At 37.0% G+C, this 72,089-nt stretch overlaps 2 protein-coding genes, 1 long non-coding RNA gene and 1 other non-coding gene across 4 annotated transcripts; 1 reads left to right on the top strand and 3 right to left on the bottom strand.

Annotated features, from left to right (window-relative positions):
- Nucleotides 1-19,459: 19,459 nt before the first annotated feature.
- LOC122281680 (O-fucosyltransferase 29-like) lies at nucleotides 19,460-34,928 on the bottom strand. Its single transcript, XM_043093413.1, has 9 exons — nucleotides 34,327-34,928; nucleotides 34,080-34,170; nucleotides 30,424-30,500; nucleotides 30,142-30,230; nucleotides 29,831-30,020; nucleotides 29,355-29,536; nucleotides 27,815-27,917; nucleotides 24,765-25,093; nucleotides 19,460-20,252 (listed from the first exon to the last, which is right to left on the bottom strand). The coding sequence occupies exons 1-9, from the start codon at nucleotides 34,633-34,635 to the stop codon at nucleotides 19,880-19,882; spliced, it is 1,743 nt and encodes a 580-aa protein (XP_042949347.1). The 5' UTR covers nucleotides 34,636-34,928; the 3' UTR covers nucleotides 19,460-19,879.
- Nucleotides 34,929-51,511: 16,583 nt separating this feature from the next.
- TRNAY-GUA lies at nucleotides 51,512-51,604 on the bottom strand. Its single transcript has 2 exons — nucleotides 51,568-51,604; nucleotides 51,512-51,547 (listed from the first exon to the last, which is right to left on the bottom strand). It is a non-coding gene; the product is annotated as a tRNA-Tyr (tRNA).
- A 1,520-nt stretch (nucleotides 51,605-53,124) lies between these two features.
- On the top strand, nucleotides 53,125-54,069 carry LOC122282009. Its single transcript, XR_006230363.1, has 2 exons — nucleotides 53,125-53,700; nucleotides 53,837-54,069. It is a non-coding gene; the product is annotated as an uncharacterized LOC122282009 (long non-coding RNA).
- A 4,362-nt stretch (nucleotides 54,070-58,431) lies between these two features.
- Nucleotides 58,432-64,299, bottom strand: LOC122280998. Its single transcript, XM_043092183.1, has 9 exons — nucleotides 64,033-64,299; nucleotides 62,082-62,292; nucleotides 61,685-61,923; nucleotides 61,355-61,564; nucleotides 61,071-61,163; nucleotides 60,891-60,986; nucleotides 60,138-60,797; nucleotides 59,901-60,036; nucleotides 58,432-58,801 (listed from the first exon to the last, which is right to left on the bottom strand). Exons 2-7 carry the CDS (start codon nucleotides 62,287-62,289, stop codon nucleotides 60,435-60,437), a joined length of 1,209 nt encoding a protein of 402 aa, XP_042948117.1. The 5' UTR covers nucleotides 62,290-62,292; nucleotides 64,033-64,299; the 3' UTR covers nucleotides 58,432-58,801; nucleotides 59,901-60,036; nucleotides 60,138-60,434.
- Between the last annotated feature and the right edge of the window lie 7,790 nt (nucleotides 64,300-72,089).

Below are 72,089 nucleotides of genomic sequence, written 5' to 3'. Positions count from 1 at the left end.
GTATTGTTTCCCTTTCAACTGTTCTGCTTCCATTTTTTATGGTCATTGGAATCTGTGTGTGGGGATGACGAATGCATGTTTCTTCCGCTGACTTGCCGTCCTTCTTCACCGCTACCTTCGCCGCCTTCCGTCTCAGCCTGACCACTATCTCCCCTTGTAAGATGCCCCTCCCTTCCTCTGTCAAGTCTGTAAGAACTTGAGTTGCGCCTTGAAAAGCTCTCCACCCTGAGCCAGGACCCAAATTGAGGCTCTATTTCTCCCTCAACTTCTAGGCCATCGGGCTTAGCCAGACAACCCATCTCCCCATGAAGAATCCACCCGCATTTGAGACAGATTTTGGGTAGTTTTTCATAACGGAAATGAACCCAGTGTTTTGATTGCTCTACATTGATGAAACGACCCCTCGGTATAGCCTTTTTCAAAGCTAACTCTAGTTTCACCCTTAGGCATTTTCCCCACCCAATGCCATCTTCTTCTACGTCTACCTCCATGACCCTGCCCACTGATTTTCCTATTTGTTTTCCCCATTCATTGACATGCATCCCAATGGTAGATTATGGATTTGCAACCAGAAGGTTTCCCTGTCGAAAGCTATATTCCCTGGGCATATCTTTCCATCGTAAGGAACCAATAAGAACAGAGAGGAGTCAAAAGACCACGGCTTCCCTTCAAGGATTCTGTACATGCTGCATGAGTCTCAAAAGTGATTACGAACATATTCTTCTCCACTTCTTGAAAGATTGCCCTTTTGCTTATTCTCCATATTTTTGCCATGTGTTACTAATCAAGGTCTTGCTCACTGTACGATCAGAACAAAATTTTCCTATCAAACTTTTTTCACCCTTACGTTCAATCTTATCCTTTCCATTTGGCACCACCTCCACTACCTCTTCTTCCTCCTCTATCAGTTTGAACTTTCTCCATTGTTCCTCTAACCCTTCCGTCCTGCTTCGTTCACCTCTCGACATGGTTTATCCAAGGCTTGGAAAACCAACGGGATTGTAGCTCACCACCTCGAGAGTTTGTCGAAACTCGCTCTAGAGAGAAGACTAGATTCTCTCTCTTAGGTTTATGAGCAATGTGTACCTACAAATGAAAAATACCAACTGACAATACCTTGACTTCACCTTTTCAAATTACTTTTTATTATGTTTTTAAGTATTGATATTTTCAAGACTTTGAATATAGTTTTTGTATGTAATTATATATATAATTTGTTGATATAGCGACTATCTCGAAACGGTATACTGAAATATACCAGTACCAAACTATTTCATTCTAGTACTTCAACTGGAACGGCCACCAGAACGGAATTCAAAACTTTAATTAGGTAACCCCTCTATGAAGTTCATTGTGATATGAGTCCATAGCTGAGATGGAATTTGGAGGGGCTGTAGAAGTCCCTTTGGGAAGGACTTTTTTTTTGTATTTGAAAAACTTCACACTTTTTGATAAGGGTCTTCACATATGTTTTCAACTCAGGCTAATAGAACTCTTTTCTCACCCTATGGATAGTTTTATCAAACCCTTAGTGACCCCCCATGTGCTGCCATGTAGGAAGTGCAACATTTTAGTTTTGGACACAGGACAGTAGGCTATGTAAAGCCTAACTTTGTAGAATAGAAACCCTTCCCTTACAGTAGCCCTTGAGCACATTTTGCCTTTAGTTTTTCTAAGCTTAGGTCCAAAGAATACGCTTGCTTGATTTCTTCTACCCATTCCAAAGATGGTATAGAAATTAGAGCCAAAGTCACATCATCTTCTTCCCTTTGAGACAAGGCATATGCTGCCTTGGGGTCCCAATTTTCTGGTCAAGTAGGTACTTGAGACTATTGTGGTTAGTTCTGACCACAAAAGACCTACCCAATAGATAGGGCCTCCACTTATGAATTGTTGCCATCAGGACGTACAACTCATTTTCATAAGTTGATAATAGGAGAGCCCTACCCTTCAATACTTGACTAACAAAATAAATGGGTCTTTCCTACTGCATCATGATAGCCCTTACCCCCTTCCCCAAGGTAGCACACTCAATCACAAAGGATTGAGAAAAAGTTAGGCAGTGCTAACACTAGGGACTGGCTCATGGCCTCCTTCAATTTTACAAAGTCTTTTTCTACCTCATCATTCTAGTGAAAGTTGTTTTTCTTAACAATGTAGTAAGTGTAGTTGTTGTAACCCCATAATCCTTGATAAATCTCCTATAATATCCGGTCAATCCTAGGAATCCCCTTTGGGCCTTTATGCTCCTTGGTTGTGGTATTCCACCATTGCTTTCAACTTTTCAGGATCAACTCTCACCCCCTGATTAGAAATTAAATGGTCTAGGTACCCAATTTCTTGACACCCAAACATGTACTTAGACAATTTAGCAAACAACTGATGCTTCTCCCGCATGCTTAGGGTTAACCTCAGGTGCTCTAGATGCTCTTCCTCAATTCATCCAAAAATTTCTCTATTACTAGAATGGAAAACTTATCCTTCACAATGACCTACTTGGTTAAGGGTCTTGTAGTCCACACATCCTCCAAATTCCTTTTTTTTCCTAACCAGCAGCAGCAAGGAGGAATAGGGGCATTGACTAGGCTAAATCACCCCAGAATTTTAAAGTTCTAGGACAATCCTCTCAATTTCATTATTTTGGAAAGAATGATACCTATAGGACCTCAGAGAAATTGGCTACCCCTAGCAGAAAGTGGATAGAGTGATCATGTGTTCTAAAAGGTGGTAGACCTTGTGATTCCTTGAATACCTCAGCATACTGTTGTAATATCTTCTTCATTAACTCGAACTAATTCTGTTCTCTAGTGAGTTCTTCCTCCTCTATTAACTATATTATGACTTCATTCCTTTCTAATATGTTACACTTGTTGCAGGGAACTTCTTCTAGTAGCTAAGAAGATGCCATTCCTTGCAAGGTAACAAACTAATTCTCAACAAAAAATTGCATAGTACGTTGTCTAAAATTCCATGTGAACGTGCCCAACATTTGCAGCCACTGTATTCCCAAAACCATATCACACCTAGCCAACTCTAACACAAATAGGTCCACATTTCCCTTCACTAACCAATTGGTCTCCATTACCTACCCTTACCTTCACACTTTCTTCCAAATAAATTGAAAACTTAGCCTCTTGGCCACACTTCGGTCTATGAAGTTGTGGGTGCTACCTGAATCTATCATTAACACCACCCGTTGCCTTGCCACTTTACCCTTAACACTCATACTCTGAGGGTTTGATGACTCACTAAGGCATGAAGGGAAATCTCTGGTTTGTTGGTCACCTCAAGTAATTCCACCATTTCTTTGCCTACTTCAGCTTGAGAAAACTGAGTAGGCACTTCTCATTCTTCATCCCCTTTGTCTTCCACTTCAATCAAAAACAACTTAGAAGTCTTCCTTTTATGGTCTAGATTCCACTTGGAATCACAGTAATAACACATGTTCTTCTTGGATTTTAACCAAACTAAAGGTTGTTAAAAGATCATATCAAGAGGGTTAAACATGACGGGCCCCAAGGGGGACCAAATCTTAAGGATCAATTACAAGATAAAGAGCCACAAAGATCAAAGAAGCAATGCAAGGATTGGTGCAATCCAATTGGGATAAAGCTACTAAGAGCTAGAACCAGTTTTGATCCACTTAATCCAAGCTATGAAAGACACGACTTGGGCCTACTGTTAATGAAGGCCATAGACTTATTATTTTATTAAAAGGGTTTATTTTATTAGTCATAGAAATTAATCTAGAATAATTGGGCTTAGGGGAAATCCAGCCCACACGTCTTATTTCTAATGAACCAGGATTTTTTGGAAGGCCTTATATTTTGGCCAATGGCTTATTTGGAAAGTTATTATTTTATTTGAACTAGGGTTTTAGAAGTTACTGGAGAGCGGCACTGTTCACGCTACAATACCACGACACTATTCCTTTAGGGTTTTGGAGATTGTTTATTTAAAGCACTTGTAACTTCATTTGAGGAGGCAAGACATTATTGAAATTGATGAATTTTATTCATTATGAGTTGAGTTTATCTCCTCTTGTTCTTGATTGAACGTTTGAACTTATCAAAGGTAAATCACAACCTTTGTGGCATTCCTCCTTTGTAATCTGGGTTCTTGAGACGGGTTCTTCAACGGGTCTAGATTTTCATATAATCTAGATTCTTGAAACGATTTCTCATTGGATCTAGATTCTCCATCCATTGACTTAAGTTTGGCTTTCTTGGGTTTCTTTTTCTAATATTGTTGTTGGATCTCAAAGTGAGTCGATTGGGGTTCACATCATTTGGTATCAGAGCCAGATTTTCAATCAGATCTGATTCTATTTTTTATTTATTGTATCGTTAATTCTAGAGCTTCATTGTTCTAGGGTTGCAAAAAAATAAAAATAAAAATAAAGTACAGAAATTCATTTTTCCCTAGGGCTGCCAAATTACTCTATCATTTTGGTTTCATGTTCATCATCATAGGGCGGCTAAATTCTTTGTTTGAGGGCTGGCAAAATTTGCACCATCTAGGATTTAAAATTTCTAGGGTTTCATTGATTATTTCCTTGTCATTTTTTATGTGATTGAATTCAATTGTTTAATTGTCACAACTGAATATTATTGTTTGTAATTGAATTGGTAAGAAAAGAAAAGAAAAGAAAAGAAAAGAAAGGAAAGGAAAAGAAAAAAAATCAAAAAAAAATCAAAGAGAGAGAGAGAGAGAGAGAGAGAGAGAGAGAGAGAGAGAGAGAGAGAGAGAGAGAGAGAAGGGAAGTAAAGGTAGCATATTCAATGGTTGCTACATAGTTACAATAAAAGAGAAAGAAAGAAATTTGTTGATTGGGTCTTGTCCTTAAAGGAGCTGAATTACCTCCTGTTAACTCATTCTAGTTGTTATCTTATTTTGTAATTACTCTTTCCCTCTTATAAATACCTTGAGTCTCGTGTCATTTTGTTCTTTTCGTATTTCTCTTGTTCTTGTTTTCTTGGACCTAATTACTAGTTGGAATAAAACAAGGTTGTATCGTATTGATTTAGTTCAATAAGTTCTTAAAGAACTTGAGTGGGAAAACTCTTGAGGTAAGAGGCAAGAGAGTGTGAAATCATTTTCGGAAAAAAACCAATTAAGAGTGATACACGAGTGGATTGCCATTATTCGAGTGTAAACACGTAAGGGAGCATGTGAGGTCTTTTTTCACTAACATTCTTTCTTGTGCAGCATGTACTATGTCTCATAATAGCGACTCAACACCGAAGGGGGTGGTAGACAATTCATTCTTTGTGTTGCAGTCCATGCAATAAAAGTTTGAAAGGTTAAATTTGAAGTTAGGGGAAGTGAGAGATAAGATGGAATAACGAGGTGCATTGATTAGAAATTTACAAAGTGGGAGAGATAGGAGGAGACGTAAGCCTAGAGATAGGAGGAGACGTAAGCCTAGTATTGAGAATAAGTACAATAAGAATGAAGAGTATAACGAATCTCTTGTTGTTAGGTGTGGTCCCAATACAGAATTTAAGATAGATGATATAGAGCAGCAAAGAGAGTACATTTTTCATACTAGATGTCACATCAACAACAAGGTATGTAGTATGATCATTGATGGGAGAAGTTGTACTGATGTTGCTAGCACTAATTTTGTTGAGAAATTGAATTTACCTGCCTTGAAACACCCTAGACCATACAAGTTGAAGTGGTTGAATGATTGTGGGGAGGTTAGGGTAAATAAGCAAGTGTTAATATCTTTTTCAATTAGGAACTACAAGGATGAGGTGCTTTGTGATGTAGTGACTATACATGCTGGCCATATTTTGTTGGCGAGGCCATGACAGTATGATAGAAGGGTGATCCATGATGGGGTCAAGAATATGTACAGTTTTGAAAAGAATGGAAAAACAATCAAACTTGCTCCTTTAACCTACCACAGGACCATGGGGACTAACTGAAGTTGAAAAGTGAGATTGATCAAAAAAGAAAGAGTGAAACTGAGGTTGATCAACAAAGAAAGAGAGAAACTGAGATTGATAAAAAAAAAAAAAAAAAAAAAAAAAAAAAAAAAAAAAAAAAAGAAAGAAAAAGAAAAGAGTAAAAGTGAGGTTGAGGAAGAAATAAATAGTGAAACCTCAAGAAAAAAAAGAGAATGAGTTGAAAAACAATTGTGAGGCCGAGAGTTCAAAAAAATATGTTGAAAAAGGGATTGAAAAAAAAGAGAGTGTAAAGGAAAAAGAGAGTGAAAGAAATAAGGGTGAGGTTAAAACCACAAGAAAAAAAGAGAGTGAAAAGAAAAATGAGAGTGAAGAAAGTGAGAGAAAAACAAAGAGAGAAGTGAGTTATTATGCTAAGGCAAATTTTAATACTAACGGACTTAACAAATCTTCACCTAGTGTTGTTATCTCTTTGTTGCAGGGATATGAGGTCATGATTCCTAGCGATATGTTTAGTGGATTGCCACCTATTAAAGAGATAGAGCAATACATTGATCATGTGCTAGGTGCGACAATCTCTAGCCGACCTTTATTTAAAGAGCATAAGTCCTTGATGCACTTGAAGGGACAAGTTAAGTTGGATAGAATACATGCCAAGTGGGTTCAATTCATTGAGACATATCCTCATGTAATTCAGTACACACATGGTAAGAAAAATTTTGTATTTGATGTTTTAGCAATAAGGTATGTCCTTGTCATCATTTTAGATACAAAATTATTGAGACTTGAATATGATAAGAAATTGTATGTTAAAGATGATGGCTTGGCTAGTGTGTATAGAGTATGTGAGAAAATATCGTTTGGTAAGTTCTATAGATTAGATTGGTACTTGTTTAGAGATAATAGACTTTTTGTGCCTAATAGTTCTATGTGTGAGTTGCTTGTTGTGACGCCCCCAAATCCCCACGCACAGACACAGGAAAATCGAGACGTCCGGATGATGACATCACGGGTCACCACCCTATCGACGTGCCAAGTGTGTGTAAAATCGACGAATGTGCACGAGAAATACGCAGCGAAAAGCAAAGTCAATAACTAAGTACTAGAATTTTTCTTAATTCAATACAAAGTTGTTCAAAACATACATAATAAAATATTATAAAACACAAATATAGTTTTAAACCAAATAACAAAACTTTAACTTTAACTTCAGCACCCTGGCGGAGCCGCATCCTCAGGCTCAGCCTCCTCTTCCTCATCCTCGATCTCTGCACCAAAATCTACGGTACCAAAAATGGTGCCGCAGGTAAGTAAAATCCAAACATCACCAGATAAAAACATATAAAACTCAAACAATATGCTTGAAAGGATGCCAATGCACAAAACCCATAAAATCATATTTTTTCCATGTATGCCAAAAATCCCATTTGGCCCAAAAACATAACCTTTCCAAATATCACGCCAAAAGTCACATTTGGCCCATATCCAACTCAAACCGTTAACCAATTAATCCGTATGCACCATGACCTCCCCTAGGGGTCATCCGCACACCCTGGCTCCAGTGCTACACTGTAGGTAACGACCACATATGTGACACCTAAACGAGCGATGCCCAGTTCTGCACCCCGCGCGTTCGTAGCCAAGCATCCTCTAGCCCTCGCCAGCGAAGGGCCACGAAGTCAGTGCGTAGAGCGATGCCCGGTTCCGCGCCCGGCGAGTTCGTAGCCAAGCATCCCCTAGCCCCCGCTCCCGTCGTCCCCCAGCGACAACTCAAGGGACGTCACTCAGTTTATTACGCTCCCGAGTGACCAGAGGAGCTCCACCGGGATAATACTCCATTCCGGGTTGGGGTCGTGATACACACACACCCGAAAATCCACTTACGCCAATAAAACAGGATTTTCTCAAATTAAATAAAACGAACGTGCATGCACCATGTAAATGCGATTTCAATGCACAAAACGATCAACCAACCATAAATCAATAAATCAAGCAACTCCGTCTTTCATCCATCCGACCCCCGAACTCCTCGGACTCAGTCCGGAATCAACCAACCAACAACAAATAATTATTGAATGAGCAAAATATATTTAAATCTAAAAGTAGGGTTTGAAAAATACTTACCGCGCTATATGGTATTTTTAGAAAGCTCGCGGCGTTGCAAACGGCGGAAGAAAAGTAACATAACAGTGAAATTTCACTGTGGCCGTGGGTTGTAAAATACCCACTTTTGAACGGGGACAAACCAAAGCTCGAGATTGATAGGGAATGGTCTAAGGATGTTTATAAAGTTAAGGGAAACGAGTTTTGGCCGTGGGTGGTGGTGGAAATGGCGGTCCAAGGCCAAAAAGGGGTTGAAGGGAGTTGAGCTAGTGGGAGCTGCTCCTGCAACGGATCGAGGTCTGAAATGGGTGGTTTAGGTCGGCAAGAGGTAGGGGAAGAAGCTGTGAAGAGATGGTGGCCGGAGGTGGTGCGACGGCGCCAGAATTGGTGAAAAACCGTATGGTTTGGAGGAGCTCGTGGTGGCTAACGGTGGCTCGGATGGAGGTGAAACTTGGTGGGGATGTTCACCGGTGAGAGGGGAAGAAAACTGGGTGGGTGGTGTAGGCCACGCCGCCGGCGAGCGGTGGTTCTGGGCTGCGAAAGCAACCGGCAACAAGGGAGAAAAACAGGCAGGTGCCGTGACTTCCAGGGGCTCGTGGCGGCTAACGGCTGGTCTGATGGCTCTGAAAATTGGTGGGGATGATCTCTGGTGGGAGGGGAAGAGAATGGTGGGGGTGGTGTACAACACAGCCGCTGGACAGCGGCGCACCGGGCGGTCAAAGGGGCGGCGATGAAAGGGAAAGGAGAGCTGTTGCTGCGCACGGGGAGAGGGAAAACGGGAAGAAAAAGAAGAAGAAAAAGAAAGAAAAGAAAGAAAAGAAGAAAAATAAAAGGAAAAAGGGAAAAAGAAAAAGAAAAGAAAAGAAATGAGGTCCAATCCTCACCTTTAGAGTCCAACAACTGATCCAACGAAAATAAGTTTAAAAGCAATAAAACTAAGAAAATATTTTAAACACAACGTAAAGCTAAAATATAATAAATAACTAGTAAAAAAAACTATTTAATTTTAAATCCAAAGACAAGCTAAAATAAATTAAACAGCAATTTAAATTCAACAGCAATTAAAATCCAATTAAAATCTTATAATTTAAAATAAAGGAACTATTATATTAATTAAATTAAAATATTCTTTCAGTGAAAATACACGTAAAAACGAGGTGTCACATCTTCCTCCCCTTAAAATAAATTTTGTCATCGAAATTTGTGAGATCAATATCAGCGCCAAGCAGGATACAATACGCAACTCAGAGTATACTTGAGAAAATCATACCATCAGCCATTTCCACACAAGTATGATTAAAGCTCTCTCCAATTATACTCCTAAAGCAATTCCATCATATTCGTACTAGTCTCCCAGGGACGCATCACGTCTAGAACTCCTAAAGCAGCCACGTAAACCGGAATCACCATATCGTCAAGAACTTCAAAACCACACCCAAGAAAATTCTAAAAATTATTACTTCTTAGAATGAATTGTATTAACCTCAATCAACCTTCATGCTATATCATCGAAACTTTCATTGTATACTATATCTTGGTAACCTAATAGTCACTTCCAAAATAAACCATCAATAAACATAATTTGCCCAAACAAAATATTACTCTCCAATTACAAGCACCTTCTCGAAATTTTAAGTCATCACTAATTACTCAAAATCAGCACACCTAATTATCTCCAAAATATCATGCTTCCATGCGCACTCTGATAACTCGCCAAAAAGCAAAAAGACTATATCCTCATAAATTAACTCCCTTAAGTACAAGCTAACTCTAACACCTGGAAGCAAGAAAATCCTTTGCCACATTTTGATAGAAAATAAAGTCTCCCAAAATCATGAACTATCACTCCTATTCCTCAATTATCTCTAGCTACCTTAATTAAATCAAAATTCCGCAACGACACCCATGATCGTCAACAAAGAAGATGATATCAATCAATTGCAACCTTCCAAATTAAAAACAAGTATCATTATCTCAAAATACGCCAATCTCATCTAAGATAAAGAACATAAGGCTCGAATCCGTCCCGACCAACTGATAAAGCACCTATAACTCCTACCTAACAACTTACACTTTCAAGATCATCACCTAAATTCTGAATGTCGTCTAATTTAGAGATAACTAAATTCACTACGAACCACGATTAAATTCACCATAACCTTAATGAACCCTTCTTGTAAACTCACTTACCTACTTCTATTCTCATAACCCTCATATTAGCACGACTATTTCCTTCAATTGCATACAAAAATAAATCTCAAGATAGGCCATACTATTCAAACCTCCAATCCATCAAAACTATGGCACTACCCTCCTGACTCCTACTGCTTATTACCTTACGTACCTATTTAGGCTAATCACCGTTGATTCCCAAACTTCCACTTTCAAGATTTTATTATCCATTACACATGGCGACCCAACAACCTCTCTTCAAGTTAAATAAAATGTCTATAATTCTCCTAACTGGACACTCAAACTCCAAAGGAAAGTATAGCCTCAAAATTTAAATTCCTATGTGACCTCAAGTCACAATTAATTCTTGAAGATAGTTTCAACAATAAATGCCAACCATCACTCCAATTGGTAACCCACTTCAACTGTACACTCCGATCAACTCACTAAGAACTCGAAGTTAAAATCTATTGAATTTAATACTATCACATCTAATCCACTTCAGTACTCACCAAAGCCACTTCTCTCAAGCCAAAAAGAGACTAGGATTTGTACTCTCCGAAATCCATACATCCTCACCACCACTATAAATGGATCTCATGTACCCTTAGCTAAGATCAATAATCATTCTAATGTATAAGTGATCCATCACTTCCATTTCCAACATCTGTACCTTATCCTCAAAATAAACAAAATTTCATTTCCCAAAACCTGCATCATCTATTATCCTCAACTCGGTATGAATCAATCCTAAAACTTGTCACTATAACCTCGAGCTATAACAATTATTGCCAACCAACATTCCATTGAGTAACACGTTTCGACTAAACGCTCCAATCGATTCACCACTATCACGTGTCAATCTCATACGTCCTTAGCCGAAACCAATAGTCATTCCAACGTACAAGTAATCCATTACTACTATTTCCATCATCTGGACTTATATCCGCAAATCAACATGAATCATTCCTATATCTGCTTAACTTATACCCTTAACATCAGCAAATAGTTATCGCTTAAAGCTTTGTACTGAAAATTACCTTAAACCTGCTAATAATCCGTTCCCAAAAGTCTCTGGAACATAAGGTCTCAACTTCAATCGAATTCAATACCAACAATTAAACTATTGCTTCCAAAACCTCAATGGATCTATTTCTTCTGAACCGATAAAAATCATTTCCTAAAACTCGATTACTACAACCTCGAGTTAACAATAGTCATTTTCTGAACTAAGTCAATATCTACAGTCCTCAAAGAAGTATATGAGCTAAATCATTACCTTCCATTCTCAAAGAAATGTACCCCAGAAAAATTTCATATTATTAACTAAACTCTAATCAACCCCATTTTAATGGTTGCAAACTAATCACTCTCCAGAGTGGATCAAGCTAGCACACCAAGTTTGTAAAACTAAGAACTCAACTCTTATTATAAATTGGTCCTTCAACTCTGCAATTCTAAAACCTTAAATCAAATAAGAATAATTTCTAGAATTTCTAAGATCAATTAGCTTACACCCCATAATAGAACAATCGGTTCCCAAAGCTTTTAAAATCTAATACATTAACGGATAATAAATCATTTTCTGAAATTCTCGAGATTGATGGCTTTAATTGAAAACATTCACCTTAAAACTTGTAAATTTTAAAACCCCAATTGCCACCAAATTGTTCATCCGAATCAGCGAAATTTAAAACTTGAAATTTAATTATTTCCCCCAAAGCATGTCGAACCTAACACCTTAATTACCAAAATCTTATTTCCTAAAATCTATAAGGCCTCAAACCTTAGATAAAATTATCTTAAACCAATCCTTAAAGTTCGTTGAACCTACACTCTCCTATTCTATAGCCTCATTACATAAATTCTACAAAACCTAAGATCTCAACCATCTTAAGTGACTTAAAGCTAACTCCCCTCCTTAGTTGCAACTTACATTCCTACTCCCAAGAGATTGCCTAATCCATGTCGTTCCCTTCTAGCCACAATATTATAAAAGTAACCCACCTCTATAAAATTCAACCCTACTACACTAAGTATTTATTCCTATCAATGACATTCTCAATAGTACCGTCCTCCTGCCATAGCACAATCCTCAACCCCACTTTTTTAACTCCGGAAAAAACAAAACAAAGCAACTTAAAATAAAACAAATAAAACAACATACTTGCAATTCAAATAAAATCAAATCAAACCAAACCAAATCAAATGGAATAAAATAAAATAAATTCAAATCAAATAAAATCGAATCAAGTTAAAGAAAAACAATTCAACTTAAATAAATTAAAATAATTTTAACACAAGCTTTTAAAACTTTCTGGTACTCCACCTATGGGACATATGGTTTTACCCAGAGCCGAACCGCTCTGATACCACCTGTAACTCCCCCAAATCCCCACGCACAGACACGGGAAAATCGAGACGTCCGGATGATGACATCACAGGTCACCACCCTATCGACGTGCCAAGTGTGTGTAAAATCGACGAATGTGCACGAGAAATACACAGCGAAAAGCAAAGTCAATAACTAAGTACCAGAATTTTTCTTAATTCAATACAAAACTGTTCAAAACATACATAATAAAATATTATAAAACACAAATATAGTTTTAAACCAAATAACAAAACTTTAACTTTAACTTCAACACCCTGGCGGAGCCGCATCCTCGGGCTCAGCCTCCTCCTCCTAATGCTCGATCTCTGCACCAAAATCTACGGTACCAAAAATGGTGCCGCAGGTAAGTAAAATCCAAACATCACCAAATAAAAACAAATAAAACTCAAACAATATGCATGAAAGGATGCCAATGCACAAAACCCATAAAATCATATTTTTTCCACGCACGCCAAAAATCCCATTTGGCCCAAAAACATAACCTTTCCAAATATCACGCCAAAAGTCACATTTGTCCCATATCCAACTCAAACCGTTAACCAATTAATCCGTATGCACCATGACCTCCCCTAGGGGTCATCTGCACACCCTGGCTCTAGTGCTACACCGCAGGTAATGACTACGCATGTAACACCTAAATGAGCGATGTCCAGTTTCGCACCCCGCACGTTCATAGCCAAGCATCCTCTAGCCCTCGCCAGTGAAGGGCCACGGAGTCGGTGCGTAGAGCGATGCCCGGTTTCGCACCCGGCACGTTCGTAGCCAAGCATCCCCTAACCCCCGCTCCCGTCGTCGCCTAGCGACAACTCAGGGGACGTCACTTAGTTTATTACGCTCTCGAGTGACCAGAGGAGCTCCATCGGGATAATACCCCATCCTGGCTTGGGGTCGTGATACACACACACCCGAAAATCCACTTACGCAATAAAACAGGATTTTCTCAAATTAAATAAAACGCACGTGCATGCACCATGTAAATGCGATTTCAATGCACAAAATGATCAACCAACTATAAATCAATAAATCAAGCAACTCCGTCCTCCATCCATCCGACCCCCGAACTCCTCGGACTCAGTCCGGAATCAGCCAACCAATAGCAAATAATTATTGAATGAGCAAAATATATTTAAATCTAAAATTAGGGTTTGGAAAATACTTACAGCGCTATATGGTATTTTTAGAAAGCTCGCAGCATTGCAAACGGCGGAAGAAAAGCAACGTAACAGTGAAATTTCACTGTGACCGTGGGTTGTAAAATACCCACTTTTGAACGGGGATAAGCCAAAGCTCGGGATTGATAGGGAATAGTCTAAGGATGTTTATGAAGCTAAGGGAAACGAGTTTTGACCGTGGGTCGTGGTGGAAATGGCGGTCGAAGGCCAAAAAGGGGCTAAACAGAGTTGAGCTCGTGGGAGCTGCTCCGGCAACGGATCGAGGCCAGAAATGGGTGGTTTAGGTCGGCAAGAGGTAGGGGAAGAAGCTGTGAAGAGATGGTGGCCGGAGGTGGTGCGATGGTGCCAGAATCAGTGAAAAACTGTATGGCTTGGAGGAGCTCGTGGTGGCTAACGGTGGCTCGGATTGAGGTGAAACTTGGTGGGGATGTTCACCGGTGAGAGGGGAAGAAAACTGGGGGGGTGGTGTAGGCCACACCGCCGGCAAGCGGCGGTTCTGGGCTGCGAAAGCAACCGGCGACAAGGGAGAAAAACAGGCAGGTGCCGTGACTTCCAGGCGCTCGTGGCGGCTAACGGCTGGTCCGATGGCTCTGAAAATTGGTGGGGATGATCTCTGGTGGGAGGGGAAGAGAATGGTGGGGGTGGTGTACAACACAGCCGCCGGACGGCGCTGCACCAGGCGATCAAAGGGGCGGCGACGAAATGGAAAGGAGAGCTGCTACTGCGCACGGGGAGAGGGAAAACGGGAAGAAAAAGAAGAAGAAAAATAAAGAAAAGAAGAAAAAGAAAAGGAAAAAGGGAAAAAGAAAATGAGAAAAAAAGAAATGAGGTTCAATCCTCACCTCTGGAGTCCAACAACTGATCCAACGAAAATAAATTTAAAAGCAATAAAACTAAGAAAATATTTTAAACACAACGTAAAGCTAAAATATAATAAATAACTAGTAAAAATAAACTATTTAATTTTAAATCCAAAGACAAGCTAAAATAAATTAAACAGCAATTTAAATTCAACAGCAATTAAAATCCAATTAAAATTCGATAATTTAAAATAAATGAACTATTATATTAATTAAATTAAAATATTCCTTCAGTGAAAATACACGTAAAAACGAGGTGTCACACTTGTGCTTGGAGCACATGAAGGTGCTTTGTTGGGACACTTTGGTGTAAAGAGGACCTTAGAAGTGTTGCATGACCATTGGTGGTAGTATTGTTTCCCATTCATTGAGCTTGCATATAGTTGGAATTGTCCCTTTGGTGTAAAGAAGAGTTTAGACGTATTGCATGAATACTTTTGGCAGTATGGTTTGCCATTCATTGAAGTCGTATATAATTGGAGTGGTCATTTTGGTGTAAAGAAGACTTTATATGTGTTTCATGAACGTTTGTAGGAGCATCATTTTCCATTCATTGAATTGTTGCATGAACATTTGCGAGAGCATCATTTGTCATTATTAGAGTTTGCATATAATAAGACCATGCATACTACTATTTGTCATTCATTTTTTGAAATTGTTTTTGGCTTTAATTCACTTATTCATTTTGATTTAATGCCTTTACCTGTTGATGACAGAAGTAGCTTGGATGGACATTTCTAAATTCTTGATAAAATTAATGATACTTCATATCTAGTAGATCTTTTAGGTATGTATTATGTGTTTGCTATTTTCAATGTTACTGATCTTTTTTCCCTTTGATCCAAGTGGAGATTCAAGATCAAATGCTTTTGAGGAGAGGGGGAATGATGGGCCCTAAGGTGGACCAAGTCTTAGGGATCAATTACAAGATAAAAAGCCACAAAGATCAAAGAAGCAATGCAAGGATTTGTGCAATCCAATTGAGATAAACGTAGCAAGAGCCAGAACTAGTTGTGATACACTTGATCCAAGCTATGGAAGACACGACTTGGGCCTACTGTTAATGAAGGTCATAGACTTATTTATTTCATTAAAATGGTTTTTTTATTAGTCATAGAAATTAATTTAGAATAATTGGGCTTGGAGGATGTCCAACCCACACGTCTTATTTCTAATGAACTAAGGTTTTTGGAAAAGTCTTGTATTTTGGCCAATGGTTTATTTGGAAAGTTATTATTTTATTTGAACTAGGGTTTTAGAAGTTACTGGAGCGCGGCACTGTTCACGCGGCAGTACCGTGGTACTATTCCTTTAGGGTTTTGGAGATTGTTTATTTAAAGCACTTGTAGCCTCATTTGAGGAGGCAAGACATTATTGAAATTGATGAATTTTATTTATTATGAGTTGAGTTTATCTCCTCTTGTTCTTAATTGAACGTTTGAACTTATCAAAAGTAATTATAACTTTTGTGGTGTTCCTCCTTTGTAATCTGGGTTTTTGAAACGGGTTCTTCAACGGGTCTAGATTTTCATATAATCTAGATTCTTGAAACGATTTCTCATTGGTTCTAGATTCTCCATCCATTGACTTGAGCTTGACTTTCTTGGGTTTGTTTTTCTAATATTGTTGTTGGGTCTCAAAGCAAGGCGATTGGGATTCACATCAGTTAAACATCCTAACTAGGAATCGGATTTCATCCCTTAGTGCACTAAAAAAACAATTGAGTCTGTGAGGATTAGACAGTTTTTGCAACCTACTAGATATAGCCTTAAACTCCACCTTATAATCCCCAACATATCCAATTCATCTCAACCTCGTGAGGTTCTCCATAGGATCATCATACGAGTTAGGGCCAAACCTAGTGAGGAAGGCCTTAACAAAAGTGTCCCAATTTGTGACTATAATACCCTGCTCCCCAATAAAGTCATTTTTAAATTTTCGAAGAACTGGTATGCTACTAAACTTGAACTTAAAAACTTTTCTTCTAACGAAGCACCACATACTAAAGATTTCATAATAAATAAGTCAATCTTTATTAAATACTTAAATTACAAAAAAAAGTATGCGGAAACACTTATTTAAATTCAATAAAGTCTCATGTGTTTATTAAAATAACTTATTAAACTTTAAATCATAAAACTGAGCATGACATAAACTATCTAGGCCTCCGTCTCGCCTCCTTGGGCCAAGTCTTGTCCTGCAGTCTCATCCTCATAAATGTCATCATCTGGGGTAATTTAAAAAAAAATAAAAATATACAAAAATGAGTGGAATACTCAATGGACAACACATCATACAGTAAACATAATAAACATGAACTTATCTTTTACTTGTCATAGGCCGATACCCACTATTGACCCCCATGAGTTAGGGTTAGGGAATCCAAATAGATTCCAATTCCACTTATGGCCACGGGTTGTGGAATCTATACATAAGGAAGACACACTAGGTGCATTACCAGCATGTACAACCTGGCAATGCAATATGCCCATAACATTTGATACCATCTTCATACCATAATATAGGCCGTTACATATCTTATCATTCATATTTCGTCGTAATCATACTTGTCATACCATAGATTTCAAATGAAATTGTATTCTTTCATAAAATTTCGTAATACATGTTTCATCACATAAAATCATGATTTTTCATGAATATTTTAATGCATAAATGTTCACATAAAATCACGCATGGCTTTTTATAAATATTTTAATACATAACTCTCACATAAAATCATGACTTTTCATAAATATTTTGATACATAATTCCTATCATAAAATCATGAATTTTCAAAAATAATTTAATGCATAACTCTTCACGTAAAATCATGGATTTTCATAATTTATCATGACTTGGGTACATGAAAAGGGACTTTCAATGGAGGGCGTACATGCATAATATTTTTATAAAAGACATGTCTTTTACCATGCATACGTGTAAGGGTATGATCATGTTACTTACCTTATGACGCTGCTTCTGAAATCTCACTTCGTAGCTAGGTAATAGCTAAGTTACCTATACGATATACTATGCATCACTAAATTTTATAGAAAACGTTAGGGGTGGGCAGCGAGGGCCCGCCCCCCGCTACCCCGCCCCCGTCCGCCCCGCCTCCACATGGGCGGACGGGGTACCCCGCACCGCACATGCCGGGGCGGGGGACCCCGCCCCGCATGACAAACACTAAGCGGGGGTGGGGGGCGGGCAGGGCTCAACCCCGCCCCGCTTTTCCCCCGCCCCGCATTTTATATTTATATTTATAAATATATATATTTTATATTTATAAATATATATTTTTATTTTACAAATTGTATATATATAATATATTACAATTTGTTAAACTTGTTCACAAGAATCACAAGAGAGTGAGACTTGTTCATCACAAGCTTACAGTAAGTCCCACATTGCTCAAGTAAGACTCTTGTATGGCCTTAGAGTTCTATATAAATGAGGCCTAGGGTGCCCATGGCATATGCAAGCTTGTGATGAACAAGTCTCACTCTCTTGTGATTCTTGTGAACAAGTTTAACAAATTTAAAAATTAGTAACAAGTGGGCGGGGGGCGGGGCGGATGGGGTGTTCGCCCCGCCCCCCCGGCACCAGAGCGGGGGGCCCCGCCCCCGCCTCACGGGGGCGGGGGGCGGATGAAAAATTGATCCCCCGCATCATGCGGGGGTGGGGTGCGGGGAAGGGGTGCACCCGCCCCGCATGATGCGGGTAGCACCCCTAGAAAACGTGCTATACTACTTCTGTTTAATTAAATAAATACTTTAGGAACAACTTTAATAATTATTATGTTATATAGCTAAGTATTTTTTGAAAAATGAAAGCTAAGATTTATGGGCTAGTATGTGCCCAAGTAAAATTTAAGCCCATGTAAAAGAATATATAATTATTTTTTGTGAAAGTATAACCAAGCAAAACCCGATTATAAAACCCAAATCCAAATTTAAAGGTATCACCCAGCCCAAAGTGTCTTCTGCCATGGTTTATATATTAATGGCAATAATGTAAAAAACTTCAATACTTTGGCATCCATTAATTTTGCTATTAAAAATACATTTTAGTCAGTGTTCTAAATAAATAAGAATACCCTATGAAAATTTATTTGAGATCAGCTCATCCAAACTTGAATCAACTCAATTTGCTTATGAACACAATTTTGTTCGACCCTTTTTAAGTTGTATAAACTATAATTGAGTATTCATTAAATTTTATAATATTAGCGTTTTAACTTTATAACGAGTATTTGAAGTATTTAAAAAATAAAAATTAAGAGAATCATATTCATGTGCATTACTTGAGTCCTAGGCTTTGATATAAGTGCAAACAATTTTTAAGAGCCACATTCTATATATGAAAGGTCAATGAGTTGTCTGATATATGTGATGGAAATGCATTACACGGGTTCGTTAAAAAGGACTTCATGTTGTATTTGTACAATCTCCAGAACTTGTTATAAAAAATATATAAACATAAACATCGAAAGTTCGTTAAAAATTTAGATAATGTTTCAAGAAATAATACAAAATATCAAAATAGCTCATGAATAAATCAAACTCACTCGAAAAATAAACATAAAATAAGGTTATGTTATGAACTCAAACTCTACTTATATATTTGAATAAAATTTAAATCAACATAATTTGACCATTCATGCTCACTCAGACTAACTTGTTTACACTCCCTAATTTTAAGCAGTGACCCAACACAATGAAGCAATCAATTAAATTAGTGATATAATCTAGTGCAACGTCCAAATTGTGCAGAACCGTGGGGTACGTAGCCCATGTTAACCGATACATCTACTTATACACTGAATTAATTTGTAGAAACTGAAAATTAAAGTAGCAACACGATAAACATTTTGTTAACCCAATACTGCAGTTGTTATGTTTCTAGAATACCCTCAGCTATGTACCTAAGAGAAACTGTCTATACACAATTGCAGCTCATCGTTCCTTTCACGCCTATACATGGACCATAACGGTCAATTTAGCAATCCAAACAGAGATAAAGAACAGCAACTAGATGTCTTGGTCATGCTTGAATGCTGTTCTGGGTAAATTTAGCCCTGGCATGACAAATCAAAAACATGCCATACTAGAAATGAAAGGGCGGGAAGAGCCCCTCCATCTCTGGTATATATTTAGAACCAATTCCAACTGCCACATTACCTTGGGAAATTTCCTTTTTTTCCCATCTTTCCGCCATTCCTTTGTTCCTCATCTCCAATCATCTTAAAGAAATGCTTAGTCTTCACTATCTACCCAGGCCGTCAGCTCTTGAGCCATGTTTCTCTTTTTTAGTATTAGTAGACTCGCTTGCTTGATTCTTATCATCGTACGCTGATTTAATGTTTGTTTCAGATCCCATGGCAACTTGATCTGAGAGATGATACCCATTGTAGATGGTGCCATTATCATTGAACGGTTTCTTGCAGATACAAGAGTATGGAAATTCCTGAAACTCTCCGCGTCCTAGTCTCATCTCATCTGGATCTCCCATGAAGCCTCTTTGGCATGACTTTACCTTTCTTGCAAATGTATCCCAATCCATCTTATGCCTTGCCATGAACAATGCACTAAGCTTCTTTGCATTTGGTCTTATAGTCCTCTTATGACCCATATACCTCCTTTGATACATGAAATGTAATTAACAAAAAATAGTTCAGAATGTACCAATACAAGAATATACTAAACAAGCAGAACATTCAACAACAAATAGCAAAATAAAGATCAGGATTACAACAACAACAATGACAAGATAACAAGCAAAGCAAAGTCTCGAGTTCTGTCTGTTGTAAGGTAAAATCATGGGTTTCAAAAGTAGCCTTATCAATCAGAAACTAGTCATCTCCACATCCACCAACAAACATGTTCCATAGTTATTTAAATCTAAAATATAACACTTGCAACTGGAGGGCACCTACCCTCCTTTCTCACCATTTGTGCCCTATTTGCATCTCGTGAGGAATCAAGCAATCCAAAGTATATCTAAGATAACAGCTAATGGTATTGAGATAAAGCTTGATAACTTAGACCTGGGTACACAATCAAATGAAAACCTAAACTGAGGCTTAAGTCTTCTTTTTTTATTATAACAGCAAGTAAATCTAGGAAAAGTTTTATATGAAAAGGTCTACTTGAGGTCATCAAAATGTAACAAGGTCCCATTTTTTCCTCAATATTAAAAACAGAAACGTTCAAATTTCGTCCTTAAATATTTTGATTATGAGCAACGTTGCTTTTCCTCTAAATTGATGACACCCTCACCTGGATTCATCATGAAAGATGTACTTATTCCATCAAATCGCCCTATGAAATTGACCAGCAAAGCAAAATATCTGTGAGTGGCCCCTTAAGCAAGGATGATTGGAAAATCTTTCGGACCGCCAAAACCCATGATTGACACCCCATCTCCTCTGTGGAAAGTTACCTGGGGTGCCCTCCAAGTCAAAATTGCAATTGGTCGGTTCATTCAAGGCATAGACATAGCACCTATTCACCAATTGTCACCATGCAAGAGTACTTTGGAGGGAATCAAGCTGGCCTTTCAAATCCACACCTTAGTTGCCACTCCCATCTCTGAATGAATAGTCATTCTCAACCTGACACCTACTCTTATGGGTTGTTTGGATGTTGAGATGAGATGGGATGAGATGGTTTCATCTCATCCCATGTCATCTCAACATCCAAACACCACTCAAACACACACTTTTCATCAAATCATTACCTAATCATTACAACCTTTCCAAACTTCCAAACAATTCAACTTTTTCAAATCCCATAAACAAAAATTATATTAAAAAATTATATTCTAATAATATTTTAACTTTATAATATTTTTCTTTAACTTTTTCTCTCTCATTTTCCGAAACCCCATAAAACATCATAACTCAAACAATTTCACTACTATTTACAGATTTCTCATATTAGCTCATTCCCCAAACATCCCTTAATATTTATCCCTATGACGCCTATTCTTTATCTTGTTTGCAGCTGTGGCAATGGATATGACATGGCTCCTACGCAATCAAGTCTAACTTGGCCAATCCTTCAGATAGGCCTGCTACCCACCCTCTATGAGCAGGTAGTTGACCTATCCAGCCCAGGCACCCACCCCAGCCCCTGCCCTAGATCCTGTCCATCCATCCCCGTTGAACAGGCAGGCGGGTGGGCTGCTCAGCCTATTTTCCCAAACCTCATATAAATCTTTCCAAAGTCAAAATCAACCAAATTCCAGCACAAATTTTCTCACAATAAAAATAACAAACCCAAGCAAAACATTGATCTCATCCAAGGACTCAGATCTGAGACAAATGTCTCAAATCTGACACCAACGGCATTGCAGAAGACAAGACCCATGGCCACGGTATGGCTCCACTTCTCAGAGAAGATGTGACCCATAACCATGGCCAAAGGCCAGTTTGAGTGGCTTTGTTCTCATCAGTCTATTTGAGTGGCTCTATGCTCATCAGCATTGCGAGTGGCTTTGCTCATTAACGTCATCGAGTGGCTCGGCTCATCACCATCGTCAAGGAAGAAGCAAGAGACTGGCAGAGATGAAAAGAGGATGAGAGGGTAGAGAAGAAGAGAAGAAGAATAAAGAGTGTCCACTGAAAATTAGGTTTTTTTTTAAAAAAAAAAAAATTCATACATGTCTGGTGGGTGAGCGGGTGGACTACCCACCAGCTATACATGTTTTTAAGTTAGAATCAGCCCGATGGCCCATTTGGTGGGATTGCCCACCCATATCCCAGCAGGCTGGGCGGGTGAACCCACCCCTACCTTCAGACAATTTGGCTTGGAAAATCAACTCAAAATAACTCATAGGGAGCAACTCGAAGTATGACAATCCTCACCCCGCTGCCCGCAAGCAAGGGCAACGGGCAGTCGAGGGCGTTATCGGTTTGGAATACTGTGATTGAGAAAATTGAGAGGAGATTGGTGGGATGGGAGAGAATGTATTTGTCTAAAGGTGGTAGGATTACTCTAATAAAGAGTACACTCTCTAACCTACCAACTTATTTTTTATCTCTTTTCCCAATACCAGCGAGTGTAGCAGCCTGTATTGAGAAACTCCAACGTGACTTCCTGTGGGGGGGGATGAGGAAGGAGTTTAAGTTTCATCTGGTTAAGTGGGCAGAGGTTTGTCGTCCTATCTCGGGTGGAGGGTTGGGGATTAGAAACCTAAGGGTGTTCAATCGAGCTTTACTAGGAAAATGGCTATGGAGATACACGACAGAACCAGAATCCTTATGGAAAATGGTGATTGAAAAGAAATATGGTGTTCTATGGGGGGATTGGTGCTCTAGAGAAGTAAGGGGGGCCTATGGTGTTAGGTCGTGGAAAAACATAAGAAGGGGATGGGGGGTGTTTAATCGCTTTGTTAAGCTACAGCTGGGTGTGGGCTCAAGGATAAAATTCTGGAGTGATGTTTGGTGTGACAATAGGGCCTTACAAGATTTATTTCCCTCTCTCTTCCAGATAGCAAATGCAAAGGACGTTTCAGTTGCAGATGTTGTGGAGACCTCGGGGGGACACATTCACTGGAACGTTACCTTTAGTAGGGCGGCCCAAGATTGGGAAGTAAGTTGCTTTGTTGATTTCTATAGCCTAATATATGCCATCAGACCAAACAGGCAGCTTGAAGATGTTATGTGGTGGAAGCAGGCAGCTAAAGGCTCTTTCACTGTTCGCTCATTCTATAAGGCTCTTACTATGGAGCCAAATGCTCAGTTTCCTTGGAAAAAGATTTGGAGACACAAAGCACCACCCAAAGTCTCCTTCTTTGTCTGGACAGCTTCTTTGGGAAAGATTCTCACAATTGATAACTTGAGGAAAAGGAGGATTATCATTACAGAGTGGTGTTGTATGTGTAAAGGAGGGGGAGAGTCGGTAGATCACCTTCTCCTGCATTGTGATACAGCCGGAACACTATGGAATGAGGTATTTACTCGACTAGACATGGCATGGGTTATGCCGAAGACGGTGAAGGCAGCTTTGGCGAGTTGGCCAAATTTAAGAGGAAGGCAACCAATCAAAGCAATGTGGAAGATGATTCCTCTATGCATTATGTGATGCTTATGGCAGGAGCGCAATGAGAGGACTTTTGAAGACCGAGAAAGATCTTTAGAGGAACTAAAAGTTATATTTTTCAGAACTCTTTGTAGTTGGGCCATAGCTGTGGATTTTAATGGCATGGTTTTTCATGATTTTCTTGTCTCTAATGTGCCTACCTAGTTAGGGCATTAGACTAGTGTAACTGGCTTTGCCTTTCTTTGATCAATATATTTATTTATTCATCAAAAAAGCATTATAAATGAAAAATATTATAGCTTTCCAAGATGCATCTTCTCCATTTGGGCCCAGCATATAGCTTATTGGCTTGGCTTTACTAATAAAAAAAAAAGCTTGTGTCAACCAAAAACTCATGTCCTTATTTATCCCCATCATGTCAGAACCGAGAACCTTGGTAAGACTCACTTACAGTATAAAAAACAAGTGACGAAGAAATTGTTAGTGAGGGTAGCTTTAATCTTAAAATGGATATATGTGTGTGTTTATAAGTAGAAACTCCCTCTTAAACATCAAGTATTATTGTATTTCACCCAGAGTACAAAAAATCTGTCAAAGGAGTCTCTTTTTGAATATTTTCTTCTTCTTTTTTCTATACGGAAAGGATGCAAGAGTTGGAATGGTGCTTCAAGTTGTCAGTCAACTGGAAGATTTTGAAGATGTGACCTAGTTTAGTTTATCAAATATCATCAGCAGGGTAATTGGAAGCCAGGGCTCAGAATCCATCTTCATGCTAACTAATGCCTAATTATTCCCTAGTAAAGACAAAGCCAAAAAACAAATCACTAGAAAATACTTTCTTGAGTTACCTGCTCAACCGTGATGTTTCTGCAATGAAATTATCATCCATGAAGTGAGCACATTTCTAATTATATTGATAAGTGACAGGTAATTCAAATCAGTGCATTAGTAATTATCACAGGAAAATAATGAGAAAATCAGTGTGTTTGTAGACCTCCCAAGTCATATCGACTATTCCCATGCCGTGTTTGATTAATGTAGTAGAGTTTGCCAGCATCAGCATTCTTGGAAATGATAAAAAAAAAAAAATGAACTGGATTTCTTACCTTCGACCAGCAAGAATCTTGGCCATATTTCCATTGTTATTAGTGACAAACACATCACTTTTGTCACAGACAATGTAATCAATGGCAGCCAGGCGGGAAGAGAATGGAAGAAAAGGTTTCAACTCTTCACCGGCGAGCATCTCCTTTGTATAGAAGTTTGGAAAGAGTTCCCTGAGAGGCCGCAGAGTCTCTTCTCCACCATATATTTCTCCAGATGCAACATAAAGGTAAGTGTCATTTGCAAAACCAAGTGCCCGCAGCATCAAACCCACTTCATGAGGAGTAAGTGGGCATTTCCCTCGCTTCCTCTCTCCCTCGGGGCTTAAATCCTGCATAAAAAAAAATAAAATAAAATTAAATAAAATTAAAAAAAAAAAAACACAAAACAAAACAAAAACAAAATATAATGGATAGCATGTATTTCAGATTAAAAAGGAAAATATGTGATCTTTTTTACAGGAAACTAGAAGTCACAACCCATACAAAACTAAGCATGTAACCTGACCCCCGACCACCCACATCCTCATTTATTAGAGCTATGTCATTTGACAAAGACCATTGTTGAAAATAGATTTTTTTTTTTAATAAGTAAAAATATTATATATATATATATATATCAATAGGACTAACCAAGAACACTGGACGTATACAAGAAAACGCCTAACCCATACTAGATAGCCCCTAATGACCCAAAAAGCCTGTGAAACACTACCCAAAATATTCCAAGCCCAAATTGGAATGGAACACACCTCCCCAACCCCAGCCCCTTGTTTCCCATAAAACTTAATCCTCTACCCGAAAATCCCACTACGAGAACGTCTTCACAATGCCCTCCCTTTAGTCTTCCCTTGACTTGAGCTACCTCCCTTAGCATCATAGTTGATCGCCCATGAAAGACGCTTTAACTCCCTGCTTTTCTTAAAATTTGATTTGGTTTCAAGCACGTGGCTTGCCTCAATCGTAGTGAGTAGTGTTCTAAATTCGTCTTCATATCCTCCATGTGAAAGCCCCAGAATTTGTTGAAACCCGTTAACTTTATTCAAAACCCAATTCGATGGTGAACCCACTATATCGTTTATCGGAGGAAGAGAAATCAGGGGAACGACATTATCCCTAGACCCAATGCCCAACTGCGCTCGTGACTCTAAACCTTCCTCCACACGAGGCACCAACGACAAACCGATAATTTCCTTCCCGACATATGGTTGCTTGACAGCTATATAGTTGTTGTCCATTGTTTCTATCACCATTACAGGTTCCTCCCCTCCATCTACATTAGGGGGGAGTTCGGTCCGGTTCGGTTCGGTCCGGGGAGGTTTTGTGGACCGGACCGAACCTATTCGGTCCAGGGTTTTCTCACCCTGGACCGGACCAAACTCCCTCAGGACCGGTTCGGTTCGGTCCTATTCGGTCCGGTCCGGTCCGGTCGGTCCATTCGGTCCAAGGTTGACTTTTTTTTTTTTTTTTTTTTTTTTTTTTTTTTTTTTTATCTAATGACATTTTTTTTAATACTTATGTAATTATATTGTAATATATTTAATATATATATAGTATACTATTATATATATATATATTAGTAATATGCTAATACTATTAGTCTATTAGTAATAATACTATAACTAATAACTATATGTAATAATAACTATACTATAACTAATAACTATATGTAATAATAGTTATAGTGATAACTATATATGTAACTATATGTAATACTAATAACTAATACTATTAGTCTATTAGTACTAATAACTATACTAGTATTAATAACTATACTAGTACTAATACTATAACTAATAACTATATGTAATGATAGTAATACTATATGTAATACTATATTAAATAATAGTAATACTCTTATTACTAATACTCTATGTAGTTATAGTGATTTAATACATATTATAACTATAGTCTATATTAGACTATTAATATTTTTTTATACCATATATAATTATATAATTAATTATATACAACTATTTTATAAATAATATATATAAATATATTTTTTTTTAATTTCTATTCGGTCCGGTTCGGTCCGGTCCGGGGTGAAAAGCTCCCGGACCGGGACCGGACCGAATCCTCTCGGTCCCTTAAAAATTGGACCGGACCGGACCGGTCCCAATTCGGTCCGGTCCGGTTCGGTCCAAACAGTGCCGGTCCGGTCGGTTTTGCCGGTCCGGACCGGCCGATACTCACCCCTAATCTACATTGCTTGTATGTGCTCCACCCCCCGACTATCTTTGCAGTGCCACTTTGTCAAACCCTACTACTTCCTCAGGAGACATAGAACAAGTAGGGGAAGCACTACCTTCAGTTACCCCGTTTGCATCTTCTAAAAGAGGCTAGAAAGTTTCTTCCAAAGTACTCAAGAAACTCGAGGGACCCCCATTTTCTTCAATACAATGTTAAAAAAAATTGTTCATTTCCATATTTTTTTGTGCACTAAAGATAAAACACGGTCTCAGATCTTTGATATAAACTTGAGCCTTTAGGATAATTGGTGAGTTAAGACTTCACAAGCATGGTACTTCTAGTCATTGGACAACAAGGTAATGCATGCACTTTATAAAGAAAAAAATAGTCATAAAAGGAATAACCAAATTTTATAAATAAAAATACTCTATATAACTAAATTAGTATTATAGAATAAAGAGAATTTTAAAAGAGTGTTGATGTTAGCATTTTGATCTCTAAAATCTTGGCTGAGCAACTTAATCTTCTATCCCCTTAATATCCTTAGTTTATATGAGAAACCTCACAAACTTTCTTTGAGTGAATGGAGAGACAAAGGACTATCTTTATAGTGTGCTAAAGTAGAAGGGCATAAATTGATCAAACAAAATAGTAAATTTTAGGAAAACTAAAAGATTACTCATTTTAAATAAAAATAAAAATTTAATTATATACATTATTTTTCATTTATAATTTCAACATAATGATATATATTATTTAGTTTTTACTTAATAAAAACATAAATGGGAAGTGAATGATGTGGCTTTGAAGGAGCAAAGCTCTATGCTTTATATATATATATATAATGACAGCAATCTCACCGGTAATGTAGCCCATCGTTTTCTAATTTCACCAAGCTCATATCTCTCCTTTTCACCCCCACCATAGTAGCATCCAGAAAATGCTAGCATATCAGGTTCAAACCTGTCATCAAAACAGTTTCAATCAAACCAATGAATCCACGGAAAGAATATTCAATTTTATGTATAAATGTTTGTCTGTGGTTAAGGATGCATGCCTTTCTGAATGAATATGTTTGTTTAATATTTTTCTGTAGAAAGATAGGGTGCGGTGCACAGGACCGGGGTTTATTCTGTAGGGGTGGGTCCAAAGGGCTCTGCCTGGGAGAGGTTCCCCGACATCAAAAAAAAAATATATATATATATATATATATATTTTTCTGTAGAAAGATATGTGATTCAAATCCTTGGTAACTTGAAAGAACTTAAAATAGAAAAAACATGACAAAAATGGAACATTTTATCCAGCTATCTAAACAGAAAACAAACACAAGAGCACACTGCATGTGTAAACAACTACTGCAGGAGAGTATATAAGATGCATTTTAAATATATGAAGTAAAGGGTGGGAAGAAAGGTGCAGTCTCATCATTAGCTCTTCTGATTGAAATATTTGAATGTCAGTACCCAGTGCTAGGTACGGGCAATCTACAAATAATTCAAACTAGATATTCTCTGCATATAAAATATTGACTACATGAATTATAATTTTTAAGGTTTTATTATCTTGTGGCAGTAAACTCAGCCAGAAATTGAATTTTTTAATAAATGCAGCCCTGAAGAGTGTAATGCCTTAAAACAATCTTCAAAAAGGGGGAGAGCATTATGCAAAAGTAAATTCCAATAATCTACAAGGTGGTAACAATAAATCTGCAAACACAGCCTCTGATGAAAGTAAAAACAGAGTGGAGTTCAAAATGTCTAGATGCTCATAAAATCTGCCTTCCTCTTCCATATATGTGTGAGAAAGGATGGGCTGGAAAACCATTTGTTAAATAATAAATACAGTTGTATATGTATATATCAGAGCCGCATCCAAGCCAGCACTTCATATACACAGAGAAGTGTTTTATATTAGGTGAGCAAGCACCAAACAAAGCAAACAATCCCCACTTCCTTTCTTGTATTTCCATGGTTGTCAGACAAATCTATGTTAACCACCATAATCATTATGAGCATCCAACGAAAAGAATGGTTCTTTGTTTTAGACTTACTGCGATATTGATGAAAACATTATACCAATTGGTCAAGGTAAAAAAAAAAAAAAAAATGATCAAGGTAAATAAGGAAAGTTCTCAAATACAATGTAGGATATTTGCTTATTAATTTAATTAGAAAAATTGTTTTATCTGATTTTATTGCAACCTAAGAAACATTCTATTGACTTTCAAAAGGCAATCAAAGTGTTGTATAATATAAATAAATGAAAATACTGATGTGGGTTACATTGGTCACAAATGAGTGTGCTCTGTTTCAGCATCCAACCTCCAGGAACTCTACATGCCAATTAAATTTCAAAGTTAGCAGTCCAATCTTTTAACTGTCAGTTACAGGGACAAACCTCAAGTGAACTGCAATAAAACGTTTTGCCATCTCTTGCATTCTTAAAACAAGTTTTTGACCAAGCCCCTTTATGGGTTTTGTGAATCTTAAGGCACGATAATTAACACGGCAACGCAACTTTTGTAGCTCCTCATCAAGATTATTTGCAAGTCTATAATCAAATTTTGTCAATTGCACAACCTGCGAAATTTCCCAACTGTTAATTGCCTCACTGCAGCAAACCATAACCAAATCAGCGTAAGTAACTTTAAAAGACCAGTTTAGATCAGGGATTATAAAATTAGAAAACATTACCATAACACCACATTGACAGTTATAGAGGATTAAACACATTTCATGTCAGAAAAATCAAAGATCTTGAACTTGAAAGACACTTGAGGTTGTGCTGAAAATGATTTTGAAACCAAATGTTCGATTATGCCTATATCAATCAATTTAAAAGCATGCCTTGCAAATTGAGTAAAGTGGCCTTACACGTCTCCTCAAGAGTAAAGGGAGAACTTGATCAAGATAATATTCAGGGGCAGACTTCCTTGGGACACGCATGGTATAAGGAGGTTTCTCCATTGATCGCATGACTTTATCAGGAACTCTTTTGACGATAGTCACATCTTTTGCAAGGGAAGAGATGAACCAATTAACATCAAAAATGTTGATGAAGTCACTGCATGTCAAATGAGGTGCTCTTGGTAAGATAGTAATAGTGAAGTTGAAATATCATCACAATCGTGGGGTAAACAATCAAAATCAATTAACACAGCTAAGGAATTAGAATCCCCACTTACCTATTATCCTTCCAATAAGAATGATGATCCAACTCAGGTACAACTAATGTAGCATTAAGAATGCGTGCAACAACTACAGCATCTGTTATCTGAGCGCAGGAAATATATTGTCATCTCCAAAGGCTAACATGTTAATTGTTTGGTAGCCCAAATTAATTAATTGAAACAAACAAGGAAGTGAAGACGCAAAATAATTCATATGTAGAGTTAATGAAGCAAATTTATATCTTCTACAAAAAATTTCAGGTGAAAATGTAGTACAACAAAAGATCTTTCACTTACTCCTGTTCTTTGTTGGTTCAGCCCTCCACTTGTTGCAATAAGCAAATAGCCATTTGATGATCGCTCATGAACAGCAGCTATATTTCATATTAGCAACATTAGCAAAGAAATATATGAGCATATAAAAGTATATTTCAGATGTCAAACTAAAACCAACCCCGATGTTGGGCATAAGTATTGTTAGAGCATCTATACACACCCACACCCAATTATTATATATTATAATATATAACATATATCATATATATGTATGTATGCATATGTATACACATGCATGTGCGTATAGATAGACAGAGTGGGAGAGGGGAGCAGATTTTCAGAAAACGTTAAAAAAGTGCAGCAGATGATTAAGAAAATAGTCCTATCAAACATGTTGGGTTGTATTAAAAGATGATCTTATGAAGGTATTCTAGGAATTTTATTCAGTTGGAAAGTTCGAGAAAAGCCTTAATGCTACTTTTCTTGCATTGATACCAAAGAAGGTGGGAGCTTCGGAGATTAAGGAGTTTCGGCCTAAAAGCTTAGTGAATGGGGTATACAAGATTATTTCCAAGGTGCTAACGAACCGCCTAAGTGAGGTAGTGGGGAAGATAATCTCAAAACCCCAAAAAGCTTTTGTAAAGGATAGACAGATTCTAGATGTGGTTTTTATTGCAAATGAATGCATAGATAGTAGACTGAAAGATGGCGTCGCAAGGATTATTTGCAAGTTAGACATGGAAAAAGTGTATGACCATGTCAATTGAGACTTCCTTCTTGACCTTCTGACGAGATGTGGTTTTGGAGAGAGATGACGATTATGGATTTGGTGGTGTATAACAACGGTGAAATTTTCAGTTCTGATAAACGGAAGTCCAACTGATTTCTTTAATAGCACACGAGATTTAAGACAAGGAGATCTGCTGTCCCCATTACTCTTTATTATTGTGATAGAGGCATTGAGCAGAATGATATCGGCCCTGGTTGCGAATGGTTTTGTGGTTGGTTTCTCGATTGGATCCCCAAATAGGGGACTTATTAACATTTCTCATTTGTTATTTGCAAATGACACTCTTTTCTTCTGTGAGGCTGATTATAACCAGGTTCAAGCACTGAAGGCCTCCTCCTATGTTTCGAAGTAGCATTTGGGCTGAAAATTAACTTGGACAAATCAGAAATGGTGCCTATTGGAGGGATATAGCATATTAGACAGTTGGCTAGTATTTTGGGGTGTTAGATTGCCTCACTACCTATGACTTATCTTGGACTTTCGTTGGAAGCCGCTTTGAGAGCGGTTTCATTATGGGACATAGTGATAGAGAAAGTAGAGAGGCGACTAGCAAGTTGGAAAAGAATGTACCTGTCAAAAGGTGATAGGATTACCCTAATCAAGAGTACATTATCTAACCTACTGACCTATTTTTTGTCCCTATTCCCTATTCTAGCAAGTGTGGCGCTTCATCTTGAGAAATTTCAAAGGGACTTCTTGTGGGGTGGGGTGGTGTGGGGGAGGAATTCAAATTTCACATCATCAAGTGAGAGAAGGTATGTAGCCCTCTCTAGAATGGTGGTTTGGGCATTAGAAATTTCAGATCTTTTAATTGAACACTACTTGGAAAGTGGGTCTGGCGATACCATAAGGAATCAGAAGCCCTTTGGAAGATGGTAATTGAGAGCAAATATAGAGGTTTGTGGGGGAGTTGGTGCACAAAAGAAGTAAGAGGGGCATATGGAGTGGGATTGTAGAAACATATAAAAAGAGGGTGGGAGGTATTTAATTGTCACACTAGATTTCGTCTAGGAGAGGAAGCTAGAATTAAATTCTAGTATGATATGTGGTGTGGTAATAGTGCTCTAAAGGATTCATTTCCCTCACTATTCCGGGTTGCAAGAGATGAAGATGCTTCAATGGCAGAAGTCATGGTGAGATCGGGGGAGCAAATTCAATGGAACATCAATTTCAATAGGGCTGCACAAGATTGGGAAATGAACAGTTTTGAAGCCTTTTACATCCTTCTGTATTCCATAAAACCGAGCAACTCACATGATAGGCTGTGGTGGATACCAGCAGGTAAAGGTTCTTTCTCGGTTCATTCTTTTTAAAAGTCCATCACTCAAGAGCCTCATACTCAGTTTCCATGGAAAAAGCTTTGGACACATAAGGCGCCACCTAAAGCAGCGTTTTTTGTATGGACTACTTCCTTGGGCAAAATCCTCACAACCGATAATTTGAGGAAATGTAGGGTGATCATCGCAGAGTGGTATTGTATGTGTAGGAAGGGGGTGAATATGTGGACTATCTCCTACTACATTGTGAGATAACTAGAGGGTTATGGAATGGGGTCGAGGGTTATGGAATGGGGTCCTTGGTAGAGTAGACTTGGCTTGGGTTATGCCTGAGACAGTGGTGGCGGTTTTGGCCAGCTGGATGCAATTGAGAGGTATTCAACAGATTAAAGTTGTGGAAGGTGATCCCTATATGCATCATGTGGTGTTTGTGGCAGGAACACAATGATCGGACGTACGAGGACAAAGAGAGATTGATGGAGGAATTGAAAGCTTTCTTTATTAGAACTCTTTGTACTTGGGCTATTACTGTTGATTTTAATGGCTTAGATTTTGATGATTTTCTTATCTCTATTGCTCCTACATAGATAGGGCAAACTATACATTGTATCAGGCTTTGCCTATTCTTTTTTTTTATATATATAAGTAAATTTGCCTATTCTTTGATTAATATGATTTGTTTACTCACAAAAAAAAAATTAAAAAAAATGGTCCTATCATAACAGCAGAAAAATGGAAAAAAAAATACTGCTGTAGAGTTAGACTGCCAATTGTGCTGAAACATAGCATCAGAAAATTGTTTACATTAAGATGAGTATTAACAACAATACACATCACACACAGCCGCATTGAGTCAAGAACATGTAATTTTTTTAAAGACAGCAAGAAGAAGAAACTCAGCTTGTTTGACCAGAAAAGAATTTTCCATAAAAAAAAAAAAAAAAAGACTAACAAACAAACAAACAAAAACAAACTTAGGTAAAACTTCACTTTGCACCCATGAACTACCACTCATCATCTAATTTACCCTCCAAACTTTTCCTATCAAAAACTTACCCTCCAAACTTTCAATTTTAGTAAATAGCACCCCAAAACTACCAAAACATTGCCTATTAAAAAATAGCAAAAAATTGCATGTACCCTTATCTTGAGAAAAAGGAAATAATTCGGGAAATTGTACTTAAGACTGATTTGCATGTGGCAAATACTTAAATTGAAAGTTTCGAGCCAACACTAAAAAGGGGAAATAATTCAGTGGTGCAAACTGAAGTTTTCCCCATAAGCTTAAGTGCATTTGAGCAACCTTCCAACTAACAACATGAGGAGCAAGGGTGGTAAATTGCATAGTAGTTCACTTATGAAGAAAACTCCTTTCTAACATGAGTGGTCAGGTAGAACTCCCTCATTGCATCAAAAGAATATGATACCTAACCAATTATCCCACTATGACTTATAAAACCAATGTTACAATATATAATTATAGCTAACAGAATGGTACTTACAACAGTAGTAGAGCATTGCAGCACATTGATATGTACTAATATAGCTCCAGTAGTTTAAGTAATTACGGTAAAAATCTTCCAATGAAATTAAAAGTAATAATAACTTACGAGCAAAATGCCGCCCTCGCTCGCTACAGCCATAGAAATTCTTTGAATATTTGGATTCCCATATATCAATTGGCTCACGCCGACCCCCATCCTTTAATTTTCCACAAATAAAAAAGATTAGCGTAATGTCACAAAAGCAAAAATCTTCAAGGTTTCAAAACTGGCAGAGCTAATTTCCCATAAATAAATCCCAAACCAAAGCATTTCAATTCAAGTTAAACAAAGACGGTAAAAGAAGAATTTTTACCAGCCTAGAGTAGAAGCTTCGGTTGACAAAGCGCTGAGAGCACCATTCAAGATCAGAGGCGACGTGGCCAGTGAAGAGCGAAATCAATCCCAAGCCGAAGAGCATCAACCCGCAGACGAGCGACCAGGAGATCGGCTTCCTCTGAAGCGGCGTCGTCGCAGTCGGTCTCCAGCACGCTTGCAGCTTATTGGCATTATCATCATCATCATCATTATTCTTGCCGTTGCTACCGTACCCGTTCAGGTTCTGAAACAGAGCCAGCTTGTTTGCCGATATCAAGCTTAACCTCCAGGCCTTGGAGACGCCCATCAAGACCTAGATTCAGCCAATCCCCGGATTCCACTACATACTTAACCGAACCTCCATTGCAAGAATCTGAGTCGGAGGTTCGGTGATCATCAGAGCGGGAATGAAGTAAATGCGGAGGTGAGAGGTGGGAATGAATCACTGTGAGGGAGTGAACGAGAGAGGTTTCGAATGAGGTTTGAGAGTCTGAGACTTGAGTGAGAGACAGTGAGAGTGTGTGAAGGACTGGAGAGTGAAAGGGAAATGTGGAAGAAAACGGAGAATGTAACAAACCCCAACCCAACAGTGGCTTCGCTGACACCGTTCCGGGTAATTGCTTTTTTTTTTTTTTTTTTTTTTTTAAAGGGTTCCGGGTAATTGTTGAATTTCTTTTCTGGGCAAAGTTGAAAGGAAAATTCCCTTTGCTGCCTGGGCTTGGCTGTCCATTTTGACCGCCGTTTAAAAAGAATTTTTTTTTATTTAATAATTAAGAAAATAATTTTAAGATTTTTTTTTTATTTAGTGAATAACAAGTTGAAATTCTAACGAAAACATCTATTCTATTTTTTAGCCATAATTTGTGGATGTTTTATTTCCGAGCAATGTTTTAAAATTTTTTAAAATTATAAAAATATTCCTCTTAAAATAATATTTTTTCTCATTAATAAGAGGCTTGCACTAGGCCTGCAACCCGGCTTGTTTCAACCGGGTTTGAATCCGATCCGATCCGAATAATCTCATTTAAGGCGCCAAATCGACCCAGACCAACCCGAAGAAAATCAAATCGGGTCGAACCCGTATAACCCAACCTTTAAAGGCAACGCCCTTTCTGTGCTTCCAGAAACCAATTAATTCCCTCACATAAACGATTACTCTTCCTTTCATTCACTCACAGGAATGACTTGGACTCTTGGGATTGAAGGAGATCTCGAGCTGAGAAGTGAGGCATCCCCAATCTTCGACCTGCCCAGCACAAACTCGCCAATAAGAAAACTACAGGCTACGAAACCCAACAGCAACAGCGGCAGCAGCACCCGATCCTTTGATTCAGCCCCCAAAACACTCTTTAAACAGCGGTGTCTAGATCTGTAAGTTTATTGGCTGGAAAATACCCTCTTCTCTGCATAGCAAAGTCCCTCGGCTCTGATCTTGCATTTTCCTCTTTTGCATTTTGCTTTTTCGCGTTTTGCTGTTTTACATTTTCCTTTTATGCATTTTCTGCTTCTCTGCATAGCAAACCCAAATCTTTTTTCACTATTTTCTATTTCGTTGCATTTTCCTTTTTGTGAATTTCTTTTCATATCGTTGGCCAGAAGGACGTGGAGCTATGTTGGCCAGAAGGATGTGGAGTCGTCGCCGGAGGGCCTGAGGCTGAATGGGCGGCTATTGGCTAGGGTTTGAGGACTTAGTCGGACGGGTTGACACCAATTAAACAAACCCGTTATTTAGTTGGTTGGAGGCCCGCTCAAGTAATGATCCGATAAAATCTGGGTCGGTTCAGAAAATCTTAATCGGATCCATCAGGTGTTCGGATCATATGCACACCCCTAGCTTGCACATATAGTCTCTAAGCAGAAACTATAAATAGAATTTCTTTTTATTTATTGGCTCAATTTAGACAATGAAAATATTTTATTTTATCTTATCATTAAAATTCTCTTAAATTTTTATATAAAATATAATAAATAATTTAATTTTTTCAAATCTCTCACAATAATAATAATAATAATAACTAATATTTTAATAATATTTTATTTAATTTGTAACCTTCATTCAAAATCATCTTACCCTATCTCACTATCCTAACCGCACCATAATGTGTTTTAAGAAAAAAAAAAAGATATTGTTGCCTATCTTAAATTCATGTTTATTTATTAAATAATCATATGTGCAAATCTCACGTATACAAGTCTTTTTTGAAAAACAAAAATGGAGGTTAAAAAAAAAATTGACTTACCACCAGTTTTCAAAGGATCTGCATGAAGTTTGGTAAATGATCTGGAATTATGCAAATATTATTGTTATTTATTTTATATCATTTTTTTTCATTTCAAGCGATGGTTCATTTAAATATATAGTAAATGTATAAAACTATTTAAAATGTGTCACGCCAATAAATGCGACTGAGACAATAAAAAAAATTAAATTAAATGATAAGAAAATTATGTTTTGAAATAACATTATATGTTAATTGCGTAAATAAAAAAATAGTATTATGTACAGTCAAAATGCACAAACGTAATGTAGTCCTTTGCAAGAGAGTGTTTATTATTAAAAAATTATTATTTTTACATGTAAATCTCGTATTTATTTATTTTTTTAAAATAATTTTGTAACATTTATACAATCATGATTGTAAATATTATTTTCATTAACCAATAATTATCATGGGATTTGGGCAAAGATTTGAAACGTAAAATAGGTACACATTTAATTGAGGTTGTAAGCCATTTCATTACTTAGGCCCTATCATTATTGACTAGTCATTGAAGTTCAATAAATCTTCTTCTAGCTACCTGCAATAAAAACCATTATCACTCTTTAATAAGTGGGAAAGTTTTCAAAACAATCTCTGGGTTTCGATCCGAAAAATAAAAGTGGTCCCTTAAATAATAATAATAATAATAATAATAATAATAAAAGTCCTTCAGTTCAACCCCTTTAATTCCTCTAAAACTTGAACTTCCACCTCAACTCTAAAACTTGAGAGTGATGGGTGAGTCGATCGATATATTTTGGAGTATGCGGTTGTTATTGATTTTAAATTCCCATGTGAAGGAAGTTAGGGCACACAGATCGCTGGGGATGTGAAACGATGGAACCCACAGGGCCACAGACAAACATGGGGCACGCAGAAGCACTGCTCACTGGTCATATGGTAAAGTTGAAGCATGCTTTGGAGTACGAGGCATGGAGGGCGTTCTGCCCCTCTTGTTTTTCCACGACCGTCCAATGTGTGTTAGCCACGAAAAGGGCTGTTCCAAGATGTTCCTCTTCTCCTGTGATGTTGGTTGGTGAGACAGCCGACCACAATCTATTATATTCACACCAGTTATGGTGATTTTGTTTTCTTTTCAGGCTCCGGTCAGTAGGTGTGTGTGAGTACTTTGGACATTTAGAGAGAGAGAGAGAGAAGTTTTTAAAATGAGAAACATGAGATTTGGTAAAACTAAAATTTACAAATTAATATATTTTTATATGATAGAGATAAATATTATTATATCTAGAGTAATGCTAGGCACATATCTCAAATAGACAAATCTCATACAAGTGTTTTTTAAAAAAATGTCTCACTAATAAAAAAATAATTTCTTTTATACTCTTTTAGAAAGGTTTGTATGGAGCTTATTATTTAGGACTTGTACAAATCATTTCTCGTATATATATTGGTTTGATCTGTTCAAGAATTTACTATGGATTATTTATACAAAGCATGATTATGAATTATCCATAAGAGTGGTGCTACTTTGTCACTAAAGTAGCACCACTCATTGTTACCGTTAGTACATTTTAAATATTTTTTTAATATATTTAAATATTTTTAAAAAATTAATATATTTAAAATTACTTTTTTAATTACTATATAAAAAATTAAAAAAATTAAATAAAATGACGAGCAATACACTTCTAGCGGCGGACTCGTGTTTCTTTTTATCCATAAAGTACATGCTTAGAAGGTCTCATATTTGACCTAAAAATATTAACGGTCTCATTCATCCGTTGGATCTTTTGGGAGCTTCGGATTTTGTTTAGAGCGACCAATAAACAAAAGCAGCTTTCGAGAATCGAAATGATAATATTTTCTAAAGAAAAGTTGCAATCACAATTAAATTGGAGGTTGGGGTGTGTCTTGGCATAATCTTTTTAAATTGAGACCGTTTCTTAAAAGACGCAAAACGTCTTTGATGGGAGGATTTGTTTGCTTATACAGGAACAAAAGGGGACCCATGTGGACTATGACGTTCTACTAATCCAAGAATATTAATTTGTTTACTAAAGCTATCAACGCACTTTTTTCTGAAAATTACATCTTTAATTGTGCTTGTAATCAACATCGTCTTCACTCGTCAAAAGAGAAAAGTCTATGAGAAAAGTGTATAATTCAAATCGGAAAATGATGGATGTGGAGAGGACTTGGAACAGGAATTGTGCACGAAAGGATCCACTTGAAAAATGATACGGTGTGTTTCATCTCCCTACTCCCTCCCTTTTCACGATACGGTGTATTTCATCTCCCTCCCTCCATCTCTATGTGGTGCAAAAATCAATATTTTTTTTTATCTCCCTCCCTCCATCTTTGATGCGGTGTGAAAATCAGTCTATTTCATCTCCCTCCCTCCATCTTTGATGAGATGCGAAATGGGTTGCAAAAATCAATGTTTTTGAGATGAATGAAAAATGAACGTGAATGGGGTCGAAAATGGGTTGTGGAGGAATGATAAACAAAACAGCCATCTCCCTTTCTCCATATCTGATGCGGTGCAAAAATTAGTATTTTTCATCTCTCTCACTCCATCTCTGATGCGCAAAAACCAGTGCATTTCATATTCCTCCCTCCCTCCCCCTCTCTATAGAAAAAACAGAGCCCCCGCTTTCTTCACCCCCTCTCTACCAAGCGGTTCGAGAAGCTCAGCTTTTGTTTCAACCCACTTTTTGTTTATAAACTTATCTTCTTCTTTTTTCCCTTTTGTCAAATTTGAATTTGATTTGACTTTTCAAATTCTTTCTTTATGTACATTCTTTAGCTCTTATGTCTAATTGAATGACTATATTTCAATTGTATAAACATTCATCTATTAAAAGTATTTTTCTAAAGTCTTTTGGTTAATTGCAGAGGATATTAGTATGTAGAAGATACTAGTCAAGTCTTTTTACATGGTGAATTACATAATCGATTGCTTTCTAGGTATAGTAGGGCAAAAATGTTAGAGAAATGTTTTATACAGGTTAAAACCACAAGGCCGTAAAGAAGCTAATCAAAATCAGGAAATGGGAAGCGAAAATTAGTGTTTTTGAGACAAATGAACTATGAATGTGAATGAGTGAGACAAACATGAATGGGGTCGAAAATGGGTTGCAGGGGAATGAGGAACAAAATAGCCAACTCCTCTAGTTGTGTTTTGAACTTTTGTGGCTAGCCTTTCGTTCGTGTTGAGTCTGTTGACTTTCATCTTCCATTTTCTATTTTTTTTTTTAATTACGATTGACGTGGCAGGTGTGCACAATCCCTACACCAATTTCCTTACCTATAGTGAAACTAATTCAAATTACTAAGAGGATTGATTCTACCTCTCTTTCTCTAAAAAGAAAATTCTCGGTCTCTCTCTCTTTCTCTATCAAAATAAGGAAACCCCTTTCCTCTATTCATTCTCCTATTTTACTTATGCATTATAAAATTAATTTATCTTTTCGTTAATTTTATTTGCTAATTTTCTACTTCTCAAACTGAAAATATGAGATCTAGTGCTTCCCGGCCACCCAAGTGAAGCACATGCCCCATTAGAAAATTCAAAAAAAAAATTTATATGCAGTTACTTTTACATATTCTTTTACACACAAACTGATGTAATTGACTGCATCACTTTTTCTAATATAAAATAACTTTGAGTTCTGCCAAATCAGCGTAGTGTACAATGAGTATTCATAATTGATTGTATGTAGCGGAATTGAATTCAAAAACTACTGATTTACAACTTCCTTGACTAGGATTTCATACGAAGTAGCGCGTGAGTTACATGTGTCAGTCAAAGTTAAGCGCTTGCTTCATGCATTACTGCGCGTTCATGCGTGTAAACAATATACAAGATGTATTGTTCGACTCCCTAGTCCCACATATTTTAAAAACAATCTTTGTTACTCCCTCAATTGCCAACGTATAAACCACAATTGTTGGTACAGTGTCATACACCACCAACGAGTCACCAATGATCCCATCATTTCATCTCTAAATGTGGACATGAAAGTCATAGACGTGAAAATCTCCAACAAACGCATCAAAATGGCTACTTGCAGTGTCCCAGTTGTGGCCTTTGTTTCTTTTGTTTTCTTTTTCTTTTTCTTTTAACTATTGCAAGCACTATAATGAGATGTTTGTTTGGGACATCTAACTCTTCATCTTGTACTTCTAATTTTACTTTATTGCAATTTCCTTATAAAAGAAAAAGACTTTGAGAAACATTTTTCTCTTACAATTTTTAAAATTATCATTTTGCTCTATGAATTTCATAATTTATCAATTACTTTAGATTTTCATTAACTAAAATTTGACATTGTATATGTCTTATTATTAGAATTGGGCATGTGCAAAAAGCCTGTTGGACCGAGCACCGTCCAACATAGTCAAATCCGTCCAATAAAAGACGATTTTGCTTCAATGTCGGGTTAAACTCGATAAATGACGGGCAGACCAACTCTTAATATTCTTAAAGTGTTCAGACTAAAACCCTAGGGTGGCCAACTTCTCTTTTTGCTCTATAGACAATTGTGCATAAATAAAAGCCTTCCACTAGTCTCCAAAACAGCGTAGAAGCTCCCATATCCACTTGCAAACCCATCTAGAGAGAAATTTAGGTTTGGCTTGAAATTCTGCAGGGGAAACTTAGATGTATGAATTGTGTTTGGATCTGGAATATGCATGGGCATGAAGGATTTGAAACCCCTTGAAGTGAGTGCAATAAGAGGCTCCAAAGTAGAAAAGTTGAGATTTGGTACTCGTCATAGTAGTAGAAATTTTGTTCTTGTTGTCATTTTCAATGCTAGGTACTTGAATCAATTTAGAGATAATTCTAAAATCTTGAGTGGCTGTGAAAGCCAAATTAAGATCTTGGCTCTCGAAAAGGGGGTTTTGGGAGCTTACAAAGAAGAGCAACAAAGTGACTAGCACCAACGGAGATGAGAACCAGTAACTTCACCACCTCCCTCCTTGTTAGAAACAGAGTATACGAAAATGGAAAGAATTCTTTTTGTATTTTTTCTTGCTTATCTGGTTCAGTACACTGTAGAATATTTATACACAAAAGTGAAGAATATTCTTACATAATAGAATGCATAAGAGAGTGACACGTGTATATGTAAAATTCTTCTAGACTATTCTTTATTGTTGTAGACTCGGCTCAGCACTGGTAGTGGAGCAGTACAGTGCTTGTGGTGTAGCAAACTGATTCTTTGTTGTGGGAGGTGCTGCATGCTTGATATTGTTAACATACCCCTGCGAGCCAAGCTGTGATGGAATAACTGTAAGGCTCGATCTTAAAATGCAGAATCTTGAAGTTGATAAAGGCTTTGTGAAGATATCAGCAATTTGGTCTTTGTTGGAAAGAAAAGATACCTGAAGAGCTTTAGCTTGAATCCGATCGCGAACAAAGTGGTAGTCAATGTCCACATGTTTGGTGCGAGAATGCATCATAGGATTCACGGACAGATATGTTGCTCCTAAATTGACACAATAAAGTATGGGAGGTTTGGACAAAAATATTCCCAATTATGATAAGAGAGCTTGCAGCCATATTAATTTACAAGTGGCGTGAGCCAAAGCCTTGTATTTGGCCTTAGTACTTGATCTTGCAATTGTAGATTGCTTTTTGGAGCTCCAGGAAATTAGGTTCTTGCCATAAAAAACACAATAACCCCCAGTGGACTTTCTATCATTTGGGCACCCAGCCCAATCCGCATCAGAAAATGCAGCCAACATAGGAGAGGAGGACGGAGTAATAGACAGACGATGATCCAAAGTGTGCTTGAGATAGCATAAAGCACGCTTTACGGCTTGCCAATGAGATAAACAAGGAGCGTGCATATATTGACATACACGATTCATAGGGAAAGCCAAGTCAGGTCTGGTGAACAACAAGTACTGTAAACTCCCAACTACACTTCTATAAAGAGATGGATCTTCCATAGAGGTGGAATCATGAGCTGACAGTTTTGTAGAGAGGAACATGGGACTGCTCACAGGCTTGCAGTTACTCATTAGTCTTCTTGAGCAAATCAAGAATATATTTACGTTGTGATAGAGTAAGGCCAGTGGAATCACGATGACATTCAATTCCCAAAAAATACTGTAAATCACCCAGCTCTTTCATTAGAAAATCAGCACGTAACAAATCAAGAAGTTTAGTCAAAGCATTCGGGTCTGACCCCGTGAGAATCACATCATCCATGTAGATTAAAAAATAAATAGTCACTGAATTATGATGGTAAATAAACAATGATGTATTTGACTTTGAGACACTGAAACCCACTTCAAGCAACTGGGAGCTCAGGCGTGCATACCATGCTCGAGGGGCCTGTTTAAGGCCGTATAGTGCATGGTTCAATTTACAGACATAGTGTGGAAATTGTGGGTGAATAAATCCTGGGGGTTGTGACATATACACTTGTTCATCCAAGGTGCCGTGCAAAAACGCATTTTGCACATCTAACTGACGAATAGGCCAACCAAAAGATACAGCAATGGATAGGACTAACCTGATGGAGGTGGGTTTTATAACTGGACTGAAAGTCTCTGAATAGTCGAGCCCTTCAAGCTGGTTGTAGCCCTTGGCTACAAGTCTGGCCTTTCTCCTTTCAATTGAGCCATCAGAGAGATGCTTAGTTTTAAAATTCCTTCGACAACCTACAAGATTGTGGTTAGAGGAAGGTGGAACCAAATACCAAGTATTATTAGATAAAAGGGCATCAAACTCTGACTGCATGGTCGTGTGTCATTCTTGGAACTTGGAAGCTTCAGTTACAGAGGTGGGCTTTTCGGGTACTTCAACAGAGGTAATATGAGCTTGAGGATGAGGCCATGGAATGGTTCCATCGGTGCGTACCTTAGGAAACTAAAGATTTGACTTTGCACGGGTTTGCATAGGGTTCAGAGATGTAGAAGGCGCTGGAATAGACAGAGAGGAAGAGTCTAGATGAGAGATAAAGGTAGGGGGTGGGTCAGGGACTGACATAGGAAGTGTGGAAGATAAGGGTGGGTCAGGGACTGACGTAGGAAGTGTGGAAGATAAGGATTCATGGACAGGAGGTGTCATAAGGGGTTCAGAAGTACCAGGCAATGCGTTTTGACTTATGGTGGAGTCACGGGTTAATGGGAGAGATGGGCTGGGATACGTGGGCCTATTATGTTGTGCAGGAAATGGATTTAGTAATGGAAGACTGATTGTTTGTAGGCTGGGTTGCAGGTTAGGGGATGGGCTTGAATGATATGTAGGAAAATAGAAATGGGACTCATCAAATAATACGTCTCTCGAGATGTACATGCATGCAGATGGAACATGAAAGCAAAGATATCCATGGTGGTCTGAACTGTAACCGAGAAACATGCATGGCAGGGAACGAAAATCCATCTTTTGCTTATTATAAGGCCTAAGGTTAGGCCAGCAAATGCAACCGAATGATTTGAGAAAGGTATAGTCAGGAGGTTTGTGAAATAGAATTGCAAATGGTGATTTAAAATGCAAGGCAGAGGAGAGAAGTCTATTGATTAGAAAAACAGCAGTAGTAAATGCATCAGACCAATACAAATGTGGTGTGAAAGAGTGTGCAAGAAGAGACAAGCCAGTCTCAACAATATGTCGATGTTTTTGCTCCACCGATCCATTTTGTGAGTGAGCATAGGGACAAAAAAGACGATGTGAAATGCCAAAAGAGTGCAACACATAATTTAAAGATCTAAATTCGCCTCCCCAATCAGATTGTAAGGCACGGATTTTAGCATTAAAGAGACTCTCTACATGTCTTTTGAAAGCTAAAAAAGTAGAAGTTACATTAGATTTACATTTCAAGGGAAATAGCCACGTAAATCTGCTATAATCATCTACAAAAGATAAGTAATAACGAAAACCCCCTCGGGAAGACATAGGTGCAGGGCCCAAACATCAGAAAATAAAAGTTGAAGCAGAGTAGTAGAATGAGATGTGGATCGACTGTAGGGGAGTTGATGAAGCTTAGCTTAACAGCAGGACGAACATAGACCACGTGTGGAAGAGGTTGTGACTGGAAGGGAAACTTTGGAAAGAATGCGATGTACTAGCTGCATGGAGGGATGCCCAAGACGTATGTGCCATTGGAGGGGTGAAACACGAGTGCCAACATGTGCTTGTGGAGAAGTGGAGACGGGAGGAAAAGCATACATGCCATTCTTAGTGCTGCCTTGGACCAAAATTTGGCGAGTACGGGAATCCTTCACACAAAAAGAATTGGAATGAAATTCAAAAAAGATATTATTATCAGCACAAAGTTTTCTAACAGAAACTAAATTTTTTGAGATCAAAGGAACATGATATAGTTTAGAGAGTAGAAGATTGCCAGAGGTAGAAGGTATGGAGGAGCTGCCGACATGATGAATGGGGAGGGTAGTTCCATCACTGATACACACTTGTTCTTCACCTTTGTAATCTGTTGGACTAATAGAGAAATTAGAAAAGTCATGTGTGAAGTGATGTGTAGCAGCTGAATTTGGATACCAATTGGTGTCAATGGATGAAACTGAAGCTGGAGGTGGGGGAACAACAGTAAAGTTTTCCATGAGAGATGGGGGAGGAGGAGACTGATAACCATGATTAAAGCGATGATAACAGTTAAGAGCAATGTGTCCAGTTTTGAGGCATACTTGACAAGTGGGACGATTGGAAGGGAAGAAGGTGTGAGGAGGACGACCTCCATTACCATTACGGCCTCTGCCTCGAGCTCTATAGTTACCTCTACTGCGAGGGAACCCACGACCACGAGTATTAGACTCAGGTTGGTACTTGTAGGTTGCATTGGCTGAAAATTCTGTAGTAGCAGTCAAACCAGCATGTTGATGAGATAAACGTGCTTCGTGTGTAAGCAAATGATTATAAACCTGAGGAGGACTGAGAGCATCGACTTGAGTAGTAATAGAGTTGACCATAGAATCATAATCGGAGCCCAACCCAGCCAAGAGAAAAGTGATAAAATCAGAAGATGATAAAGTTTTACCAGCTGCAGACAGAGTATCTCGAAGCATCTTGGCCTTTTGATAGTAGACAGCAACGGAATCAGACCCTTTTTTTAGGGTGGCCAGCTGATATTGCACATGCATGATGCTGGGGTGAGATTTAGCAGCAAAGAGATCTTCAAGAATGTTCCAAATCTGTCGAGAAGTAGTGGTATCTAAAACATGAGCAATTAAAGTTTCAGATAGAGAGGAAATAAGAACACTCATAATCGCTTGGTCCTGTTGTTTCCAGATTAGAAAATCTGGGTTGGGTTTTGTAGAGTTTTCAACAAACGGGTGGGGAGCATCTATGGTTCCATCAACAAAACCAAATAGATTTTGTCCTTTGAGGTAAGGCATAAGCTAGGCCTTCCACAAGAGGTAATTTTCATGACTGAGTTTTACAGTGACCAAATGAGAAGAGGAAGGAAGGGGAAGAATAGAAGATTGAGGTGACGGTGGAGGTGGAGTTGGTGGTGGTGGTGGTGATGGTGGTGGTGGTGGGGGTGGAGTTTCGGAGCTGTCATCCATAGGAATGCTCTAGACGTGGGTCGCACCGAGCTCTCGATACCATGTTAGAAACAGAGTATACGAAAATGGAAAGAATTCTTTTTGTATTTTTTCTTACTTATCTGGTTCAGTACACTGAAGAGTATTTATACACAAAAGTGAAGAATATTCTTGCATAATAGAATGCATAAGAGAGTGACACGTGTATATGTAAAATTCTTCTAGACTATTCTTTATTGTTGTAGACTCGACTCAGCACTGGTAGTGGAGCAGTACAGTGCTTGTGGTGTAGCAGACTGATTCTTTGTTGTGGGAGGTGCTGCATGCTTGATATTGTTGACACCCCTCCACCATTTCACACGTTCCAAATCCCCTCTCTTCCCCCAAAAACTCAAAAGTGACTAGCAACAGATGATTTATATTTTTTTTAGTGCTTTTTTGTTTGTTTGAGCTCTAATTAGTTACAATGTAGTGATGTTCTGTGAATATTCGAGTGTATTCTTTTTTAGATTCAACCTGAATATTACAGGTCAGGTTGTTTTGGCCCTGGTATGCGGAATGGTTTGGCCGGGTCCAAAATCAGTATGGGTTAGACGGTTTGTAGGCCTAATTTGAATCATTCTTTCAAAATCTAAAAGAATCATATAAATATTCTAAACTAATTTCTTAAAAGACAAGACAATTAAGAAAGCATCTTAAAACTCAAAAATATCAATTTCTTGAAAAGATAATTCAAGGTTTCAAGAAATAAAATTCTAAAACATTTTCAAATAAAAACGCAATCATTCGTAGAGGGAGGACCTTCCCCCTCAGCATTGGTGGCCAACCAAGGTGCTACCTAAGTTGAGGGAGGGCAGCATCGCCTCCTCCCAACCCAAGTAACTTGGATATATCCTTTGTCTATCTTTCCCTGCTTTGAATATATTATAGTGCTTTTGAAATGTTGTGTTTTTAGGTTTTTTTATGATTTTTTTTTCTCTATTTTCATTTTTTATTTATATGTTGAGATGCATTTGCGTCATGCTTTTGATTTGTTTAAAGTTTTTTGAGCTTTCATTTTTCAATTTTTTTTCGATATAATTCTACTTTTGTATATATTTTTAAAATGACTTATCAAAACAAAGGACACCTTTAGTTTTTTTTTTTTTTTTGGAAAAAGACCGAGCTCATTACTTTCAACTTAACAAAGAGAGAATACATGGAAGAATAACCTCCAGTTGAATTATCTCCCCAGTGAGGAGTAGAGCATTCTTAGCTAATACATGAGCAATATTGTTATAAATTCTTGGAACATGCATAATTGACCAGTGGGGCATCTTTCCTAGAAGCTGTTTTACATCTCTGATGAGAAACCTAATTGAAGTCCATTTCTCGACTGTTATTAATTGCATTGACCATGATAAAGCATTTCCTTCAAATTGCACTTTCTGTGACCCCATTTCAGTACACAGCATGGTGGCTTTAAGGAGAGCAATTGACTCACCCAACTGAGGGTCTAGAAAAATCTCCCAAGATGATCTTAGTATAGTAAGTACTTTGCCTTCCCAGTTTCTGACTATAACTCATATCCCAATCTTGCAATAGATTTTGTCGATGGTAGCATCCCAATTAATCTTGTAAGAATCATGTGGAGGAGCTGTCCACTGATGAGCAATGCTAAGATCATTCCTTGGCAAACCTTTAACCCGTTGATGAGAACATTTGAATTCTTCAAGTACTTAGTGAGTTTGTGAGACCAGAGTGATGGGAGGGGTGAACACCTCTTCAAAGATAAAGTTATTCATTCTCTTCCATAGTTGGTGGGCTGTAAAAGTAATTTCTTCTAGATCCTCAACTTGCATAGATGAAGAAAGTTTTCTCAAGAGTTCCAAAAAGGAAATTTCCTTAACAGTACAACACCTCTTGTTGATATTATTATTATTATATTTTTTTTGTGGACAACCAAATTAAATTTATCATGATTTGTAGAAGTTCGTGTTGAAGGTAAATTTTAAAAGAAAATGGATAGATACCTTACATTTCTTTACTATTGTTTTATTATTTAGTTATTTTTTCCGTTTTGCTCTTTGAATCCAAATTAAACAAATCTAAAGGCATGACATTCTTGTGTAATTTAAAAGAAAATAAATTCAATCAATCAACGTAATTATATAATTTAATTAAAAATAAATTCAATTTTATAAAAATTAACATTCTTTTACTTTTTGAGTTTCAAAAACATTGTTAGAAAGAAAGAGGTTTCTTTATTCTATTGGTTGATTGAATTTATTTTATTTTCAATTATGTAAGAAGCCTGGAAAGTCATATTATGAGATTTTTAATCTAAATTCAAAGAATAAAAGGAAAAAAATTGAATAATTAAACAGTACTAAAAAAGTATAAAGATATGATTATCCAATATATATATATATATATATAATTTACACAACGGCAAATATATTTCTCTAATTTATAATCTCGATAAAAGGAATCAAAATCCCGTGAATAGCGCAAGTCCATGAAGTGTGAGCTAAGCAACACGCTGGCAGCTCTGGATTGGGTTTCATTTAAAATTTAAAAAAGAAAAAAAAACACTTTGGAAAGAGGTTGACTGGTCTAGGTAAATGATTAGAATGAAAGAATATGTCAGAAATGATCTGATTCTCAGCCAAGATTGGTCAATTTAATATCTATGGCTCTGGATGGCTGTCACAAGAGTGAGTGTTGTCATTTGGCCTCAATGCCTAGCCATTTTAATGTTTCTACTTACCTATAGTAGTTATACCCATCCAGCTTGCATGTTCTAAAGCGGCAAAGCCCTTTCCATGCCACTTATGGTTTATAAATGGCAACATGGCGTATAGGTTTTGGTTTAATTCAGCAATTAAGTCAAGAATACTCAACTTGAAAGATCTCGTTTGAGACATACTTTGCATATTGCTGCAGTGGTAGACATTGTTAATGTCAAAAAATGCACAATAAATTAGAATAAGAAAAATAGTCATTCCCGACCCACTGATGTAGTCCAAGACTAGATGAGACAGTTCGAAACCCACGATAACAGTCTAGAACGGTGGTATAGTGCCCGTATATACATCCTTAATAGTTAATGGAAAATAAATACAAGAAATATAAATAGAGATAGAGACATACATATTTACATGGTTTGGAAAAGGGGCCAATATCCATAGATCATTTAGAGGACAAATCTACTATAATATGGATATTTTACAATCTCTAATGATCTCTCATTTTCTCTGTATACAATAAAGGTCAGAAACTTCTTTTCTAGATAAGATAATATCTTAAAACTTTCGTCATTAGATTGAAAATGAATTCTGTGTTCTTATAATAGTCACTTAGCCATCTAGAAGAAGTCTTTTTTTTTTTTCATACGATCTGATCTCTCTTTATTTTGACTCTTGGGAGTGGTGAGGAATAATAGTTTTATATTTTTTCTTATGTGTTTGATTTGCTTTCTTTTCTCCTTTCTCATTTTTTTTTTCTCTTTTATGGTGTCTTTCATCTTTTCTCTTAGACATTTATTTTCTTTTCTTTTTTATTATTATTTCCTTCTTATCTGTTCTTTATTTTTTGATGTGGGCTGAGCTTAGGATGCCATATTGGGCAGGGAGTATTTTACCCCTAACATACATCACGTTGAAAAGATGCATCTCCAAGAGGCAAAATCGTTTCCACCCATGCATTATTGATAGGCGAGTAGGACGACCTCATTGTTTGTTCCAAAAATCTAATCAAAATTCTAGACGAAAAACCAAACGTAACCAAATACAAACAATCATCAAGTCCACGACATCCAAGCCAGATTCGAAGCCAAAGCAAAAAGATCAACCAAACCAAGAATCGACTGTATCATAGAAAAAGAATTTGAAACATAAATCAATAGATCCGGCTTGAGCCTTGAAGACTATAGAGCACATGAAATATATATATATATATATATATATTCAAAACAACTGATAAATCAAAATTTGAGAAATTGAAGCCAAAACTCAAAAATCAAAATCAAAGAAATTAAAAATAGCCTTTTGGATTTAAAAAACAAGAAGAATTTGTGAGCAAATTCAGGAGAAGATTTTTACATATAGATTCCAGTGTTACATGCAAACTAGATTGTTGGAAATGAAAATTTTTGTTGTGTTACATACAGTCACTTTTACATATTTTTTGTGCACTCTATTGATATGATTAATCAAAACAGTTATTTTATACAAAAATCTATGTATAGTTACTTTTGCGTACTCCTTGTACATTCTACTAATGTGATTGATTGCGTCATTTTTTTTAATATAAAATAATCGATTTTGCCAATCAAATCAGTGCAGTGTATAAATAATATGGAAAGAGACTGTATGTAATATAATTCTATTTCATATTTTAAAAAAATGACGTAGTGAATCACATTAGTAAAGTACATAAATAATATACAAAAATAATTAAGCATAAAATTTTTGAGAAAAATAATCAGTAAAATTTCCCAACATTGAGAGAAATCTAAAGAGAGAGGAAGTTCATCAATCATGTTTGGTGACATTTCTATTCTTTTCTAGTCGCATCTCTCACTTTATAGCAGCAATGTGACCACACATCTGTCAAACTAACAATATTGTTTTTATATAAACTGATATCGTATGCTTTCACATCAATGTTATGGTCGATCGGTACCACATCGAGAAAGGTTTCTGCAAATAAATTTATTCTTTTGTTTTCTTCTGATCTTTGACCAAAAATTGCATCAACAGAAAGCATATATTTTCTCAAGTCTTTATCGTTGAACTTACGTTATATGTGAAAGTGAGAGCTTTTGTAAGTTGTCTTCGTGTCTAAACATTTGTATTAAAAGCTCACTGAATTAAGTGCTTAATGTAGCAAAGATTATTACATATATATCAAACAATTTTCATATTTATTTAAAACTAAATTAAACTATTTTTGTATTTTCCAAAACACTCCTAACGTGTCTTTTTTTTAACTCTTCCAGAGTCTATATTCATCCCTCATTTAGTTAAATCCTAACTATATACATTTGAGTAATGGGCTGATTCCATTGCTTTTGAATTGGGTTTGTATAGTAAGAGCTCAAGAAATTGGCAATTTTAACATAATGGATTAAAACATGCTACCCAAGATCTTAACCATATTTAGGAAAGATGAGTACTTAATATTAAGTATTGTTGTTATCATCAGCAAACTTTATAATTGAGAAATGCTACAATTATAAAAAGTTCTCACAAAATTAAATCTATAAACTAAAACGATTTCATATAATACGTTAAATCTATTTTAAAATAAAAATGACTTTACAGTCTAATATGCCACATCAAATCATGTCAGTTTGTAAGGTTATTTTTGTAAAATTAAAAATGAACGTGAATTGAAATTTCCTGATTTTATTATTTTTTAAACTGAAATTGTTTAAAAAAAAAAAAAAATGAAAGTTCCGACCTGCCGGATTCGAACCAGCGACCTAAGGATATCTACTAGGAATATTCCCACTACAGTCCTCCGCTCTACCAACTGAGCTAAGGTCGGTTGATGGCACGAGCTCTCATAAATTTAATATAGTTTTTATTTCTTAATTGTATATTACGTTGCTTTGGGTATTACCATCGGCCCAGCTTCCAGTTTTTTAAGCCTAGTCGTGGTTGGGGGAGACTCGTCGAACGTTCCTTACAAACCACTGAAATTCAGACTCTTTTCAAGCCCATGAATATGATCTTCCGGATGCCCAGACAGAGTCACGCTAATGGGCCTCGGCTCTGGCCTTTTTTCTGCGTCTCGGGCGTTTGAGTCCAATTGTCCCCTACTGCTGGATTAAACTCCGAGTTCCAAGTCATGTCTTGAATACTTTCCATAAGATCCACATTTTGGTTTACTGATTTGCACTTTGTATCACGATCTCACGGTCAAGATTGTACACATTATTCTCCTCGCAAATGATTAAAGTTACGCTTTTTTCAAATCGCAAATGATTAAAGTCACGCTTTTTCAAATCGCAAATGATTAAAATCACGCTTTTTTCAAATGTGTATTGGTTAACAATTGGTCCGTTTTACAGCCATGGTTTGCAAAGAAGTAGAAGAGTTGATGTGGACACCATTTTTTTGGTTATGGCTATCAGTAGTGACTAGATAAGCTGGGTGTGATAATTAATAATCGACGATGATTTAAAAATAAAAAAATACTCTAACCATAAAATAATTATATAAAATTAATTTTATAAATTGATGTGATTTGGCATGATTTATTAAATTATAAAATTATTTTTTAGTCTCATTTAGTTATGCATATGAGTTCAAATGTGATAAGAAATCCGTAAATAATAGGGAGATAATTTATAAATAGTAATGAAATAATTTGAAATAAATTTTTTATAAAGTTTTAATAAATAAGGAAGAAAAAGTTGAATAAACAAATTATAAAATTAAAAGAGGTTAGAATATAATTTTTTAATATCATTTTTGTTTTAAGATATGAAAAAGTTCAATTATTTTTTGTGTTTTATTTGAAATTTTAAGAAAGTTGAAAGTTGTAATAATTAAGTAATGATTAGATAAAATAGTTGAAAATTTGAAATTGAAAAATATTTTATTTTTGAATGGTGTGTAAATGTTAAGATGATATCAAATGAGAGTTTTGTGAAACCAAACCTGACCTTATTGTAAAACAGATTTGATGGATCACATGAAATCACGCTAATTTATGAGTTTATTTTTGTAGTTTTTTTAATAGCCATAGAACTCCTCAAACTATGAGAAAAGATATTTACAACTGTGAATTGTACAACCGTCGCATAATTGTTTTGAAAAAAATAAATAAAACATGGGACCCACATGAAAAAAATTAATTTTTTAATAATAGATCTCACTTTTTTTAAAGGAATTACGTGACGTTTATGCACTTCACAAGTATACGTAAAATTACTCTTAAAATATAACGCATGTATTAAAAGTAGATGACCTGGCATTAAACAATAATTCTACGAACAGTCGACGAATAAAATCGCCCCATAGTCGCCACATCATCAAGCTCGTTTTTAATTGTAACATTTTCAAAACCAGTTTTTGCCACAAAATAAAAAGAACAGAAAATAGGCAAAAAAAAAAAAAAAAAAAAGAGCTCAGTTCCCACTTCTGCTTTGTTCTTTTTGCAACCGAGCTCAGATTCACGCTCAGAAAAATTTGTGACTTCGTGGTGCTTTGGCGTCTCCAATCTGAGAAAAATTTCATGTGCTAATTTTGTCTGAGACTTGGAATTGGTCTTTGATCTCACAAAAACTTCAACATCGTGGTCTGAAGCTTGGGTCTTCGTGGTGCTCTAGTGTTTTATGGTGTCGTCTTCTTCTCAAGGTCGTGTTTGGCTTCGTGGTGTCGTCTTCTACTCAAGCTGGTCCTTGGCATCGAGATTGTCAATCCAAATCAAATGGATCTGTGCTGGTAATTTTGTGGGTCTCTAGGATCTTCGTGTTCAAGTATGTATAGGTTGGACTCTAGAGTGCAAAAAGCTTCTCTCTTTCCTTGGATCACATCCATTTCTATAGAGAAACGAAAGAGACATGGAGTTCGACAAAACTGATCATCACGAGTATCTTTGATTTGAAATTCAATTTTAGTCACCACTATTCAAAGGTAGGATCCAAGAAATTCGTCTGTTTTTCCATTCTATTTCTAACCTTAGTTTTCAATAGTCAAACGAGAGATTTTGTTTGTTTAATTGTGTGTTGGTAGCTAATTTTTGTTGAATTTTTTTTGCCTTCGTGAGCAGTGAAGTGAAATTACAAACTTGCTTCCACTCTACCTGTACCATCTGACTCTGCTGAAGCTCTTCATGTCCTCTCCTCCTCAAAGGGTAGTTCATCATGAATTTTTTGTGTTCTTTGAAAAACTTCAAATTTTATGGCGTCCTCATTCCAAAAAGTCCAGGCAATTGCTCTTTATGTTTTGTAACTGTTGTAAAATTACTGGTCATATTTGAGAGTGAAAGGAGAGTTTTTGCAATGGGTTTTTTGCTTGATGAGTCAACGGGGCCTTTGATAAAATGAAGAGCGGATTTGCGGATAAAATAGGCTGGACAAAATGGGTCTGAGGAGAAAACTAAGGGAAGCATCGCGAAGGGATGGGGGAGAGGGGATTATCGGGCCAAAAGAAAGAATGAAATAGCGTCATTTCTCCAAACCTAGAAATAATACAATTTCCTTAAAGAAGGCTGCCACATCATCAAGCTATATGCACCATTTGTGCGCCGTTTATGCCTTGCAATTGCATCCAGCGTTTTTGTGCATTAAAACCTAAACCCTATAATAAGCCTATTGATGTGCCCAACTGAGGATGTTTCCTTGGGACGGGGTTGAAAATGTTGGAGAGTCATTGCCCTCCTTCAGAGTGGTACGTAGATGTCTGAATGATGGCTCCTTGTCGAGGATATCTTAAGAGAAATCATAAAATTATTATTGTATAACAACTTGCTTATAATTATGAAATAAAATTATATTATTTTAAATATTAATTTTTAATTTAATGGATTTTAAATTTAATAAAACTTATTATTATGTTTAAATTTGTATATAAATTATGAATGAGTTGTAAGCCAATCAATGCTATCATTACTCTATTTGTAATCTCCTTTCAATGCCTTTGAGCCTTTCGAGCCTTATTGAAGTTGTTGATCGGTAAGACGTAATTCTTCTTCTTTATTAAGAATAAGAAGAATAAAAATTATAAAAAGTATTTCTTGTTCATGGGAATTGAAATGTTGCATTTCTCAACAATTTTTCGATTTCGTTGCTCATTTCCCATGAAATCTATGGCCTTTCTCCGTAGGCGATGTGGCGGGGGAAAAACAGATTTTTTCCATGAGTTGGTGCTTTAGTGGGAAAAATAGATGTTTTCCATGAGTTGGTGTTTAAGTCACGAGTTTTTTACGGAACTGTTTAATGAGAAATTGCATTTTCCCACTAATCATATACCTTTTCTGACCATATGCCCTCCCGACATATAGTAGTACATAGACATTTCAAGAATAATAGATTGCTTTGCGAGGAATATGCAGACGGAACTCGATAACTTGAAATCTGGAATACAAGTGCTTGATATAAGCTAAAATAGCACCTTGGGCTGATAAATCCACATCACTAGAATTCAATGTGACCACAATGATTTGTGAATCACTTTTAACCATAAGACTTTGAATGCCCATATGAGAAATAAATTGTAAACCCTTGAGAATGGCAAGAGCTTCAACCATGTCGACAGTACAAACTCCATTCACTACATTGCACACAGCAAGCAAAATAGATCCACAATCATCTCTTAAAATAGCATCCACACCAGACTTATTTAAATAAGAAAAAAGAGCCCTATTCCCTTTCAACTTAACATGTTTTTGCCACAATAGATAACGTTCTTTATCGATTGATTTTCAATGAGAATGTAATTCCTGATAGCTTCTAATTAAGCATATTAAAAAAAAAAAAAAAAAGAGTAATGCAACATACAGTCGTTCCTTTGAAAGGAATTCTGTTCAGTATTACTTATGACTTTTTTAAAAAAAAATTACACGGCACTTAAATACTCGACAACTACAAATGTCGTTCCTTTGAAAGGAATTCTGTTCAGCAATATTCAGTGCAATGTCTTTGCTTTGAAAAATGGCCAAATTTTTTCTATATATACCAAGCTATTGTAAAGAACTCAACAAAATTCAAATTAAGCACTTGCTGCTGCAAACATAGAATAAAAACACCAACATCTTGACAAGGATGAAACTCTAGAAAGATGCTAGGATACGGCCTCTTGAGCCATAAATCCTGTTACTTTTTCAAAATAAAAAATAGCATGAAGACAACTTTCCACCTGCTTATGACATAAAATATAAGTTTCATCCGTCCCTAATTGTCTCCTTTTAAGCAATATATATGGTGGTAGGAAGAATATCATTACAAACTCTCCAAGCAAAATTCTTTAATGTCGTTCCTGGGACATGCATGTTCCGTATCGATTTCCAAACTTGTTTCCTTACAACAGCACTCGAACTCTCTCCTACACAATGACTAGGACTTCGTTGTGAAGCTCTCTTTTAAGCAGATTTTACTGAAAATAAATCATTTTTCTGATCACCCCAAATTAATTTAATTATCACCAGGACAAGTAAAACTCAAGGGGATCTTCAAAATAGCCTCTTGTGTAGCATTCGAGAAGTTTCAGGACAGTTTCTCCCTATTCTACTCAGGTACTCTCATGTCTATGAGTTGACTTTTGCATCATAATCCAGATCGACCCCTTGATATGAAAATATAATATTTCTAGAAGCCAACGATTTTTCCAAATTCTTACTTCCTGATCAGTGCTATCCCTATACGCCACTTACAACGTGTTGTGAAAAAGAATTATAGATATAAAAAAATTATATAAAATAAATTTATAAATTGCATGATATATTTTTATGAAATTTGTTATATCTATTTTATAATAAAAATAATTTTATAATTTAATATATTATATCAAGTCACATTAATTTATAAATTTATTTTTACGTAATCTCTTTATAAATAAAATATTTTTCGTTGCTAAATCCACTAAGCAAATCTCATTTAAAGATCAATGAGTACTTCCATATCTATGGAATTACTATTACATTGGGATGCTCAAGGAAAACAAGCTTGTTGGCGCGTTCAACTAGCTAGCTAATTAATTTATGCAATCATAACACCTTGAAAGTTGAATCCCACTTTCTTTATTCCAATCCCCCCACCAACAAATTGAATAAGGGAAATGTTACTCTCACATAGTTGGGTTACGACAAATTATCATTATTATTATTATTTTATTTAGTAATTAAAGAAATATTTTTTAATAATATTATGAATTTTATTTTTTAAAAAAATATTTACTGATATATAAAAAAATAATGAAAAAAAATTGCTCTTATCAGAACCCATCTCGTGCTAGGTGTAGCACTGCTCATTCATGCAAAAAGTCATTCACTAAAACTGGTTGTAAGCTAAAGTACTGAAACCTAACCATGCCATCGATCACATCTTTTAATTATCTGCAGCCATTGAACTATTGCCTAGCTAATTGGTGATGATATTCAAGGCAAGGCAGAGCGGTATTTGAAAGCTTTTTTGACAAAGGCAATAGGCTTGGGATTACATCACATATTCATTTCACTAAAGCTAGCGACCAATAAGAGAGATGTAGAGGGAACTATAAATTTGAGCTAGCATTGACAATGAGAGATCATATTCATCTTTTATTCTCACTACAACATATTGTTGTTTTTGCCGTGAAAGCTAATGGTCGGAATAAGTAATCCCTTCATGAGATAAAAATTATTCCCACTAATTCCTCTGGTGGCTCCTTCGTGGCATATACTTCATGAGCATAGATAATTTACCCACCAACTTCCTCATTTCGTGGCAAAAAAAAAATTTTTGCCATGAAAACTAATAGTGTCAATACGTAATTTCATCCGTGGGAAACTATGTTGCCAACCAAACTATTTTGGTGCAATTAAAACTTCTTCCCATGCGAGCATCTAATCGCTAATTACTTTTATCCACAAATAAGTATGTAGAGATTTTAGTGACATAAAGTTTTTTCCCATCCACTACCTCTTGGCTATAGTTAAATTTGGGTTGAAAACTTTTGGTGGCAAAAAATCCTATATGCAACAAATTAGTAGTCGGGTAAAATTTGATGCCATGCATCACTTTGTGGCTGGTTTAGTGGGTTAAAGTGTTTCCGCATCCAACACTTTTTGGCTATAGAGAGTTTTGGCAGGATGAATTTTGGTGGCAAATATGGTTTACACTTATTATGGTTACTATCCCCGTGACTTTTAATCGTGGCTAAAGAAGATTATCCATTAAAGATGTTCTTCACAATCGACTGTTGTGAATTTGTGATAATAACTTTTACGCTGCGTGTTAAAGGGGTGGGAAAATGCCACTGTGTTTGAGACTAATTAGTGGGAAACGTTTATTTGTTGTGAAATGTGGTGGTGGAAATCCTATTTTTGACCAATAGCAATATTGTTTAATATTTGTGGGGATCCAATTGCAGCATTTGGTATAACTTTTTCCCACGTAATGATTTAGTGGGCAGTATAATTTTTCCCATGGGTATTGTCACAACATCTGTACATTTTGTCACCAACAAAACACTATAAATGTCCAGATTTCAATATGACATTTATTGTTCTTAGGATGCATATATAACCTGTTTTTCAACTATAGTTCAATATGAGAACTATAGTTCTTAGGATGCAGTATACTTCTTGGCTATAGCCAGTTGATGCATATATAACCTGTTATTCAACAACAATAACTAATCCCAACAATGAACATGAACAACAATTTTAGAAAAAAGGAAGGGCTACCCAGTCAAAATATCAACAACAGATTGTATATTCTGTGTGTTTATAATCTGTCAACTCAGTTACATACACAACCACCAACAACTAGTACAAATCTGCCAACATTGTTCTTGCACCTATGATATAGAAAATCTCCTACAGAATATCCATAAGGGTGTTTACTTGAAGGCCATGAACCTAACTAACACATTTGGCAGCATGTTATCCAAGTACCTCCAATGGGATTAGTGCAGAGCAGGAAAAGAAGACCGATTCGTATGAGCATTAATGTAGAACTGGAGCCTATAATTTTTCCATTCTCCAGACATTCAGATTTACCAATATCCATCCACATAGCATGGTGCCAAATTGCTCCTGAAAGTGTAAAAAAGCAAAATCTATCAAATTTGACATAGTGATTTCAATGGGTTAAACTACATGACTAAAGCTAAAAGGTGGGGGAGCTTCTATAGTATTCAAATTATATCCATACCAGAAATAATAATTTTAATGCTTCCTTACTTGCCAATCATATTATATACAGGTTTGTGTATTTAGTTTTCTTGACTCTAAATGCAATTTTGGACAATGTCAACATCAAGCAATATCTATTCCCTGGGATTATCACTATATAAGCCACTACCAATTCTATGCCAACTGCTATTGCAGGTCCAGATTGCATATTAGTAGATTTAAGTGTGCTATTGCCTCATCCATGCAAACAATTAAATACCAAATGTTATATTCTATCCCAAAACTATTAGTACAATCAAGTATATGAAGTAGTTATTCTCAGAGAATGAGTATCGAAATTCAACAAACTTAACTCGCTTCATATCATATCTTGTTAAGAATCCATGACATTAGTATGAACTGTGGGAAAATATACTTGCTATAGCATGGGTAGCTGATTCCATTTTCTATTTTACCCAGTAATTCATAATTACTTTCAGATTCTCACAGTTCATAGTCGCTCATCTGTTTGACATTGACATACTATACCCCCGTGTTTGCTGAATGTAATTGAAGTTTACTATATTTAAAATCCACTCATGCTCCAAACTGTAAATATTGGTTGTCACTATTCTATGATAAACACAGCTCTATTTTGGCTTCTAGAGTATACTGTTATACCCTATAGTCAAGTTTTCATGTGGTACTTTTTTATATGTACCATGCAACTTAATTGTATACATTAGTATACAAATTGTTTTATCATAAATGGTCCTAACCAAGCACCACTCACAGATTTCTGATGGAAATTTATCCTAAGTTAGAGAAATTTGGTGTTTAACCTACCCAAGCTACTTAGTGTGTAGGTTATCTAGCTAATCTAACATACCTAAACAATTTAATTGAGCAAACCTGATGAAACAGTTCCACTGCCTATGTGTGTGATATTGAATAGGTTATTGGAGACTTTTACTTGAGTGACTAGAAATCTTAATTGATTTCAATAATTAAAGACACATACTGAGTTTGAATTTGCTGCCAGCCTTGATCATTCTCTAAGCATCTGAAACTGCTCTGAGATCTCCACCCACTCCTGCTCTACATTCCATGATCCATATGCTTCAGCTGAGCTTTTCCCCAACCTGTTAAAAGTTTCCCTGTCAATATATAACAATTAGCAGTTTCAGTATTCACAAGAATGTTACTCAAGGCTGCCATGTTTTTATTCAAAAATACTGGTGCATTCATCAAAACTTACCCTTTCCACATGGACCTAATCTTGTGAATGTGAAGGTAGTCAATTCCAAAAGTGATATTACTGCACCCCCAAAAAGTCAATACTGAATACAAAAAGATGCAGATCCTAAACTACATTACTGAACTTCCCACAACTGTCTTATACATATCCACCCTAACTATACAAAACAACTACCAAAATTAGTACTACTTATAAACATAAGTCCATGGGCATTGGATTGAGCAAGCCATAATTGTAACAATCCACAAAAAACCCCCACCACCTACCCTTCACAAAAAATATCCTAGACTGAAATGCCTAAGCATCTTCATGAGTCTCTCTATGAGACTCACTTCCTCTCTCTAACTCACTTTGGCGATAGCTCATTAACAGTTTCTCATGCTCAGAAAAATTCTGCCTCAATGCAGCAATATCACCCATCATTTGATCTAGCTTGCTCTTGTACATTTCAGCCTCACTCTTGTGGCGTTGATTCTCCTCCGCTAGACGAATAAATGCTCGACTATTCTTCATTGCAGGAGAGGGGTCCGGAATCACCATATGCCCCATCCCTTGAGCATAACCAGATCTTTGTCCCAACACTTCTTTGAAGATGCTCTCAGCTGCTTCGACTACATCCTCCTCACTATCTTTCTCAGCTAACCTCTCGACCATTAAATTCTGAAAAAATTAATTTGTAATGGGATAAAATCAGCATTACTGTTAAACACTAATGCACTGGGTATGTCAAATTAAATTAGGAAGATGTCTTACATATTTGTGTTCAGTATCTGCATTGATGAATTGACCTTTTCGTGTTGACCAATGTGTTTCTTTATAAAATGCTATCATATCCAGCGCCAATGCCCTCTACAACACACAAGAAACAGTAGACGTGATCATCATTATTGCAAAACTTTAAGACTTATACCCCCAATCACAAAAGTCACTAACCTTCTCCTCTAATATCCTTATAAAGGATTTACGCCCACCGGTATGTTTGACTTTGAGTTTTTTCCTATTTGAACTGTTTGTTTTGGACTTCTCCTGCAATGATGTTCCAGAAAAATGACAAAGTCATTAGTTAGAATGTCTTTCCCTCATTTATACTTATTAATCAAAAACTGAAGCTGATTAGGAAGAACTTCTAACTGGTTGATATTTCAGACTATGTAGAAAATTTGGATGCATCTTTTTTGGATATTGTTACTTAGACAATACTATTCTACAATATTTACCTTGAATGTTGGACTTGCCCACCGTTCACATAGCTTTTCCCATACCGGTCTGGAGACCATGTCCGTCCCACCCCGTACGGCCTCTTCGTGTGATGCATATTTCAAATACCTCTTGTGTAGTGTATAATGATATGCATTATACTTATCGCCTAAATGTGACACAACCATCTCACGATGGTTGTCTCTCGACCAATCGAGAACAAAATCTGCCTGCATAAAATTAGTTAACATCAGTACAAATTTTAAGCACCTAACATCGTGTAATCAGCACATATGACTAATCAACCAACTTGTTATAGTGCACTTTTTTAGTAGAAAGTATAAAAGTACCCTAACACGGTCAATGAGCTCTTGCTTTTCGTCTTCAGGTACTAAACTCCAACTAGCATGCCTCATGTCGGCATGTACCTTAATAATCCATGTCAATCGGCCCGTGAATATTGATGCATTCTCACATGATGGCCCTCGATGACCTTCTTGTATAACCAGAGGGATCTTACCGACCTTCCTAAGTCGGTCAAATAACGTGCCCTTAGCTGGCCCTCTTCCCCGTTTCTTGCTAGGTCGATCTACATCAAGACATCAAAGCGTTCACACAAACCCAATCACTTTATTTGCTTACAGCCACCAGGAAAATATAATTAAAAACTAATACACAATATGTAATTGCTAACACGTCAAATATTAAGTTGAGGCTAAAAAATTCTGGGTTAGTTGCATTACATACCATTTTCTTGCTGCCCCTGTCCAATGTCTGCTAAAACCAAAGCCTCTTGTGCCCCCGCACCTCCAACATCCTGCGTTGATTCGTTTGAATCTGGCTCGTCCCGCAGTGTGGTTCTCGGTGGCAACACTTCTGCTTCTAAGCTGCTAGCAATGACAGCTGGACCGTGTGGGACTCGGCCCCCCCGAAACTTCACTGACCTCACCCTCATTACCTTTGCTCATATTAATCAGTTATAATATCAGTTGTGTATTTGCAAAGGATATGTAAAAACCACTTCTGATTACATGCTATTTAATGTGATCCCGGTCTTGTATTTGCATATTTCATGCCCATACACATTTACTCAGTGCGATAATATTTTTCTAGCAGTAAGCATACTGAAGCCACACCACCTACCTAATGCCTCTTTTCATCTAAATGATATTATGGCTTCCTTTTATTACCCACATTTTATCTTACCCAATAAATTACACCATTCATTAAAGGAACCCATAATGATTTAGCTCTTGTATAAGACATGCAGGTGTTCCTTTTTATGAGAATGAGGTGGCAGACGAACCATCTTTTGAATATCCTAATCACAGATCCATTTCCATGTTTCATTTCCCTTAGTCATGTTCATTTAAACCCATTGCAACATGTAACTGGAATGGCATTAAACTTTATTTATGATTATATTGTCATACTAACTGATGGGTCAACTCAACTCAGTAACCACAGTTCAAAATCCATATTTTATGGATCTAGACATAAAGGACAATAAAAACTCTGGATACTCCAAGGCTACCTGCTTGTGTTAAAATCAGATTTCTAAGTCTACTGCTACTCTCATAGACTTAGTGCCTCTACCCTCACTGTGATAATATTTTACTATTATCACAGTCTATGTCAAAACTAAACCGTAGACTTACCTGTTTTCGTCATGCATGGACTTATAATCTCAGTAATTATGTTAAAAAACTAAAACAAATGTTAAATCAAGTGGCCAAAACATGGATTTCCTCCAATTATTCTAATTAATTGACCATACAAAGTGATATCTCTGAAAACAGTAAATGAATAAACTATTACTTGCTGCATGACTGAAAATCCATCATCAGATACCATGTGAATGGGATAAAAGTTTGCACATCCAGTTTGTTATTGTAACCAAGATAGTTTGCAACAACCTGTATTTTCTACAGGCAACCATGTAGTAAGGATGTGATTATGTATTAGTACTTAAGCTTGAATCCTATGGTAGCTATACTTGCTATTCTGAAATTAATAGCAAGTATTCTAACATCCCTAACCATTAAAATATGCAGAAGTCATTATATTATGCATTTAGATGAAAGCATAGACTTGTGATACCACACCTTCCTAATGCAACTCATTGCAGTATACCTCAGCAACTCAAAATGCAGGATAAAGATGATGTTTAAATATTCTTGCAACATGTTTCCAAAATACAGCATGTTTTCAAATAGAAGTAGTTCCATACTGGAAAGCCTCAGACAGAGGTGATAGATAAGTAAGGCACTCGAGGTGTAGTATAGTCAAAAGAGTCTATTTTTAAAGTGAACTCCAGTTGGTAGGAAAGAAGTCAGTTTCATGATACTAGATTGATGATTGACTTAAACTGCTACGAACATCAATGTCCTAGGTAGAAGAAATGACATTAGTAAACTGAAACCAACATCCAGCTTGGAGACCCGTGTAAACTGGTGCATCAACTCATTTCAATAAATACAAAGTCATAGAATAAAGTAGTTGATGTGTAATAGGATATCCACTTGTAAGACAGTAAAAAAACTAGAGTCCTGGATGGCTATGAAGCTATATGCTTGGACAGAGGTGAATTAGCAACTTATTTCCCCACTGTATATACTGTGAAGAAGATGTGCAAAGAAAATGAAAACTGAAGTAGGAAGAGAAGAAGCAAGTGCTTGCAAATCATCCATGTCCAAACCTGATGCCAGAGTTGGTTTCCCTTGATATGCAGGGAAGGCCACAGTAGCTTAAACACTCTGGATATTTTTGAAGTTCAAAGTGTCTAGTGCGTAACTAAAATATTGACTGCTGCAACTCAGAACCAAATAAGACTGTTCTGATTCAGGATTGTGAGCCAGCTGTCCCCAAATATCTTACTTTGGCAGCTTGTCAGGCAGATCATCAAATCAAAGAAAGGGCGCCTTTTCCCATCTGAAAATTGACTATCCCGCCCTTGTACTTCTTCTCCCGCCCCTTACATATTACCAGTTTTTTGGATCCTGATCTTACCCTTACACTGCAAACAATTAAATACTCCAATTAGTAAAGTTTTGTTATATTTTATATGCACAAAAAATACATCCTACTCAGGTTCAACATTATTTCAAGAATAACTTACCAAATTGTTCCTGTTTTGAATCCTTGAACCGACAACAAGACGTTGCACTTAGGCAAATTATGTCACCAATAATACCATCAATATTAACCAATGCTATTTTTCAATCACGAATCTATTGGCACATTAATTTGCTCAACAGTTATAATAGCCTCTGTGAGCGTCCAGTTTTGAATCTCATGCTCAGAATTGTACAACACAGTTGAATACTCCCTGTTGTTACATATCAACTGGGTGCAAACATGTTTAATTGAATGTGAATATTTGCTTATTTTAAAAAGTGCAATACTGTGATATCAAGTCAATGGGATAAAAGTTTCTGTAAAGTTCTTTTTGTTAATCATTATGTGCCAAAATTCAGTCAACATCTCTTTATCATGTTGGTTCCAATATTATTGATTAATGGCGTGGGTCTATTGGCACATTAATTTCTTGGAAGCAGGCCCTTGTAAGCACATTCTGAAATTGCATTTTCGATTTTGACAATACTCCCACATGGGTATTGTGCTAGGCTGATCAGCACATCCACTCTTTCAGGTGCTTCCCAACAACACCACCAAACTTTTCCAGCACATTCTGGGAAAAGTTCCTGGATGGCTAAACCATGCCCCAACTTGTTCCTGAACAAAAAAGGAAATATACACCTAATTAATAGAAATGGCAGAGTGAGAGAGAGAGAAGAGAGAAAAATGGCTACTATCCTGATTTTCAAAGAACCAGGGACTAAGCTTTTCTTCATCCCCAGCATTCTTCAATAACTCAGTGGGCAGCTCCTCCATTCTCATCCTCAGGTTCATTTCAAGGAATGAAGAATTCTAGATTTACAGTAGTGATCCTAATCCTGCACAATTGAAAACCATACATTAAAACCAGGGTTGTTGCATGCTATAGAAGAGGCTAAAACTCACTGTATTCCTACTGAAATTGTTCTGGAAGGCTCAACTGATAAGCTTAACTGGATTCAACCAAAACAAGTGAGCCTCCAATACTGTAAAATGGAGCCTTTTCCATTGTTCCCAGTGCAGTCCAGCCACTGGACTTGGCTATATTACATGTAGGGGTTTGTAGAACACTTTGTGTACAGATTTTCTGAAATGTGTACACAAAGTCTCCATTTTAGAACTGAGCAACAGTTTACCCAATTTTGTAAATGTTTTGTAGACTTCTAAAACAAGTTATAAATTATTACAAAAAAGCTAGCAGTTGTAAGAAATTTCACCCATTAAATGCATAACACTTGGATGTTGCACATGGTTGGTACTTAGTTAAAAACTTGGATTGCTCATGAAACTTGTGTGGCCAGTTTCTACATACCTAACTCCAACCCTTAAATAGTTATAACAAACTCTAACCAATATTGATCTTCTTCTTCTCAGATGTGAACTAATGACGCAAATACATTTTGTCGTTATGTGGAGTTAATGACTTCCACATAATGCAAATAAAGAAAATATGGGGTTGTTGCATGAGTACACGTTATGACTCTAAAAGCTACTAAATATATGCTTGAATGAATGGAAAAGCAATTCCAAATTGTCATCACACATAAGGAGGCGTAACTTGTTTTACGAGTCTGAATAATATTAAGTTACATATAGTGATTTCAATAACTACACCGATGAAGTCCATTGGAAAACTTGGAATGCACAAAAACAAGCGGGGGCTGGAATTAAAACTCTTCTCCCTCCTCCTCATACTCGGCCTCGCTGTCAGAGTTACCATCGACACCTACATCATCCAGTCTCAAGTCATCGCCATGTAGTTCATCATCAATGAATACATCATCATCAACTTCTGTCATTGGTTCTCTATGCGATATGGAAGTTGGATCAACAGGCAAATGGTCTGAGTCTTCTCGATTTAATGGCTGGGCCATGGCTGACCCACTCTGTGGAATAGGTGGATAATTGTTAGTGTTGTTGTCACCATCATCATTTGAGTCACCATCTGATGCTTCATCATCGTCAATCCCATCATCAACAGTTGTATTTGCAGGAATGTTGTAAACATTCCTACTTGTCAATTTTTGGACTACCTGCCAACTTCCCCCCAATATCGGATCATTGAGATAAAAGACTTGATTTGCTTGGTCGGCAAGGACGAAAGGTTGATCTTTATACCATGTCCTAGCAGTATTGACTACCGTCATTTTGTCCCTAACACGTATCCCCCTTCTCGGGTCGCCAATGTCATACCAAGCGCATTGAAAGAGATATACCGAACGCCAACCCATGTAGCGCAATTCCAATATATCATGTAACACACCGTAGAAGTCAACATGGGATCCCTGATGCTCGCCATGCACGACCACCCCACTGTTTTGGCTGCGGCGATACCTTTCCCTCTCTTTCGTATGAAAGCGAACACCATTCATTATGCATCCGGCATAAGATGCGACCCATGGATCTGGACCACATGCTAAGGCATATATCTCATCTGTTACCGCATCCGGCCTAACTGAACGAAGCTCTCGAATCTACCAGACAAAGAATATATATGCCGAATTAGTTATATGTATATTATGAGATTGGAAGTAGGTACAGCAATGCAGACGGTTTCATATCTTACTCGTGATCTGAACCAAGATGGGAATTGATTCTGGTGCGTTTGGTCGATATTCTGAGCGTGATCTTCTTGGATCTTCTTATAGTGCTCCCTGTCAATATATGTGACACGATCATTCCCCATGAATGAGATAAGTGATATAACACATGATAATTGTTTTGTATTTAAGTAATAGATGATTGACTTACTCAATGTATTGCTCAATCTCCGAGCAATTATTAAGTATATACCATCGGGCATTGACGAATAGTGAGTCTGATAATTTGTGGGATCTTGCTGTTCCCAAAGGTCTAAGCTTTTGTGAGAACACAGATAAACTTTGCTCATTTCCCTTATCAGTTGAGCCAATACGAACATCAATGTTTCGTTCCTCGCGATTGTATCTAGTTTCAATATTATGGAGGTACATTGAGCAAAATGTCAGACACTCGATATGCACATATGCCTCAGCAATTGAGCCCTCTGGCCGAGCTCTGTTGCGAACGTACCTCTTGAACTTCCCTAGATACCTTTCGAAAGGGTACATCCACCTATATTGCACAGGTCCTGCTAGAAATGCCTCATCTGGCAAGTGAATGGCAAGGTGCACCATGATATCAAAAAAGGCTGGAGGGAATATCATTTCTAATTTGCAGAGAATGAAGGGAATATTAGCCTGAAGAGATGTCAACACTGATAAGTTCAAAGTTCGAGAACACAATTCTTTGAAGAACGAGCTCAAATCTATTAAGGCTTGACGTACATCAGACCGTAAAAACCCACCAATGACAACCGGCAAGAGTGATTGCAAGAAGACATGACAGTCATGGCTCTTCATTCCACTGATCTTTCCATCACTAGCGTTCACACAACGGGCAATGTTCGATGCAAATCCATCAGGAAATTTCACTTTTGACACCCAATCACAGAAAACCCTTCGTTCCAAGGAATTTAACATGTAGCAACCAAGACTCATACTTACTCGGTCCCCAGCATGTTGTAAATGCAATTCCTTCCTTATTCCAAGATTTTCCATATCCCTGCGGGCATTGGGAGAGTCCTTTGTTTTTCCTTCAATATTCAGCAATGTTCCTAAAACGCTATCGCAGATGTTTTTCTCAATATGCATGACATCAAGGTTATGTCTCAAGGCCAAGTCTAACCAATATTGAAGCTCAAAGAAGATAGATTTTTTGGTCCAATTTAGTTGATTGGGCGTTCGCTTCCGCTTCGAACTAGCTTTACCAAACTGGATATGGTTGGAGACCTCATATAATTGTTCTATCAATTCCTCTCCCTGGACCCTTGATGGTTGGAGTCCATGCTCTTCGCACCCATTGAAAGAATTTTTTTTCCGTCTCCAACTATGATCAGGTGGCAACCACCGTCGATGCCCCATATAGCAATGCTTTCGCCCATAGACCAACCACTGTGAATTTGTGCCTTCTCTACATGAAGGACATGCCATCTTGCCCTTTGTGCTCCACCCAGAAAGATTGGCGTATGCGGGGAAGTCATTGATAGTCCAAAGTAGTGCTGCATGTAAGCTAAACATTTCCCCACTGTACGCATCAAACGTCCGAATACCCTCTTCCCATAGTTCCTTCAACTCATCAACAAGAGGACGCAAGAACACATCAATATCATTCCCTGGTGACTTAGGGCCAGGGATTAGTAACGACAAGATGGTGTATGGATCTTTCATACATGACCAAGGGGGCAAGTTGTAAGGCACAAGTAGTACTGGCCATATACTGTACGGCTTACTCATGTTATTGAATGGGTTAAACCCATCACTCGCCAAACCGAGTCGAACATTGCGAGGATCTTGGGAAAAGGCAAGATGTTTGTTATCAAAGTCTTTCCATGCCTTTGAATCTGCTGGATGTCGCATGCATGATGGATCGTCAACACGTGCATCAACATGCCATCTCATGGCTCGGGCAGTCTTTGTTGACATAAATAGCCTCTGCAAGCGCGGCTTCAGGGGGAAGTATCGAAGAACCTTTTGTGGTACCATTCGTTGCTCACTTGTGCTTACAACCCACCTAGATGCCGAACATTTAGGGCAAGCATTGTACGATGCATTTTCCTTCCAAAACAACACACAGTCATTTGGGCAAACATGTATCTTGTCATAACTGAAACCCAAGCCACGCTCTAAGCGACGAGCATCGTTATATGAATCTGGGAAATGAGCGTCGGGAAATGCAGCATGCAGAAGCTTGAGTACCATGTCAAAGGACTTCACGGTCCAACCACCTATGCTTTTGATGTGAAGCAACTTGACGATGAATGATAGCTTCGAGAACTTCGCACATCCAGGATAAAGTGGCCTTCGTGCGTCAGCAACCAACTCCTCAAAATTATAGTTGGTTGGAGCATCAGAGGTGGACCCGACATCAAAGTTGTGGGCATTTCCATCATTGCTACCTGGATTATCCATGAATGACCCATGCCGAATGTCATCTAACATCTCATCGACATCATCCATGTAGTGATTGGAAGGAGATGCATCATCATCTACATCTTCAGAGAATGTAGAATTTAGGATCGGATCCTCTTCTCCATGAAAAATCCATATTGTATAGGTTGGATCAATCCCTTTTAAAAACAAATGATCTTCCACAATACGAATAGAGTGGAAAGCCCTATTCCGGCATCTCTTACATGGACACCTAATCTGATTGGGTGTTGATGAATGTGCTTGCGCCATGGCTAAGAATTGTCGAACACCTTGATCATACTCAGTGGAATGCAATCTATCTTCAATATGCACCCAAGACTTATCCATCTTATGTATCAAGGTGAATTAGCAACAAAAGGCTAATTAGGACAGGTTTGGCACATGGACATAATGACCTTCGAATAGAAAATTAAATGATATTAGTCTTCTATCATAGCATGATGAGCTTTGTATACTAGAATACCATAGTAAATTCTACATGAATTAACTCGCACAGTGCTGTAAACCAGTAGTAGTATCTGAAAGAAGCTTATAATCATGAGATAACTAAGTGATAAAGTATTAATGGGTTTGTCACATTCCAAGGATAAGCTAAAGTATATGAAATCATATACTTGTAACCTACAAACACAGTCCAAACCCACAAACGTCAGTAATGTTTATGCTTCCAATAGTCATATTCTGTTGGAATCTTAGATGTAGTTAACGTGTGGGAAATGAAGGTCTATATGTACTCACCATGCAGAATAGTACATATGGTAAGTAGTAGGTTATCCATGGTTCAACAATAATAGGAACACATTTGCTCATAGAATGAACTATTCAGAGGAGGCAAGGATAAGGACATAAGGGCATTCTTTATAAGTAATTCTTTTTCAGAGTTAAATACATTAATTTATAAAAATTAAGGGCTACACCAATTAAATATTGTAGACTATTCATCTAGGGAGTAAGTTTGGTGACTAAAGATTTAGAATATTAGGAGGTACCATGCACAACTGGGGATCAAATTATATATTTGAGTTAACAGAAGTCCAGGTTTTGGGACTGGTCATGTATTAACTATATGTGAGATTTTTTCTAAGGGACCTTAATGCCTCTTGATGTAATAGTTCCCAAGACAGAGAATTAATCGATGCCTAAAGTATTGTTGTTGGTTTTTGGTGTAAACATTTGGGCGTTGAGGCTAAATGGGTTGCAATTATACCTACTTATATTGCTTACAGCCACAAAAGTAATAGTTAAGGGTGTATACAAAGGACTTTTAATCAAAATTGCACGTAGGGGTATCCAACATGATTAGGTGAGAGTCCACAAAGTTAAAAGCATCTAATATCCCCTGTTATTCAGCTGCAATGATGCCACGACTTGTTCGTAGTGGGTTTATTCAAAGCTTAACAAACCACAATTACTACCTTGGATTTGAAGATAAATTCTATTGAATGGTCCAGATTCTGTGGCAAAATACAAGTCAGACACATGATTAAGTGGTACTCAATCATGTGTCTGAACGTATGTATTCAAAGATGTTGAATGGATGAATGATCGAATCTAATGCTATCTACTTCAGAAAAAACTTATGGGTTTTGTTGAACACAAAAAGAGTCTATGATACCCAGTTAAAAAGGTGATCAACAAATGCAAATAAAATGAAAACATTACTGAGTTTGTCTTTAAAAACAGGGCAGATTGAAAGGGCACGCATAATTCAAAATTTTGACGCAATGTTGGGATTGATGGGTCGAGAACAAATACAAAGGGATATTACCCAATTAGTAAAGTTTTTTTTTTTTTTTTTATTGCTAATTCATGGCATAATGCCACCTTCCCCATTGGCTTATGTCCAGAATATGGTTTTGAATACTCTCAAGTGAATCAAGTATTCAAAACTGATTGTAGTAGGATGAATAATCATAAAAGTATATGATTAGGAATTTTTTGGTCCACTGGTAGTGCCTCTAAGCTGCAGTGGGGTTGCAGATCTACAGTTTCAGTAGCTAAACATGCATTTTGCTAATATCCATATTTAACTTCAATTACATTGAATCCACAAGTTTCAATACTGAATTTGAATATGTATTCTATCCCAAATATAAAATGTTGAGAATACTATTTGTACAAAAAACAAATACTGTATACACTGGAGTTATATGCTGAACATATCACTTACTTACATGTTTTTATATAACATATATACAATAATAGGAACAATATTGTAGACTGTTGATCTAGTTAGTGTTTTGGTGACTAAAGGATTATACCATTAGGAGGGGTTACGCAACTATGCCACAGTTGGTTTCCTCCTCAAACTAATAGTGGATGGAAGGCAAGTGGGCTTCCCCTCTATATAGAAGAATATGAGAACAAATTATTACTATATCTTCAATAGCTCTTGTTTCCACCAATATTGCAATATTGGTGGGGACCCCAAGAGAATACTGTTTTATGGTGAATGAGAATGGCTATAAAACAATATAAAAACCTCATTCATGCATTTAAGACTGAATTAATATGTATCCTAGAGTTAGGGGATGAATTAAGTGGCAATAAATTGGGGCTGGATGAATTGAAGAGGCTGGATCTTACAATTGATCTCGAGACTTGTGTAAGCATTGTTTCGATCATACCT

This window comes from Carya illinoinensis, chromosome 11 (genome assembly GCF_018687715.1).
Source record: "Carya illinoinensis cultivar Pawnee chromosome 11, C.illinoinensisPawnee_v1, whole genome shotgun sequence".
NCBI classification, from domain to species: Eukaryota; Viridiplantae; Streptophyta; class Magnoliopsida; order Fagales; family Juglandaceae; genus Carya; species Carya illinoinensis.
This window is presented reverse-complemented; position numbering and strand designations above follow the sequence as displayed.

What these genes read in the sequence shown, in the direction of transcription:
- LOC122281680 (XM_043093413.1), bottom strand. Translation starts at nt 34,635, where the DNA reads ATGGGCGTCTCCAAGGCCTGGAGGTTAAGCTTGATATCGGCAAACAAG. An exon ending in GAAGCTTCTACTCTAGGCTG is followed by an intron (nt 34,171 to 34,326) that starts GTAAAAATTCTT and finishes GGAAAATTAAAG; the next exon opens with GATGGGGGTCGGCGTGAGCC. An exon ending in TGAACCAACAAAGAACAGGA is followed by an intron (nt 30,231 to 30,423) that starts GTAAGTGAAAGA and finishes TCCTGCGCTCAG; the next exon opens with ATAACAGATGCTGTAGTTGT.
- LOC122280998 (XM_043092183.1), bottom strand. Translation starts at nt 62,289, where the DNA reads ATGAGGGTGAGGTCAGTGAAGTTTCGGGGGGGCCGAGTCCCACACGGT. An exon ending in ACAGGGGCAGCAAGAAAATG is followed by an intron (nt 61,924 to 62,081) that starts GTATGTAATGCA and finishes GTCTTGATGTAG; the next exon opens with ATCGACCTAGCAAGAAACGG. An exon ending in GGGCAAGTCCAACATTCAAG is followed by an intron (nt 61,164 to 61,354) that starts GTAAATATTGTA and finishes ACATCATTGCAG; the next exon opens with GAGAAGTCCAAAACAAACAG.